The sequence below is a fragment of the Centruroides vittatus genome, unplaced genomic scaffold (assembly GCF_030686945.1).
Source record: "Centruroides vittatus isolate TY-2023 unplaced genomic scaffold, ASM3068694v2 contig_19, whole genome shotgun sequence".
Classification (NCBI taxonomy): Eukaryota; Metazoa; Arthropoda; class Arachnida; order Scorpiones; family Buthidae; genus Centruroides; species Centruroides vittatus.
This window is the reverse complement of record NW_027121169.1, coordinates 6,129,241-6,201,329: the sequence shown is the minus strand read 5'-3', so window position 1 is coordinate 6,201,329 and position 72,089 is coordinate 6,129,241. Positions and strand designations below refer to the sequence as shown.

Below are 72,089 nucleotides of genomic sequence, written 5' to 3'. Positions count from 1 at the left end.
ATTATTTTTCTATAGAAAATAAAGAAAAATCGATGAAATGCTCACCTAGTAATTAAACCAGACTTAAACCATGGACCCAAAAATCGATATTCAAATTTCTTTTCCAAAATTGTGTTACTGCTAAGCACTGCCTGGGTGTAGTTTTTATGATAATTTAATGAGTAATAATACATTTTAATATGAATTTTTATACAAATAAACTCACCTCTACTGATTCAGGAGTGTATAAAATAATCATAGGTTTAAAAAAGAACCAAATTCTTGCCATTTTTTCTTTAGAGAAGAGGTTATAAATTCCACAGATAGTTTGAAAAATTACTGAAGCATGGAATTGAAAAGAAAAAATAATAATAATAATTTTCAAAAATTTTTTAAAGTATGAAAATAATAAAATATTTTCAAGTTTATGGCTTTAAAAGAAAGGTAATTTAGTATATTTTCTAGGAAAAATATTCTTATAACTAAATCTTTTAGAAAAGAGTCAAAAAGATCAAAAAGTTTACAACTATCCCCCCTTTCTTATATACTTACACACATTGGGATTTATCACGTTCTGATTGAATATAGACTTGATGATAACGCAAGATACGAAGAAAGGATTGCCTTTACAACCTGGTAGATTCCATAAAATTTCATTTTTCTTCTTGAAATCAATATATATGTGTACGAGGAGCGTAAATATAGCTAAAATTATAGAAATTCCAAGAATATAAGCAGCATTTTCTACAATATTTCTGAAGTCATCGTCGTTGTTTCGTATGTAAAATTTGTCCATCATCATTGAAAAAATTAATAATTTTAAATAATTTTCATCAAGTTTATTAAATATATTTAACGCGTGACGTAAACTAGATAATCCAATAAACTTATTGAACACAATTAGGACACTTTGAAGAGTGTGTAAGCAGGAGAGCGCGTGGGTTATTGAAACCGATGAAGAATCGAAGTTATAATCATTTTAATTGGTTTTTTTGTATAAAAATACACGGGAAATTGCTCAAACTTTGTGTTAACTGATTCAGAAAAGTGTTTTCTATATTTAACAACGATTAAATGCGTAACTAGAAGGTTTAAAGGTCATAAAAACGGCGCTTGAAGCCTGGAAATGCGTCATTTCATTGACGTTAAATTTGAGAAAAATCGAAGAAAATGTTAGTTTTAACGTGTAAATTAAAAAACGAAAATATTAATTAATTTTTATTAAATTATATTAAAAAGTTGATTTTTAAATGATATTTTAGGTTTTAATTACTATTTTCTACCTACAAAAGTGAACTACTGTGAAGATGCTTACAAAACTTTTGTTTCTAGATCGATTGTAGTAAGAATTACTCGCATTAATCATCATAAATCATCATCATAATTACCTACTGGTTACCCTATCATAAAAAAGATGATAGGGTATTAGTAGGTATTAATAATAATTGTTCTAGTTAGTAAAGTCTTTGTTGAAAGTTATATTCAATAAGTAGTCTGTGTTAAACTGATCGAAAGTAGGCATTTTCTATGGTTAAGCATGCTAATATTGCTCTTCTTAGGCATTTATAAACAATGCTTGGTTTCTATACACTTCATACAAGTAAGATGAAGCACGCAGTGTGCCTTTTATGCACGGTTTTAAAACTTTGTACACATTTTTCATTCCTACAAACTCAATAAATGACTTCTCACGCTCTTCTGTGTTCAATAATTCATTTACGCAAAATTTTTGTATTGTGTACAATATAGCCTATATATATATACCATTTCATGTACTATAGGTCTATATAAAAATATTTAGGCTTATACTACATAAAATTCTTCTATTTCCGTACACAGATTTTATACATGATTTTCTAAAATTTCGCCAATTATTGAGGACAAATCAAGCTAACTTTATACACGATTTTACGCATTTTTTAAGAATTTTTCGCGCTAATTAAAGTTATTTTTTTGTTTTAAGATATAGAAAAAGCAATTTTTCTACATTTTTTTTTACTAAAATTATAAGTTACATAATATATATATCCTATAAGCCGTCAAAATTATAAAGTATAGAGCAATGTTATGAGTATAGCATTATATAAAGGCATAGTTAACGAAGCATAAATTATAGAAAAAGAAACAAAGCAATTTAAAACTTATTCTGAGAAAAAATCTATTTAAAAAAACGCAATTTTCTCTAATGTTTATTCCAATTTCCGTTGGCAATTCCATTATTTATGAGAAACACTGTTACGCTCTCATTAATCGAAGTATAAAGAGGAGACACAAACATGGGTGGGCTTATAATTTTTTTTCGTGTTTCTGTTATTAATTGTAAGTTAATAAATTAACAAAACATTAATTTATACTTCCATTTATTTATTTAAATATTTCATATGACGACAATCTATTATTTATTTATTTATCCTTGTATACGTGCGAAGGATAATTATACTTTCAATGTCAATTTTTCCAGGAGGAAAAAATCGTAAAAATAATAAATTTAAACTCTATGAAATACATACAAAATAACCTTTAAACAGCGGACATCTTCAAGTAGAACCACATTTAAACGGCAGCTATTTTTCAGAAACGTTCATGAAATGCATTCAAAGTAACCTTGAAACAACGACCATTTTTTTACGTTTCCGTCAGTGTCCGTTGTTAAGAGGTTTGATTGTATTTCCATGTAAATAAGGGGCATTGGTACTGCTAAATTTTGGTGGTTAAAAATCGAAGAGGTGAAGAGATAGAGGGTGATCACGTGCCATATCTCGAGTAGGGTCGGAATTAATGAAGATTTTACTTCTTATTAGTAGTTAGTTCTTATTTTACTTCTTATTAGCATTTATAATGATCTATAAAACTTGTCACAACCCTCAAAAATTAAGTTTATTACCATTTTATAATAATTAATAATATGAAAAGTTTTTATAAGAAAATTTCATAACAGATGGCTCCACACAAAATTTTATTTATTATGATTAATAATATAAAAGTTATTTTTTAAATAAAATCTCATAACAGCCGGGATAGTTATGTAACTCGTTGCTGGATTTTTAAAAAATATTTAACATTTTTCTTCTGAATTCTTGACAGAATTTTTGAAGTTAAACGTAACACAGAAGTGGCCTATTTAAAAAGTGCATATCACATCCTATCGAGATAATTATGAAGGAAGGATTTATGAATGTTTGCACTTTCAATTATTGCCTTATAGAGTTTTTTGAAGACATTTTGCATCTTACTATAGAAGTTCCAACAGTTTGTGCAGATCAATAGTAATTTTATAGTAATTTTTGCAGAAAAACTGTCTTTTTAGTAAAGATTCTGTTGAAGTTTTCTCTAATTTCAAGTTTTTAATTGTGTTTTTAGAACAGAATTTAAATAATATTCATTGCTTTCGTGCAGAATTGTAGATAAAGTTTTTAAAGATTTTTTAAGGATAATTTCTAAAATTATGAATTAAAAGTAAAAGCAATCAGTAAAAATAAAAATATATACTTTTATTTTTACATATTGCTAACAAAACACTAATATCAGTTTCAGTTATTACAATGTAAAACACTAGTTTAATTATTACTATAGTTTTCGTTTCTGAATTTTTCAATATTACTTTCAAATTAGCGTCATTTCTTAGTTCTATTACTGTTATATACATCACTAATTTTAATTTGCTACAATGTTATACTGACAGAATTAAGTACTGTATATCATATAGTGTAATGCAATATGTATTAACTATATTGCTTTGCACAGCACTAACTCTAGTTAAAAATCAGCAGCGGTGCATTGTAGCGGCTTCATGGGGTCCAGGCGAATTTTGAATTAGGGGTCCCGGGTACAGTGTTGATTCGGGTATTTTTCTTCGGGGGAATGTTTTTGGAGAAAATATCTTCTTGTAAAAGATTGGTTTGGGACTCCCTTATGGTGGAGCCTTTAGGCAATTTTCCTGTATTTACCTGTATCACTAAAATCAGTGTACAGTACTTAGTTCTGTACTAAATTACACAGCGCTAATTCCAGTTAACAGTCACTGTACTTAGTTCAGATAAAACTAAGTACAGTGATTTGAACTAAATGAAGTAAGTGATTAGAACTACAGTGAAGTAATTACAGCATCTAATTACAATTAGATGTTATAATTAGTTACTCAGAAGAGTACAGATTAATTTGCTATTCTTTAACTGCTTATCACTAATCAGAGGTAATTTTATTACTAATAAAAGTACAATTTGTATAGCATTAACTTCATTGGTGAGAGTTAACAAGTATTTGTTAAATCTCACTAATTTACTGTATCAAAAAGTAAACAAGCTTATTAAATTCACCCAAAATTAATTTAATAAAATTCTTAATTTTACAATATTTTAACATACAAAAGTAGAATTTATTTGCATTAAACTTTATTTGAAATGACGAGAAATGGCGCAGAAAATTTCTCGACGAATTAAACACAATGAAAACAGAGATTTCAATAAACGGACAGACACGCGCACACACGATTTAAATAAATATTTACACGAGAAAGTGGAACATGTTTGTTAGAAAGTTCAAAGTATTTCATTAAAAACGTTCGATATTAATGCTTTTATCTTCTCTTTTCTTCGTGTGTTGATGTGCAACCATGCTTACAACTGTAGCGAATCTAGTGTTTATCACTCATCAATAATTTTAATGCCAGAAAGTAGTGTCAACGACACTTTAACACATTAAAAAACATATTTTTAGTGTCATTACTTATTAAAATATTTTATAATTAAACTTTAATCGAAGAAGGGGGGTTGACATTTTCGCATGAAAGTTTCGCAGCAGCGAAAAAGAAGTTATGATGATGATGATGATGTGACACGGTTTAGAATAAATTATACTAAAGAATTTTATGCAAATTACTTAACTTATTATAATACTTAATTAGTGTTACGCTTAAAAGAATGTTACACCTTATTTTTTGTATGAAAAATTCGAGTTAACTTTCAAAGTTTCTGTCGTGAACAGGATCGAACTTTGCGTGTTAATTCATGAAAGTTTTGAAAATATTTATAACTATAAAGTTGTAAAACATCTTAAATTTTCATATTATTGATTTGTTTAGGGTGTTATCAAGTGGTAAATCTTTGCATTTGCGGTGTTGTACTTCAATTAAAGTGATTGCCACGTTTAGAAGTTAACAGTTTTATTCGATTCTTAAAGATTTAATCTTCTTTAATATCTTTCTAACCAATCTAGGAAATGCACTACAACTCTAGGGTATTAATTTGTTTACAAGGCCAAAATTTAATCTTATTTTTTCTTCTCCATCCCCTCCTTTAACAAGAACATTAACCTTTAACGTCTCCGTAACGTAATTTTTAATAAATTCTTACTCTCTGACTTTGTTTTTATGAGATAACAATGCTTTTGTGCCTGTTGTAGCATAGTAATGTTACTGTGTACTATAAATACTGTTTACTTTTCTTAATTTTTTCAATTTGGCAAAGCTTATTCACGTGTAAGTGAGTTATTATACCATTAACGTGACATAAGTAAACAGTAAATGTTGACTGTGTTGTTGGGATATAACATTAGATATTTTCATTGTTGCTATCACGATTCTCTCTCCTACTTTTAACTAATTTACCTAAATCTTATAGACTTCTGCTGATATCTTTTTTATCAAGTTAAGAACTTTCTTGTTCCTGTAGTAGTATAAGCATCATGAAATTCACTATCATCTTGTTAATTTGGCAATGCTTATTCGCGCGTGGAGGAAGGTCATTGCACCCTTATCATGACAAAACTAAATAGATTATTCTACTTTAGTGTATTGTTCGAAGCAAAATTACACCCTTTGATCAAATCTGTAAGTGATATATCAGTAGATATCTTCCTTGTTTCTGTCAAGAAAGGGATTTTACTTATCGATCTGATCGCTTGCCAACGTTTCAACTTGAGAAAAATCCCTAAATTTTCGTAGTAAATGTTGCCCTTTTGGCTATTTTTAGTAATCGAAAGTGCTGAGTTATAAGCGAGAGAATATTTGGGTCATTTAAGAAAGTCGTGTGTAGTTCTGATGCTAGAAGGTATGGAAAATTTAATAAGAGAAAGTGGAATTCACGTCATATATCTTAGTTGGGGGTAGTTTTAGTTAAGCTTTTAATATTTAAAACGTAAAAGTACGTGGAAGAAGTTAAGTTAAAAATAGAAAGTTCAATGTTTTTAAGATAGAAGTACTCATAATTTTCTCATAAAGATCATTATACATAAGTAGTAAGTCTCTTCAGGAGTTCTTGATGAGATAAATTATACTCCCAAGACACTTCTATCATTTTAATTTCACAATTTTAAGCATTTAACTTCTATAATTTCTATTTTTCATCGTATCAATAGGCTTTAAAGTGCTTCAGTTTTTAGTGAAGTTAAACACACTGAAACTTATATTCAATACCTGGAAAAATATTACTTTAATGAATAAAACAAACATCAAAATGTGATTTATATATGTTTCCAGCTCAATCTTTATCACGATTTAATTATTCTTAAGGTCTGTAGGTCTGTGTGTCTGTGTTGAAAACTTGTTTCTGGACATTGAACTGTACCTACAATAGATAAAAAATGCATATATATGGTACATTATTTTTGATGTTAAAAAACTTTACATTTGTTTCATAAGGTTTGTGAAGTTTACAGACAGTTCGATACCGGAAACGGAAGTTATAGCCATTTCTTTCTGAATGTAGTTCATGTATTGCTATAGGCCTATAGACCCGGTTTTTTGTTTGTAAATTTCTAACCTCTTAAGTATCAATGGACCCCTTAATGAACCCTCTTAATGGACTTTTCATAGTATTTTTTTACATATAATTTGATTTTTGAACGCTCTTTACCTGTAAAAACTTAATACAATACATAACAACCTTAAACTCATTCATATTATGCATTATATATCATCCACAAAAGTATGTAATTTTCGGTAGCGGCATTATACGTTATCCGGAAGATCGTGTAATTTTCAGCAACAGTACTATAGATCAGCCAGAAAAACGTGTAATTTTCAGCCTTACTATCATAAATTACCTGAAAAAATGTGTAAGTTTCAGGTAATTTATGATAGTAAGGCTGAAAATTACACGTTTTTCTGGCTGATCTATAGTAATGATGCTGAAAATTCACGTTTTTTTCAAGTAATATATAGTACTGTTGCTGAAAAATACACGATCTTCCGGATAACGTATAATGCCACTAAAAAAGCTAAAAAATTTCAAATTTTTTAGCTTCAACGGTATATAATACTTAAAAAACTGAAATTTTATTCAAAAAACCTATAATTTTCATTAAATTTAAAATAATTTACGATGTTTAACTACAATTTAATAAATTATTAACCATATTTACAGTAATATGATATAAAATTGGGCAAAAAAAAATAAGATAAAAATATCACTAATTGCTACAAAAAATGAATATTTAAAGTTAGAAAACTCAAAGAAAAATTCCATTTATATCGACCCACTTCTCTACAGAATTCCTAAATAACACTGAACATTAACTTAATCAAGACAAGTGCAAACTAACCACTTTCACTATCCAAAATTATTCAGTAAAAATATATCAAAATTTACTGTATATTTATACATATACATGTAGACAAAACTTATTTAATTTATCCTTATTAACCTTAATGTTTTAAAAATTTAATTAACATTTACGATAAGAGATGATGAAGAGAAGCTAACAATGTTAAGTGCATCACTTATTAGTCACTTTGAATAAGTAACAAATCTAGTTTATGAATGATTGACCCATAACTCGATCGCGTTATCAATTTAATTATATTGCTCTTTAATAATAATTTGTGATAATGATTTTAAAGTTTTAGGCATTTAAAATACCTCGTTTTCTTCTATTTTATTATTATTTTTTACTTAAAAGTACGGAATAATACCATACAAAATCTTGGGCAGTACTTCTTTATTAGATTTGTATATTACTCACATATTTATTTAATTTTCAACATTAGCATCATACATCAATAGCGAATTAGCCTACGTGAAGGCTTTCATTACTAGTTAATTACAGATTCCTTCAATGTTTTGTTTACGGTTTATAAATAAAATTTAGTATGTACAGTACTTCTACATAAGATTATTAATGACTATAAACAAGGGTTTAGTTTATTTATATGCATAAAATTATGAATTTTTTAAATGTAAGGATTGTGTATTAATGACGAGAAATGAAAAATTTATTTATTTATATAATATATTTATTGTTGTCGTCTATTAAAAAAACCTACTCTACACTTAATTTTTATTATTTTAACAGAGAATTTGTTATTGTGTTACTTTTTCCACTTGAAAGTTGTTTCTTACATGTAGAATTTTGACTTTTTTCATATGTCATTGATTTTATATTAAATTAATTTGCTAAAATAGATTTTCTAAATATAAATTTAATTTATCCAGAATATTTAAAAGCACTTTTCCACATAAGAAACTTTTCCAGCATCCGGCAGCATTTTGAAAGCATCCTTTCAGGAAAAAGGTCATCTTCAGCATCTAGCAGCAGCATTTTTTTTAGAGAAAAGAACATCTCTTTCATTTAGCATTTTTTAGATCAAAATAACATCTTCAACATCCTCAATTTATACAATATCTTTATACACGGTCGTTTAACAATTAGTTAAATTTATAACGAAAATTGAGTCAAATAACATAATTTAAACAACATTTAAATATTGAAATTTCTTTATTTTATAAATTCTCCGGTAAAAATTTTCTTAAATTAAATTAAAATCTAAACTTCTATGCCAATTTATTACTCTACTTTCTACATGAATAAATCGGAAAAAATTGTTTGTTTTTCTTCTTTATGCAATAAAAATACGTAAATAAAATATACAAAGCAAAATTTTTATGTTTTCTTTTTTCAAATGAATATTTTATACGATTTTAAACTTTGTTATAAATTTTATTTACTAGAAAAATTATGTAAAAAAAGAATAGATAATTGCTATTTACTGAATTGTTGACACAGATTCATACAAAAAATATATCTTTTAAGAAAAAAGCCTTTATATAATTTAAAAAGTTTTGATTTTACGTTAAAAATAAACTATTTTTCTCATTTTTTCAAATCTTGTTTAAACATCCCAGCGCAATTTTTTACAATAAAATTCTATTTCTTTTCTATCTTTACTACTTTACTACTTCTATTTACACCGAGAAAATTCTATAAAAGTTATTATTTTTTAGATAAAAACAATCTAAACTACAAAATTCCTATTAAAATAAGTAATAAACAAATACATATATCTGCTAGTTGGAATAAAAAGAAAAAGGAGAAAGAGGAGGAAGAGGAAGATTCTCCTCTTTGACAAGTTCTTTGTTTTCTGGAATTACTTTTTTGATTTTTCTGTAGATAAATAATGAAAATAATATTATAAAAAACAGATTCAACAAGTAGAAAAAATCGATTCCAGCATTACAATTGCAATAAAAAACGAAATTTTTTGTTTTCCTTTCCCTGTGATAAAACTACGAGATGTAATGAAAAGCAGCCATTGCTGCTCTGGAATTATTACTGTTTTATTATGTATACAGTGTAATATATATATATATATATATATATACAATGCAGATAAAATCTATTTTATTTATATTTACTTTCTTCTATTCTTAATTTTACAATATATGAGCAATAGATAAATGGTCAACAAAGAGGAAAAACAAATAAATAGAACATGTAGAAGAGAAAATAATAATTTGATTGACTAAATATATATGTATATATATGGAAAGCAGAGAGAATAAAGAAGAATAGGGAGATCAAGAAAAAGATTGTAGGAAAGTTTAAACGAAAATAAATCTCTGGTAGCAACAGATGAAGATATCTAACTCGTGAGGGGGAAGGAGAGAGGAAGTAAAAGAAAAAAATAGTGGAAGATGAATCAAAAGAAAAGAATATAAAAGAAGAAAATATAAGATAATGATGGTGATAAAACAGTAGAAGATAGAAGAAATAGAGGAAGATTTAAAAAAAGATTTTTAATTATTCCTTTTTTCTAGCCGTAATTTATCCTTTTTCAATTTTATTTTTTATTTTACATATTTTAAAAATTTTCTTTTACTAAAATCCTCTAATGTTTAATTTTTAATTTTCTTATTTTTCTATACTTTAATTTTTCTCTTATCTCGTTTTTTAAATGTTTTTTCTGTACTTTATTTCTAATAAGTTTTAATCTCCACTTAATTTATTCTTTTGCACTATTTTTTTTTTCAATTTTACTCCCGGTTTTAAATTTCTAATTTTTCTATTTAATTTACCAATAGTTTCTAACCTTAACATTTTTCAAATTTCTTCATTTTCTAATGTTTTCATAATATATTTTGTTTTCATTACAGAAATTTTTATGCTTTTCTCCCTATTTTTCCTTTTCTTAATGTTTCCTAGTCTGAACCATTTTGATTTTCTAACTGTTTTTGTTTTTCCTTCTATTTTTATAACATTTTCTCATCTGAATTTCCTTTTTCCTCCATTATCCTTATATTTTATAAACGAAATCCTTTATCACTATCATCCTGATATTTTTCGAGATTTGAAGTTTCCTTTTTTTCCTTATCATCCTGATATTTTCCAAACCGTATTTTTTCTTTTTTTCCCTATATTTTTCTAACTTTTTTATTTTGAATCATTATTCTTCCATACTTTACTATATCTTCTAGCCTGAATTTTCCCCTATTTCTTTATTTTTTTGTCATTTCTTCTTTTCCCGATTTCCTAATATTTCCTAATCTCAATATCTCTACTATCTAATTACAAAAATTTCTAATTTTTCATTTTTAATTACATTGATATTTCTATTATTTCTTATTTTCATAAAAAAGAAATAATTTTTTTTCCTTAATTTTAATCTCATTATTAATATATTCCTATATTTAATTTAAGTCCATTTCTAATTTTCTCTTGATAATAAATATTTCCTATTATCGTTATTTTTAACTAGTTTTTGTCGTTAGTAGGAGCAAGAAAGAAGCTAACAGCATTAATTTTCTGTGCAAAACGCCCACAGTGTTATCGAATTTTATTACGCAGGTAGCACATAACAAAACTATCCAATTGGTCTTCGTATGCAGGGCAACTAATGGCTTAATAACCAACGTTAATTAAAGCTGTTAGTATCAAGTAGTGTCGCTAATTGCAAATTCGATCTAGATACGTTCTTTACTTGCTCACACGATTGTTACAAATTGCAAAATGTCGCATTAACCAACACATATGACGTTCATACATAGCCTAGTTTGTTAATGTACAAACAATTCCGTTAAGGGGGGATTGTCGTATTTTAATTTAAAAGTTGTGTTTCCAGGGAGATGATAGAACCATTTTATTAATGTTTGCCATATTTTTAACTGCTATCGCGCCGTTTAGATGGTATATTTACCTTATTTACGTCCCTACTTAAGCGAGTGGTGATATGTGTTGCTCAGTGTTATCGTGTGTAAATCTATTTTAATAGGTTGATACGGAAAATAATTGCGGATTTCATGTGGATAGTAAGGGTTTCTAGTTTGTTTGAAAAGGTTAATACATCGATTGTTTGAAGTAGGGAGGTGTAATAAGGTGAAGTTGACTCAAGGAGGGTTGAGATTGATAGGAGGGTGTTTAATGTAATGACGCTTAAGGAAGGAAATGTATTAAGCTGCAGTTTGTTCTAGGAAATGAGTATACGACAAAGAAGTGATATAAAATCTTTATTAATGAGGTCAAGTTCGCTCAAGGAGCTTCTTACTTAGTCCTTACACGCTAGATTTACTCAGTAATTCGAGTTCTGCAGAAAATATATAACGAATTTACAATTAGTTTGATGGAAATGGATTAAGGAAGCACAGTTTGTATTCACAGAAGCAAGTTTATAATGGTATAAAGCTTGATGATTGATACAGTTAGTAGTAGAAGCGTGCATTCATTAAGGTTTATTAAAATTATCTAAAGATTTTGGCTAGAGAAAACGAATTTAAATCTGCAAAGTCTAGCTTGAAAATAAGATTAGAATATAAATAATTCACTCAAAGTCGTATTCAAATTTCTTAAATATTATAAATCCGTCCTCTAAATTGTCAATTTAAGTTAATAATTTTCCATTAAACATGCATTAAATTTCATGTATTAATAAAAACAGCAATGATATTAGGTGTTTTAAGATCTAAGAGGTGCTAAGTTTATTGAATACATTTGTGCTGCTTCTATTTTCCTGTGTACTTTCTTTATTTTCTCTTTTTTTTCAATGATATCATAACTGAAATAATGCTTATTCCTATGTTAACGGTGTTAACAGTACAGTGTCATATGTAATTATAAGGTATATTTGAATTTATAAGTTGGAAGCTACATAAATAAGTTCTAAATTAAATTCTCAATATCCAATCTACCTCTCTAAGTGACTTAATTCGATTTAATTAAAGAATTTAATATTCAAAACATACAGAGAAATTATGGCACATGTCGTTAATTGCTTGTAAATATACGAAACTAGAAGGCTCCATAGAAGTCTCCTGTGCTGCTGAAGAACTAATTCCATAAGAATAACTATGAAATCAGCCTTAATTAAACGGATAGAATTCGATTTCCCAACCATCTTTCACCAAGAATAGTTTTTCAATCTCTCTAGGGGATCGAGACCTACTAGTTAAGAAATTTGAATATTTTATAACATATTTGTTAAATTATAATAAAATTTTGCAGTTTCTGATGTAACGTAAGCTGTGGAAATTTACAATAAAACTATTATTTTATTGTAACAACAAGAATATGATTAATATAAAGTTTCATCCCTCACCTTTAATGATGTTTTAATACACTTTCTGCAATGGAAAATGAGAAAACTCAGTTATGATAGACATTCAATCATCAGTTAAGATTAGTGATGAAGATAATGATCGTTAGAGAAAGAGAATTTAATGCTGCAAAGAATTAAATAATGAAAAGTAATTCAGAAAGTAGAGTTTTATCGATGTTAACAACGTAAAAAAGGGAATAAATTTCGTAAAATTTTTATTATGGAGAAAAAATTGGAAAGAAAAAAATGGAAATTTTTCTCATTTCATCTCATTTTAATTCATTGTAATTAGAAATTTTTAAAGATAAAATTCCATTATTGTTGTACTTAAGTAATTTAATCTAGTATATTATGTAATTTTGGAAATTTCAAGAAAGTTTTTTTCAAAAATTTAAAGAGACTTTTAAAATTTCGTGAAATTAATCTTGAAATTTCCCTAAACTTTTATGAAAGAAAAAATGTTTTTCTTTTCTTCCTTTTTTGTACCCATTTCCTTATTTTCTTTTAGCTACTTCTGAAAATTTAATAGGACTTGCTCTCCGATTTTCAGGAAATTCTGGACAATTTAGGAAAATTTATTCTGAAAATTAGTTTTTTCATGAAAAATGCTTTTCTTATTCCTTGCTTAGTTTTACTCCATTTCTTTATTCTTCTGATTATTAAAAAAGTTTTGTTGTAAACGAAAATGATTCAGGGAAATTCTCGGAGGTTTAGGGAATTTCCCTTAAAGTTAAAAAGAATTTTTTTGTTTTTATCCACTCTCATATATTCCATTTTTAATCGTTTCATTTCGTACAAATTTTCGAAATTGTAATAATTTGTAATAATTAAAAAATAACATTCTATTTCCTTTGTAGGGAAAATTTCGCATAATCTTTCCCTACAATATCTCGAAATTAATACGAAATAAGGATTTCTTTTTTATCATGTATATCTAAAAATAACAATAAATTATATTTCAAAAAATCCTTTAGGGAAATTTTTCAAGAAAAGATTTTCCTGGAGGTCAAAAGTTCAAAACTTAGTAAAATTTGATTTGAGGATTGTTTTGATGTCTTAAAATAAAAATATGGATTTATTTAAATGAGATAAATAAAAATACGTAAATATGGCAAATGTTTTTTTTCTGAAAATTTTAAATTGAAAAACTTATTTAAAAATTTTTCACAAGAAATTTCGTTAAGCGTGAAGTTTTGGGAAATGATATACAATTTAAATGTGTAATAAACATTAAATAACAATGTAATTAAATTTATACGTCTATAATAAAATTTTCTTTCAGCTGTTTTATAGAAAATTTACAAAAAATTTCCATCTTTAGGGAATTGTTAACAGTTATAATTTATTTTAATTTCCTGAATAATTCTCTTAAGTCCATTTATTTTATTATAATATGAAATATTTTAATATATATAAATATAATTTTTCAGATATTGGATTATTCAATTCTTAAATTTCCCTAAAAAAATAATTTTGGTGAAAATCCAGAAACTTGGGGAATTTTCCGTTTTGCGCTTTAATGAAAGGATATTTTTTCTGTTTTTTAAGGAAAATTAAAAAAAAAATAATTTTTTACAATTAAATTTTCTCGATCATTTATATAATAAAATGTCTTTTATACAAAAATTTTGAAAAGTATCTGAAAATTAGAAAATTTTCCTTTTCATTTCTTGTGGAAAGACAATTTCTTTGAAATGTTTTGTTTTTCTTTTCTTTCCGGATAAATTTTCTCTAGAAAGGGATAAATTTCTCGTTTTGAACCTGAAATTTCCCTAGAATGGGAAAACTTATTCAACTTTCTGAAAATGGCTCAGTGAAATAAAGGGAATTTATAGATGAATGACAGAGAAACTAAGGAAAACGTATTAGTAGGTGTCAAAATTCATTTAAATTGTAAATAATAGGGAAATTTAGGGAGGAAAGTGGTCCAAATTTGAGGAAATGGTAGAGAATTTAACGAAATGTACAGGATTGACAGAATTTGTGGCAAGGAAGGATTTATTCAAATTTAGGAAATTGCGGATGTTTTGGGGAAAACATATAGGATCGAAGAAATTTAGTGGAAAAAGGGAAAAATCACGGAAATTTAGGGAAATAACACAGGAAAATTGATAAATGAATGATTAGAAAAAATAAAGTAATACCCTTGGTAATTTAACATCTCGAAATTTCTTTACAAAGAAGAAAACTTCAACGAAACTGAAAATGTTAGATTCATAAACGAATTTAAATACAGGATAAAGGTACAATAAAGAAAACTAAAGAAAATATATTAAAAAATCAATCAATAAATGCTAAACAGTGAAGAAAATATTCAATAATATCACAGAATTTTCACAAACCAATTAAATATACAAAGAAAATGATTGAAAATATATTAAAGAAAAAATTTAATTTTAAAACAAAAAAATTTGAAAAGACGTTTTTTTTTGTAAACAATGACATAAAACGAAGTAAAAAAATCATTATTTAATTATTTTAATATAGAAGAAAATTTAATTACTGAAAAAGAGATTAAAAACAAGTTTAGTAATTTATTTATTTATTTCTTCTCGTCCAGATTAAAATAAATTTTATTCATAACAAAAAAAAGTTAATAAATAAAATGTGGAGTAATAAATTGATAAAGGAAACGTCAAAGTTTATTTAAATTATAGAAATATCAAATGAAAAATAATGCAAAAAGATTATTTTCATCCGTATTATCGCGTTGTTTGATTATTCTTTTAAATGTCAGCGCTCGAAAGTATAGAAATTGTGTAAAATATTTTACTTAATTGAATTTTTTCCTTCACAAAATCTTTAAAATCTCGTTAAAAAATTCACATGCGATGCTGAAAATTTACCGTTTTCCCCTCCTGGAAATGAGGATTCCAGTAGATTTTTTCCCTCAAGGCAAAATTTACTGCATTCGAGGAAAATTTTGCTAATTTCCCCTTTCCTCAAAAGAAGAATGCCATTAAATTTTCTTTCTGAAAACAAAATTTACAGCTTACAAGGGGAAAAATTGCTTATTTCTTCTACAAAAGGGAATTTCTCCATTACGACCAAATTTACTGTTTTCTCTCCCCTAAAAAACGGAAATCAGTAAAAGTAGCCCCACAAGTAAAGTTGTAGAACACAAGTAAAGTTGTAGAACACAGTAAAAGTAGCCCCACAAGTTGTAGAACACAAGTAAATTTTCTCCCTCGATACAAAATTCGTTGATTTTTCTCTTAAAAATGGGAAAACCAAAAATTTCCTCTCTCAAAGAGGGTAAATTACTAAATTTTTCTTTCAATAACAGAATATTTTTAGATTTTTAATAGAACATTTTTCTATATTCAGTTAAATAAATTTTAAATGAAAGAAATCAAAATAGCAAGATTTATAAATATTAATTTCTTTGTATTAATAAATATTAATATGGGCAGTAAATAAAAAGAAAAATTAATGGACTCCACCCAACCAATGTGTTGCATACTTATTATTTTCCTTGTAATTCGTGTGTTTTAATCTGTTAATATGAATGCTTAAGAGGAGTTGCAGACAATACTCCGCCCAAATTTCTTTATACCGTCTTAGTTTATGAACGTTGAGGGATTTGAAGGTCCAAATCTAAAAACCAATTTAAGGGAGTCTCAAGCTGTCAAAACTGCATTGCTCCGCTCAAATTAATGTATAAAAGTACTTAGTAAGAAAGAACACAAAAGTTTATTCTTGAATTTATGTAATGAACGTCTGTCTGTCACGCATTAAGCTCAAAAAGCATTTTGACATGTAACTGAATACAAAATTTCTATCGAGTTTAAGGTAGGATTTAAGATCACAAGTCTGATTCAAACACTAAACCTATGGAAATTACTAAAAAGAAGCGAGATATTCACCATTCTGTTTTCGAATTTATCTACGGCGCTCCGCCCAATGGATTTTAACATTTAAATTTAACATTTATCAATTTTTCTGCACATTAAAACGCATTTCCTGACTTTTCCAAGGCATTTAGCAAGATGATCATTAAGCATTTAAACGTTATAATGATCATCATCATTAAGTTTTATTGCATAATTAGTGTTCCCTCATAATTTTCGAGCTAATATTCTTCATTTATATGAATTTTCGTTTAAAAAATTTGATGTTTTAATGATTTAAAATAATAAATTAAAGTGTTTTATCGTTAAATATTGCAGGAGAAAATCAATTAGAAAACGTTTTCTTCGGTCAAGTGAGCTAAGATGGAGAGTTTCTGCGCCCAATATTCTGCTTAATTCTTCGCTAAAGCTTCGCTTCGCTTCCGACGTTATATTGCGTACCTGGGCACTGTCACTACGTTAAGAAGTATCTACTTTTAAAGGCTCTGTTCCGATATAAGTAACACACAAATTGTTACTCCGCCCAAAATTAGATGCTGGCAAACAATTGATGCCATAGCATGATCGCTGATCTATAAATACTGAGAGCAACAGGTCATTTTTTCCGCTCTTTTAAATTATACGGAAACAAGAAACCTCATAGGATTCCATCCCATAATAAATTACATTTATAAATACTCCGCTCAATAATTTCTACACATAAAAATTATTTCTTAACGTAGTTATAGAGTTGTAGAGTCTATACAAAGAAATACTATGAAATAAACTCCTTTTTTACTCTAACTTACGTATTGTATATATAAATACTCCTCCCACTAATAAACATTATTATATGTTGAGCTGTGCCCTCGTTGAGTTTGCCCAATAAAGGGCACAACTCAACATATCTCTACCATTTGATATGCAAATGTTTTTAAAAAGGCTCCATCCCAAACGTAGATTTCATCTTAATCTATGTACTCCACCCAATTATGATAACAATCTCTTAATAAACTTATATGAACAAGAATGTAACTTTGAAAAAATTCCATCTTTGTTATATACAAGTAAACATTTATTTAAAAAGGTTTCCCCCAAAAATAATTTTCCAAAAACAGCATCAAGTCGACGACATTGAACATGACGTTGTTTCAGTCAATTGATTCACACACAGTTACACAGTATGTAAATTTGCAGGATGCAAATTGAAGAAAAATTGAAGTTAAATCCGTGTTGCACACCCTTACTTAATGGAAGAGAATTAAATTTGCACATGAATGGAACGAAACAATTGCATCATTGTTCAAGTTATAAATCCCTTCAGATGTAAAGATATATATAACAAAATTTACTAACTTCATTGTTAATTTAATTCATTTAGCGTCACGTTACCTGAATATCTTGATAATCCTACTTTCGTCAATTGAGTTTGATTATTCTCTAAGACAAAGTAATTTGGTTTGTATCGTGTTTTTTGTTTAAATTTTAATAAGGATCCCGGTTTACCTGTTTATGGTTTAACTTTTTTGTGGTTTACCTTCCTCTTTTTTTATCTGCCCTTTTTTGTGATTTACCTTTTTCTTTTGATGATTTATATTCCCATTTTAATGGTTTACTTTCTCCTTTTTACGGTTTACTTTTCCATTTTTACGGTTTACTTTCTCCTTTTTACGGTTTACTTTTCCATTTTTATGGTTTACTTTCCGATTTCATTGGATCTACCTTTTTCTTTTTTTGTGATTTACCTTTTTCTTTTTTTGTGATTTACCATTGCTTTTTTTACTTGCCCATTTTTGTGATTTACCTTTTCTTCTTTACAGTTTACTTTCCCATTTTTGTGGTTTTCTTGTTCTTTTTATGGTTTACTTTCTCCCTTTATGATTTACTTTTCTCGTCTTGTTATTTATCTCTTCTTTCTTCTGGTTTACCTCACCCTTTTTGTGATTTATATTTCTCATGTTGTGATTTACCTTTCCCTTTTGGTGCTTCTCTTCCTTCCCTCCTTTCTAGAGATATCGTTTGTAGATCCATTTTTTCTATGTAAAAAGATAATGTTTTTGTATATATTTTCTTGATTTTGGGAGGGAGAAAGTCGTTTAGATGTTAATATTTCTTATGTTTACTTTGCTTATGCATTGTTGAGAAGTTTATACAATACAGTTGATACGCGTTCTGTGTTTTAGTATCCAGTTTGGGCGAAGGCTCATTTTAAGCTTCTCAGTATTTAGAAGTTTACATAAGATTCAATATTGTTGTCATGACATATTGAGCCTTCAGTGAAACTTTCTAATTTTGAGCGGGGGCTACTCTTAATCATGTTTTAAAGTGATCGTTAGTGTTAGATATTAATTATGAGAATATGCCATATAACAGTTTAGCAATTTTTTTAGGGTGAAGCTGATTTTACATATTTGCCCCTCCTTAAATTTTATGGACCTATCTTGAATTTAGAGGGAGGAAAATGTAATTTTTTGGTTGTTGTTTCGTGACTACTTCAATTTTTATTTGAGTTTTCCATTATTTTCTGTTGAATGAATGAAAAAGAGATCTGAGAGCAAGTTGTCGCATTCCTTTATTTTGGGACGGAGCAAATTGCTTAGGGCCCAATTTACTTTGTTTTTGTCCTTGTTGAAAAATTTAAACGAGAACCAATATCTGTTGATATTAGTTTATATATTTTGGGTGGAGTAAAACTAAAATTACATTATTAAAAAATATCCATTTATATAAGATACTTAAATTTTAATTTTAAATATTGCCTCGGCAAGAGAAAAGTCGAGAAAGATTGTACAAAATTTCCAACATTTTGGGCGGAGCTTTAAAAATTCTACCATTCCTTCTTGAAGAAAATTGAACTAAAACTAATTTACTGGAATTTATAAGAAATACATACAAAATTAAGCGATTATTATAAATTTTGGGCGGAGTCCGTAAGTTTAGGCGGTGAATTTATTCTTCTATTATATCATTGAAACACTTGTAAAATAATTCTATGCAATTCTTCAAGAGTTTAGATATTTCTTATGAGTAATATGTCGTTTTTGGGCGGAGATATATATTATTTTTGGGAGTTACACAAATTATAATTCACTGAAAGATTCTTTCATTTCTAGAAATCTATCTAAAATCTAATTTTAATTACAAAGGAATAAAGTACGTGAAAGTACATACAGAATTTTCACGAAATTCGGCGGAGATTTTTTGGCGGAGAAATATACAGTAAAACCTCTAAACAACGGCCACCTCTAAACGACAGCCATTACGGAATTCATACAAAATAACCTCCGAACAACAACCATTTTTATGTTTCCGTCAGTGGCTGTGTACATAGGTTTGACTGCATAATTACAAACATAAGTTACTAAATATTTGTAAGAAGAATACAAGTTTAGTGCTAAATAATAGTTGAATATAAGTGAAATTACGCGAAATTTCATTTTAAAAAATGCATATATTAAATATATGACTGTGTTTATCAATTAAGAAGCGTATCATTAAAAAGAAATACATTAATTGAAGGGTAAGTAACACTAAGTAGAAAGTTCTTACGTATCCATCTTATTATCTCTTTACCTATTCAGGATTATTGCTCTTCCTCATCTTTGGATGCTGCAAGGTGAAGTAGAATTAACAAGATGTTTAATATTTAACGAAAAAGTGGAAGAGGAAAAAAAAGTTAAGTTAATTATTTACAGGTGAATCTAAAAAATATATATATACCGGTAGTTTAATAAAAAATTTTTAGAATTATTTTTAAATTTCTTAGATTGTTTTAGATACGTTACTGCAAATAAAAAAGATTGAAATCCGTGAGAAAATGCAGATGTGTTTTCTTTTCTACGTTTACATCTTCATCTTTTCTTGATTCTTTTCTGCGTTATAGACGTGTCTGACCTTAGTTTTTTTAAATGGGATCACATCAAACAAAACTTTTTACTTCGGTTCTACAGCATCCCAACAATTATATATATATATATATATATATATATATATATATATATATATAACTTATCGTTGGGTTACGTGTAGAAGAAAGATAAAACGTCGTCTTCCTTTTTTAAATGTAAAATATAGCGATAAAATCTTTTTAAAATATCACTGTAGATGGCTTAGATGATAATGTTTCTTTCCTTTAATAATACGAAGCGATTTTGAGCGGAGTTATTTAATTTTCTAGCAAAACAGCAGAAAGAATCATGTTCACACATGTTTTCCCATTACTAAAAGCAACATTTCGATTGAATTATTTAATCTTGTTTTCTTTTTTTTGCAGAATTTTTGTTAAAAATCATAAACAGAGGATTCGATTTTGGGCGGAGAAGTTATTAGAATTTCTCAATAAACTTATTGCAGATACTATGTCCAATATCCCCTCTTAGAAACTGAAGAGTAAACGTTAGAAGCCGTTATGATCAAGAAACTATCTTTGATATGGAATTTCTAAAAATCATAATCAATTTTGTTTCGGGCGGAGCATTTTGGATATAGGAATCATTAAGAATTAAAATTTTACACGCAATCGTGCGGAGTAATTAGAATTTACAAAAAAAAATATTTTAAATAATCATTTTAGAAAATAGATAACTTAATTTTAATGTAGGAAAAAAGAATAAATTTGGGCGGAGCATTAACTTTACGTATTCGGGTTTGATAAACAGGCCGATAGACAATCCAACACATAATACAACATTACATTGTTCAATTCAATTACGAAATCGTAATTGAATCCTCCGCCCTCCGCTCTCCGCCCAATTTAACAGTATTGGCAAAAGACAAGCAATAATAAATATTAAATATTTCTTCTGTAGATAAGTGCAAACTTATTGCCTTATTGGTAAAATAATGAGGTCCGAGTAAAGAATAAGTATGTGAAGTGTACCAATAAATACAGCCACTCCGCCCAATCTCATCTTTATTGATCAGATTAGTTACATTCTTTCTAACGTAATTTTTCACAAGTAATATAAATTAATGTAACATATCAACTATACGACTATGGCATTACAAAATAAAATTGGGCGGAGCAATAGAAAAATAATTAAAATTGCTTCTTTAAACTAGTTACTGATAAAGGCAGAAATTCTCCGTCCATTTTACAGCGACGATTAAAAAGTTAATTTTAAAGATATTGGATAAAAAGACAAAATTTATTAAAAGCAAATTGGGCAGAGTAACAAATAAAATTACATCATAACAAATTATTTGTCTCCCTTCGCCCATAATCACCTATGATAATGCTCTAATTCTCTGTGAGTTATCTAATTTTTTTTATTATACTGTTAAAACAATAAAATTGGGCCTCAAATTTTTGATTTAGCGTGGCGAAAGCGGGTAACCAGTCCGAAATTGGACGGAGAAACGAGGAAAAAATCGCATCTACCATCCCGTTCCACCCAACAGACGTTTGGAACAGTTACGCTATCGTCACAACTCGGAAGCATACGTGAAGTTCGCCGAATTGGGTGGAGGAGCACGAAAACCTCCATAAAAAGAATTAAAAAAGAGGCGGATATCTTCTTGGGGTTAGACATTTAAAGAAAATTGAATGTAAACATAAAAGATAATCAAATTTGCATGTGTTTATTTAAGTTTTTAGAGAGGAGTGGGTAATAAGCTTTCAGTTTGGAGTAAGTGAAAAAGTCAATTACTTATCTACAAATTATGAAAACGAAAAGAAAATTCTCTCGTCCCAGTTTCTTACCTTCTTAATAATTCATCTAAATAACTAATGGATAATGTGGATAATTAAAAAATTATAACCCGACTTTCTCCCTCCCAAACGCAAATAGCTCGAAATCAGGCGGTCTGTCCGTCACGCACTACACTCGACTGTCGCTTCCTTATTTTTGATTTGATATGAAACACCTATAATAACAATCGAAGTATTAGAATAAAAATAAAAAGTGATGATGATGTATCATCATCATCACTTTTTATTCCCATTATCTATTATTCTACACTCTTTACGTATTCCTGAAAATGGCGATGATAAAGTCTTAGTCATTCTATAAGATGATAATGATGATGTTTAATATCTGTAAGAAACGGACGATGATAAGCTCTTGAAAACGATAATGACAAATTCTTAAAATTAATATATACGTTGATGATGATGACTATGATGATCACTTTTTTTTTGTGAAAGTGAAGATGTTATGTTGAGATCATCATCATTCTTTTCTTTCAGATATTTCTTGCAGATATAATTTTAAAAATATACAAAAAATGATGATAAAGTCTTAAAGTCAATCTGCAGGATGATAGTGATTATGATGATAAACTGTTAATATCCTCCTGAAAATGATAATGACAAATTCTTAAAATTAATCTATACGATGATGATTTAATATCTTTAAGAAAATAATGATGATAAGCTCAACATTTTTGAGAAAATGAAGATGAAAAATTCTTAAAATATACAAGAAAATAATGATGATAAAGCTTAATATCTACTAAAACGTGATAATGACAAAGTAAAGATGTTAACATCTTATAGGGAAGAAAGATGATAATTTTCAAAAATAATAAAGGAATTTTTCGTGTAAAAAGTTAATCTTGAAGATTCAAACACCCTAAAATTGAGTTAATTTTATTTAAAAATTTGAAATGTCTGTCTGTCAAGCACTACGTGGAGTAACTAACTGTTATGTTTACGATCTGTAGCAAGGGGAAAGATTACATTAAATGTAAAAATATGACAATTTTTATTAATTTATATATTAAAAATCATGTTTTTTAAGTAAACCATGGCCATTATTTCTATAAATCATCATAATAATGATTTTTAATAGTTGCAGTAACAAGGAAAGATTCATTATGTTTAACTTTTACAAAGTAGAGATGCTACATTTTTAATATTTACTAGAAAATAGATAGATGATAAATGGTTAACATCTGCAAGTAAACAAAGACGATAAGCTCTTAATTCTTAAAAGAAAGGATCATGATAAAAACTTAATGTCTTCAAGAGAGAAAAGGTGATAGATGTGTAGTATCTACTAGAACATGAGGATGATAAATTCTTAATATCCGTAAAATAAACGAAGAAGATAAATTTCAAATATGCACGAAAATGAAGTTGGTAAGCACTTAATATTTTCCAGAAAGTAATGATGATGATAAGGAATTAAAATTTACAGAATTTAATGATGATAAATGCCTAAAATTCACAATAAAATAATGATGATAAATTTTGAAATTTTAGAGAAATGATGATAAATGCTTAAAAGTTGCAAGAAAATAAAATGATAAATGTTTATGATCTATAAAAAAAATGATGATAAATGCTTAAAGTGTGAGAAAATAAATACGATAAAACGTTTAAAATCTACAAAAATAATGATGATAAATGCTTAAAATCAACGGGAACATGATGATAATTAAATCTGAATATCATCCAGGAAACTAAAAATAATCTCTTAATAACACTCTTGCAGATTTTAAGAGCTTATTCTTCATTTCCTGGAAGATATTAAGATTTAGTTATCATCATTTTGTAGATATTTAAATTACATCATCTTGTCAGTAATGAAGATGAATTGAAGATTTAATAATAACAATTATTAATTTAATTCTGACGGATGTAACAGAATTGAATCACGTATCCCAAAACTTATTATTGGAAGTGATAAGGAAGACGAAAACAAAAATGATCATCCCACCACGTGAGAAAGAACAGATGTCATTTAGTGATTTTTCTTAAAAGGATCCTACTATCAGCAAATGTAGCATTAGAAACAATAGGAGCTATCCACGAAAAATGGCGAAAGATATCCACGCTTGACATTTACCAATTTACCATTTTTATATTTGATAAGGATGATAAAGAAGACGAAGATATCTTCGAGCAGATACTGTGCACCATCATTAAGTAAATAAGTTAATTTGTGTACTGAGAAATGTCTTATTTTGAATTTTACGTAAACACTGGCTCCGCCCAATATTCAAGTGTCAAATTATAAATTTCACAGTAGAATATTGGGCGGAGTCGGTGTTTTACTCTGTTCTATTGTTTTTCTCTTCGTAAATTTGTCTTAGCATATCCGCTGTGGTGAGCGTAAATATTAAAGTTTTATATTAATTTAAGACAGAAAATTGAGCGGAGGGGCTTGTTTATTGTTGTTTATATATTTAAATTTTTGGAGTATGACTGTTTTGTCCTTATTTTATCGTCGTGATATACAGTAATATCCATACAGATGATGTGGTGAGCGGAAAATCTCAATGTTTAGCATGTTCTGGAGATGAAAATTGGGCAGAGACAATCTTTTTCGTGTATTTTATTATACAAATTTTAAGATAAAAGATTTCCTACGCCCTATCTTCATAAATCTAGGATATATTTACATCATATCCTTACTATGTTATACGGGATGATGGCATATAAGATTTTATACGCTCCAGCAACAGAAATTGGGCGGAGTGAATAAACATTGCACTTTCATAAGTTATTGCTACTACAGTAATGCAAGACGAATATAAAAATGAACATACTAACGTAGTTTTAACGTTACAGACTTAAAATTCGGGCAGAGTAGTCGTTGTTAAAATCCCAACACCTACAGCGATATCTCATGATACAATTACGGTAACAAAGGCATTGGGAGGGAGGCGCAACTCAGCTAAATTTAATAAAACAACAACAACAAGCGTCTGGCTTGTTATTGGGCGGAGTGAGTTTCCGTCTCTTAAATTTAAAAGGGAATAAGTGTAAAGTAAATTATTTTTAATGAACATTTCATACACTAGAAAGAAGGGTTAGTGTAGTAGCAAGAAACAAATCATTGTAATTACGAAAAGCAAGCGGTAGCATTGAGCGCAGGTCCTTCTACATCGATCGAATACTAGAGCTGTACCAACACACTTGCAGCGGACCCACCGTTGTTATCGGACTCTGCAGCATAACGTTGTCCAGGATAACGTCTGTCTGTTAATCATACTACTATAGTATCAGGTAAGATTATCTGTTAAATCGTTTTTACCCGTTTCCAACGTCGAAATTCAAATCCGCTCTCGAGATCGCGCTAAAACCGACCACCTCTTCTATATTAAACCATTAAGATAATTACTACTATAACAGCATAATCATCATCGATATCATCAGGAAAATAATTAAACCCTCCAACCCCTTTGATGCTATTATAGTAACACGCTTTTTACGGCATATTTATACCATTATCTTAAGCTTCGTGCGATTCCTGTGCACACTTGCAGAGCACCCACCGTTGTTATCAGACCCTGCAGTATAATATATTGTCCAGAATAACGTCTGTGTGTTGATCATACTACTATAGCATCAAGTGAGATTATCTGTTAAATCGTTTCTACCCGTTTCCAGTGTCCAAATTCGAATCCCCTCAAAGAGATCCCGCTAACATCAACCACCGCTTCTACGCTAAACCATTAAGATAATTACTACTACAATAGCATAATTATTATCGATATCAGAGGGGGATAATTATACGCTTCAACCCCTGAAGCTACTGTAGTAACACGCTTTTTACCTCATATTTATGCCATTATCTTGAGCTTTCGTGCAAATTTATCGTTGGAGAGGCTACTTGAAGGAGTGTAAAAATCCTACAATAGCATAGTTGCGTTTTTTAATTTTCTTACCCCCTTGTCTGTGTTTCTTTGTATGTTTTGACCCCTCTATTTTATTCTATAAGATCGTAGAGAGCTTTACCTTTACTCTTACTCTCATTAAGCTTCTCTTCATCATCCTCTAACTACATTTATTAATATAATAGCATTAAGGTAGCATTAACGGAATATTTTGTAATGAAAGTATTGTCCGTAGCTTCTATTTCTGTGTTATTTACACGGCAAAATAAATATTTAAATTAATTTTTTTAAATTACTTAAAAGTATGAAAAAGTTTCTCAGTTACTATTACAATAACAGTACGGACATTTCACGTTAAAAAGTGTAATTTCGTACAGAACATAAGCATTTTCCTATTGTAAAATGAGCATAAAATTAGCATAAAATGGGAGATTTCATACTACTACAGTAACAAATTCTTTAGAATTTATAAAATTAATGGATAAAGTAAAATTTTCCACCCTAAATTAGATATTTCCCCGTAGTAAATTGTTCTTATAGTAACAACATCCTGCTACTATAGTAATAAATCTATACAAATGCAGTTACTTACGTTACGTTGCTATAATAAGTTGTGAATTAGTTTATAACAAGTAACATTTTTTACGTAACGGCAACGAAATTGTGATAAGTCACGATATTCTGTTACGGTAACACATTATTGCTGTAGTAACATAAGTTTTGTAGTAAATAATATTAAATACAATCCCTGAGTATGTTACGTTTACTATAAATGCCGAATTTATAAAATTATTAAGGTAATAACTTGCAAAATTATTGCCGTAACAGCATGGATATTGATACTATTGCAGTATATTTTACGAATGTAGTGACGTTTGTGGATTAATTAAATTAATTAAAAATAAGCAAAATAAAGATCATAAATCAGAAATGACTGCATGAGTATCGATTTGTTGCGGGAAAATGCTGTTTTTAAAACGCATTTTCGGTGCTAATATCGTAACAATATGCTTACATTTTCATAGTTTAAAGCATAGAGGTGATACGTCTGTAGTAACAAATCTTCGTTACGAAGAAACGTAGATCGTAACGCTTACTTAAACATAAACTAACTGTTGCTACTATATAGTAATAAGGTGAAAAGTTGCTGTTTTTTTAGGTTACTATTAGAGGTATAAAAGGTGTTAGAAAGCAAGAGAATATTACAGTAAGGTATATTATTCGTTACGATCTAAACTCGATAACCTGACTGCTTCTATAGTAATAAAACAAGTTACGTTATATAATGTCTGGATGAAAATGTCTAAACTACTTTAATAATAAATGCTATGTGACGTTTAACGCCAGTAGATGTTATATATAAGAACAAAATAACACCAAATGTATGTTTATGTATAAATAAATTCAACTTTAATAAGAAAAATGAAGGTAAAATGTTACTATCGTAACAGCATCCCCTGCTACTATAGTAATAAATAACTGTTAAATGACCGGTTTATAAATCAAATCATTCTTCGACGATGGTGTTTGTTACGTCTCTTCTTTCTTCATTCAATCAGGATTGATGGAAGAAGTTAACTTATTAATATACTATAGTAACACAAAGAGATGCTGCTAATGCAACAATCGTGTATGGCAACAAGTCAATTATCATTCGTGACGTTATAAAACATCATGTTGATTGTGGGAAAATGTTCTTAAGGGAGTTGCTACTACCTGAATAATGTATAAATGAATCATAAATTTTAATTGTGTTACACTTTTTCATATTATAGTAACATCACGCATACCTCATAAATGTTTAACATTAGTCGAAGATAGGTTTGATTACAATGGCCTGAAACGTAACGAATAGTGAACCTCATGCTACTGTGCTACTATGGTAACAAAATTGTTAATTAAATAGTGTTACTACGTCATCAAAATTAAGATTTTAAAGTGTTTATAAGGCTTATTTGTATCAGTTATGAGGATTTTTTGTTTCTAGTGTAGCACTGTTGCAGCAGACTGTTGCAGCAATAAACACGTCGTTTAGATTTTACTATGGCAGATAATTCGTTCAGAATCAAATAACATTGAATTTTGTTAAGTGAGTCAGTTTCTGGTGATGTTACTTTATGAATAAAACATTCCAGATGCAGGAAAGGTTTACTATTATGGTAATAAAGTGAACTGAAAATGTATAAAGAGATTTTGATAATAAAAATATATCAGGATTTCCTCTATAAAGTTACTAAAAATATGAAGAAATATGCAATATTACTACCGTAATAAAATATTAAATGAGTAAATTGATCATATTTAATATAATTTAAATACTATAGAAGTATCCTTTAATACAGTAAAAGTAAAGGGAGATGCTCCTTTCGTGTTACTATTATAATAACATTAATTAAATAAGATAAAACGTATTGTAAACTCATTAAAACTGTAATAAAATGCTACCCTAACAATAAAATAAATAGTCTTTGTTACTAATATAACAAAAGAGATGAGAGTCAATTAATAAAATGTTTACTTGTTCTTACAAGAAATGTGAGGCTTTTTCTCTCTTCTTATTCTCCATTATTATAATAAGTATCGTTTCTTTCATAAGCTACTAGCAATAAAGTGCTGCTATAGTAACAACAGAGAATTATATAAGGTTCTGTATGAGTAAATTCATGTAATGTCTTGTGATTCTTCTGGAAAATATAAGTAAATGTTACATAAAACTGGGAATTTATTTTTATCTGTAATACATTTTATTAATGTAGTAGCATCTGGTACTATTTTTAATATTCTTAATGTAGAAGAAAGAATATGTATGAAACTGCTAGTCAGTACTTTTGTAAATAGTGGTTTCTTGAAGTGTATTTACCTTTCTTTCGATGTAAAGTCGTTGTGTAGTATGGGAATAAAACTTCTGTTTATTACTTTTATTACTGTAAAAGTAATAAAACATTATATGCTGCTACAGGAGTATCAAATTAAGATGTTACTGTAGATAAAAACTTAAATGTTACGACAGTAGTGAAGTAGTTACTATAACAATAATAAAATATCACTGTAAACATTCTGTGCTATTATAGTAATAAACTGTAACTCTACATTTTTGTTGTTTCGTATTAAAGGAATTTAAAATGTTACTGTGTTTTTTTTTTTTTTAAAGTTATTATTATAGCAGCATAATGTTAATATACCATGCTGTAGTAATCTTAATTTTATACTTATATAGCGCCATATTATAGAAATGGCTTAAGCTGCTACAGGAATATCAAATTATGGCTGTGTTACGGTAGTAATAAATGATCTACAGTTACAAATGTCGAATTAATAATGATTCCAATTTACTGTAATAAACTATACCTCTACACTCCTATATAAAAATTTTATTAAAGTATTTTTTAGAGTGCAGTTATTAGAGTATCATATGAAATCGTAACATAATGTTTTCTTCTGTAGCAGCATATATCCAGCAAACTTACTGTTATCGTAACATTTAGGAGCTGTAAACAAGATTTATTATTATAGTAGCATGCAACCTATAAAAATCGAAAGGATTTTGTAGTGTATATTAGTATATTTTCTTCTATTAATCTACTATTACAACGTTACATAAACTGCTAAATTATTAATGCTACTATAGTAATAAATTAATAGTATCATATAATATTGAAATTTGAGAAATTTTTTACTACAGTAACGCGTAACAAGCTTAAAAATTGACCAGAAAACTGTAGAAAATAGCAAAGGAGTGAATTTGTTACTATTGTAGCATTTGTAAAGTCACTTTTATTGTTAAATCTAAATATATATAACCTATGAACTTTATAAATTATTCCTGAAATAGTAGCAATAAACATTTTTCAAGCTTTAAAGTACATATTCTGCTACAATAACAGGGTGCAGAAAGGAAGATTGCAACCAGTATTACTTTAGTAATAAAAAAACAGGTTAAATACGTGGGTGACGATTTTTCCTGTGTTTTCTTTAGTAATTTCTTTAAGCACACTCGCACTTAATTATCGTAGGTACTGTACTGTACATGAAAAATGTTAAATTTATTACTAAGATAGCATTAATTTAATCAAGAATAAGGCATTATGGATCCAATAATCTGATTAAAACAGAATAGAAATGTAATTTTGGAAATGACTAGTTGACAGGAGATATTTATCAAAAATTAATGAAAATATTCCTCTAGTAGTAAAATATGTATTCGTTCTGGAAAATAGTAATTGGCAGAGTCGAATGTTATTAAATATTTATGTTATATTTGAATTTAATTTTATTTCCTCTACCTTTATTACTATGTAAGTACTACTTTACTACTACTTTAATAACATAGATGTGAATTAAAATAAAATTGTAATTAATTTTTCACTTAATTAAACGTCACCCTGAGCTACTATACTAACGATTGTTACAATCGTTGTAATAAATAAAACTTTATTACTATAATAGTAATCGATAGATTATATAAATCATATTGTTACGCGGAGTGTTACGCTGTACGACCTTAGGATAAATTTTGGAGTAGTCCTACCTTCGTGAAAAATATGTTTTATCAATGTAATAGTAATTGAAAGGCTATAGACAATACCGTATATTGTTACGTTTAGTGCTACTTTAGGAATAAACTCTTTGAAAAAAAATGTTTTAAAAGAGAATAAAATTCACATAAAATAAATTACATCAGCTGCTAGTAGTGAATTATCACTCCATACGACGAGATAAAACGATCGACACTGCCACAGCAATAAAAATAAATGTAGCAAAGTATCAGTATAAGCACACAAATAAATCTCTAGATGCTGCTAAAGTGGTAACTCATACTGTTTTACTTCAGGTAAGCTTCCTTAAAATGCCAACCAGCATACAGTTTTATCATACTAAGTCATCAATAAAGCGATTTAATTTCGCAGAAATGCCAGATAAAAGCTCAATACTACTATAGTAACAAAGCGTGACCTTCTAGGGATTAATGGTGTAGAGTTTTTGATACGTATACGACGACAAAATGCAGTAAAACTGTTTAAAATTCGATTCGACACGAAGCAACCAACTAGAATTATATCTGTCAATACTACGTACTACTGCTGTTGCTGCTGCTTCTGCTACTACTACAGCATTAAAGTAGCAGCTAGGAGAGGTATGTTTCGAAAGTAAACGTTGTTACGCGAGTGGAATTTATAAAAAGTTAAGTTGCTGTTATTGATTTATATGTCTTAAATGCTACTAAGGTATTAAAGATTATTCAAATTAAAGTAAATAAACTAGTGCTGATACTACTGAGAAGTTAGCGGAGAAATTTTAATATTGATTTATAATGATATTCTTATATTTGTTATTAATAAAAACGCTGATACTCTACTGTTTAATCTGATAAACAAGTTGATATTCCTTACGTTTAGTGTTACTATTCCTACATTTGATACTGATAAAAATGCTGATACGTCGTATTCCTACGTTTAGGAAGCTTCAGAAGATTTGCTACTATTAAAATGCTGACAATGAGGGATTTTGAAGTGTTTTAATATAAAAATTCCACCCGTTGAAATGCCCGTTTATTATTGTTTCATTACAGAAAATCTTCTGTTACTGATGAGTTTTGATATTGATATCTTTAATTCACTATTGACAGGGCAGTATATCAATATCAAAGCTCCTTAAAATAGTTCATTAATATTAAAACAAATGCTTTCCTTAAAGCAATACGGCTCCTAAGAGGCTTGTATAAATATATTAAACTCGCTCTTGACAAATCATTATATCAATATCAAAGCTCCTTTAAAGAAATAAATCTCCTAAGGAGCTTATAAACTATTATATAAGAAGATCGTAAAACTCTACGCTAACTAAAAATCTCACGTATCTTTGTTTCCATACTTACTAGATAAGGTGTCTACGAAAATAATACTGCTGTTAATGTTGTTGCTGCTACTACTACAACTACTGTGCCTCTAGTATTGTTGCTGCTCTTACTACAGCTATGCTACTACTAATACTACTGCTACTACAATAACAAAAACTACTACTACTATCACTGCTACTATACTGCTACTACACTGCTACTACAATTATTATTATTATTATTATTATTATTACAGTAACAACGGTAAGAACACAATCAATAAAAAAATAAAACTAAAGGACAGAAAAATCACAGCAACACGGCCATCACTACGGAAACAAAAATGATTCAAAGAGGAAATTAATTATTATTTTGACAAAGAAAATTTGTTGGAAATAAGATCCAAGACATTTAAGTTGATTAATGGTTTTAATTACTACCGGAGATTTGACAAAATAATTTTCTAAGGGGACTATTTATCTATAGAAAAAAATTAGGAAAGTTATCATCACGAACTGTCTCTTTTCCATAATTTACGCATCTTCAACGAGAGAAAGTATCAAACAAAGCGTAACTTTTCAATTGTGTTTATTGTGATTTTCCCCCCTCTCACCGAAGATAATGGAGATTTAGCATCTGCTCTTCTTCATCCTAAGAAGAATCAATTTCTTATTAAGCGATGACAACTTCTCTTATTAATTTCTTCCGTTCCACTTATTATACATATTTTATGCACGTCTGACGTGTTTTTTGCTTGGTTTTTCTTAAAATTTTTAATTAATTTATTCTATTAATTTGAAAATTTACAAATGTTTATTCACTTCTTGCATATTCATAAAATTTCTGTACCTTTTTATTTGTTTTGTGCACAAAAATTTTATATTTTTAACTATTGATATATTCTGCATATTTGAACTTCTTACGTCTTAAAGTTTTTATTTATTTTGTAGTTTTCCAATCATATAAATTTTAAATATATTTTTCTTGCACATTGAAGAATTTATTTATTCATTAGTTTATATCTTTTTAAGATATTTTCTTACTTTCCTCTTTATATTTTTAAATATTTTTACGTTTAAAACTAATTTTGACATATTTATTCAATTTATCTTCTACACCGATGTGCAAAATATACAAAAATTGAGATTTTTTAAATATTTAAATTATCATTTTTACTTTTATCCATAAGAAAACGTTTATAATGTGATCTTAAATTGTGCCATTTTGCACATTAAAATGTTTGTACTCGTTAAACTGGAACATATCCTAAACTCTTCATTCCAACAGAACTAAAAAGAAAAATAAACACATTTTTTTATATAGGCAGTATTAATGAACATATTTCCCAGCATCTCCAATATCTTCAGCATCTCTAATATCCACACCACCCCCATCATCTCCAACATTTTCATTACCTTCATCATCCTTATTACTCTTAGTAGCACTTCCAGTATCCCAAGCGATCCTTTCCAACCACTGGTTGAATGGTTAAAACCGCTAAACATCAGTAGTTAGTCGCAGATTCGGATTACCCGCCTAAAATTCAGATTTTTTCTCGTGTAAAACACCTAAATAAGGGTAATTTTTTCACAGAAAGCCCTCTCGGAAGATTGCTCTTGCTTTCATCTTTCGATCAATTCAATGCAAAATCCGGCATCTCTTCTTCACTCATCCGAATTCATCTGTAGTACATTTAATTTTTGGAATATTCTAGAAAATGTTTGTAATATCATAAAGAATTTTTGATTCTATAAGAAATTTAATTTTCATATAAACATAATTTTCTTTGCTTTCAAATCCTCTGAAAACAGACGTTTCTTTTCCTTCCTCCACTTCTTCGAACGTATCGAAATTTTAGAACTAGAATTTTTTCCTTTTGTGCTTGAAGTTTTTTGCTTTCATATTCCAGCTGAAACCTCAGAACTGTAATCTTTCATGTCTGGACTCATAATTCACAATCTTCGATATAATCTTCGGCTTTTATCTTTATTTTCATCCCTCATTTTTCTTTCTTCTTGAGTATCAGAGCTTTAGTTTCCTCCAAATCTCATAATCTGGATAGATCCCGATAACGTCTCTAACGAGAAGAGTTATGTCTATGCTTATGCTTTTATTTATGATTATCTATACGCTTGTATGAGTGTAAATGAGCATACAAATGAGTCATACGTACGAGCACAGACTCATTTGTATGCATTGTAAAGCCACATGCTTACGCTTATTTTCTGTTGTATAGGCTATACATTCATAAATTTATGCAAACACAACATTGCAATGTATACAAATAAGCATAATCTATGATTTTGTATTGCACGTATGATTATGTAAATGTTACGTACAATACCTATAGTCATGCTTATGTATGTCTTTATAGCCAATATCTATACTTTGTATACCTCTTCGGTAGCATTTTGTTTATATTTTTATGTAGGCCTATATGTTTGTGTGCATACTGTAGACATGTTGGTGTATTTGTAAAGCCTGTATATGCACTTTATACGTCCTATTATGCTGTATATTTGCATGCCCATTTGTACCTGTTTACTTCTTTATGCTTATACTTATATGCATTAATGTATGTACGCGTTGCAGACTTATACAACATTACGTTTACATATTGTATGTATAGACTTAGGTAGAATACAGCCTACATTACATACATATATAACTATACATTTATAAGTGATATAGTGATATTAGGCATGTATATGGTATACGAGTAAAATGCGTACAAGCGAGCCTAAGATGCGTAATTTATTTATATGTATATAGTTTGTATGCAAATTTATAAACACGTAGTACTTAGAAGCAAATATTAAACAGCCATTACGTCTATTTATTTTGTAACAATGTATGTAAGCTTTTGTATGTTCACTTGAATAAATTCCCTTTAAAAATCACAAGAGTAACAATAAAATCCATCATCCCTAGAGGGATTTTTTTCTATTCTCTACAGGGATTTTTCAGGGAAAAATATCAGAGAGAATAGGATAAAGGTAAACAATATCGATATAACGACTTAAGCAGCTTCTGTATGACGAAAAATCGATTTTATAATAAAATTTCGATTTACTCGTTCGAAAAAAGAATCGATTTTTACTCCTCTTCGATCCAAATTTGCATACAGAAAGTGAATAATTATAGAAAATCGAAAGTAATGCTAAAATGTCGATCTATTGATGAATAAGATTTGAATTTTAGAATAGAAATCCTTTCAGAAAAACAGTTAGAATGAACAATTAATCAATTATTCTAACTTAATTTTACATTAAAATTCAAAATTTAACAATTAATCAAATATTTTAACTTGGAAAATAATATTTTGATACATTTTAACTGAAAATATTGGACCTAAATCATAGAACATGGTTTCTATAGAAGAGATCCTTAAGGAAAAAATGGATCAAATTAATAATTAATCTATTATTTTAAGTTTAATTTTATAAAGAAGTTAACAATTTAACAATTATTTAATTATTGTAATTAAAAAAGTTCAAAATTTAAACATAATATTTAAAGAATTTAATGAGATTTTTGTGTGTCTTCTTGATCTTTCTTATTCACAAAGACAGGAGTTGAAAGATAATGCGAGTTACTCGAGACCATTAATGCAACTCTATTAGATGCAATTAAATAGATTCTTCAAGCATTGAAAACAAAATTCGTGATGTGGATTCAAAATCCTTAATTCTCAAAGCTAATTCGGTTATCCAACTGATTAATTCGTGGTTTAACTTACGTATTGAAGGCAAGTTAATTAAAAAACTTATCAGTCGATCGCCATTAAATTCTTTAAGTGAATTGCTAACTTAACGTGCCGTAGATTTACTGAGCATGTTAATTCAAGCTTTTATAATTACGTATTTATGGGTAAATTTGCATAACTTATAATCCGTAAGGCAAATCTGTATAAAATTTGGAAATTAAGTTATCAATGCTATTTTATTTAAGCCAATTAAATTTAGTTGATGTAAACACGAAAGATTTTGAATTATTATCAAGAGTTCATAGGTTAAGAATGAGCAGGCCAAACTTCAGGAAATTTAGTTTATATGTAGATAATCCGATTACAGAATTGTGCACTGAATTTTGTTTAGATGCGCTTAACTGATGACGAGATATTGACGAACAAAACTCATCAGCATCCTCATCTCCATCCTCATCCCTATTCTATTATTTTAATTTGAATGGAAGCTTAGAAAAGAAAGATTTATAAGTTCAATGTGATATCAACTTCAACAAAGAAAATTGATCCCTCACACCATTAACAATGAACCATCACTATCGAAAAAGATTTTATTGATGATGTTATAGATTCTTAGAAATGTCATTGTTATCGGATTACTACCAGAATTTTCTGCCAAATAAACGTAAAAAAGAGGGGGAAATATATATATTTTTTGATGAATTATTTCTTCTACATCTAAGAAAAAAATTTATTTTTCTCAATCTTTCGCTTTTACCTTCTGGAATTCCCTATTTTTTTACATGGAATTTAAGATGAGAACCGAAATTGCTTTTATTTACTCATTTCTCAAAATAAATAGGGTAGATGTACCAGTTTTGGCCAGTGTAGTACCAGTTCTGGCCAGAAAACAAATTTAACTTAAAAATATAATCACAAATGAAACAAACTTGTATTGTTAACTGTGTGAACAGTTAACAATAAAAGTTTGTTTCATTGGACAGATTTGAATATGTGGTGATTATATTTTTAAGTTAAATTTGTTTTCTGGCCAGAACTGGTACACTGGCCAAAACTGGTACATCTACCCTACAAATATTAAAAAGTAAATAATCCAAAAATCAATTAAAGAATGTAACTATAGTGTTGTAAATAATTACAAATAGCTTAACTCCATTAAATTAACTTCATGAAAAATTCCGAATAAAAATATTTGGTCGGATAACGGATCAACACATAGACAGACAAATAATTTATGTAGAAATTTGGATATAGGAAAAAACGCACCAAAGAATTACTGAGAATAAACTTCATAGCTATTACAGTTCATGAAAAAAAACGAAATTTTTGTTTAAAAACCCTACAGTTGATCGCATGAAAAAAGTTAAGAGAATTTTTAAAATTAAGTAAATAGTGTGTTCTAACAACATTCCAAATACATAAAATGTGCTTTAAATGTTTTAAATTTTCTAGTTTGTCAGAAATTAAGCGAACAAACAACCGACATACGAAATGTATAAATTATTCGAAAAACCATTTCTTGGTTTGTAAAGCACTTAGAAATGGCTGAAGAACTAATTTTAAAACCTTAAAATTTTAATGAATAGACAATTATAAAATTAAACTTTCGTTATGTTTAATCAAAATTAAACCTTTAAATGTTTACTTTCTTCAACGATTTGTCTTTTCTCGTCAAATTTGAATCCTTTAGGCAATGAATTTCAGTTCAATAAAGGATTATAAAACTGTAAATGACGTCTATTTTAACATTCATATAATTGTCCACGCCTTAAAGTATAATTGTGATGACCTTTGACACGTTTCGACGTCGAAGAGTCGCTGGAGTTTCTTTATATAACTATGATTTATAGGGCTTGTAAGGAACTTTTGACGTTTTCTGATATCGAAGAAAAGTTTGTGGATCTCTTAAAAAATTTTTTCTTTTTTTTAATATTTATTTTACTTCAAAAAATCATTTAATAACTCAGACAATCACTACTTAAATAAAAATCTTTTTCAATTTATTATTTAAACATTTCTAAAAATATTTTTTTACGTCTTAAAGTCGTTAAAAAATTACAAATACTTAAAATTAAAGTTTAAAAATTTTGAAATTTTTAAAATTAAAGCTCTGAAAAGACAAGAGAGCCTTAAAATTAAAGTATTAAAATGACAAGAAAACCTTAAAATTAAAGCACTAAAAGAAAAAAATCCTTAAAATTAAGCTCTGGAATCACTTTAGAACTTTACATAATGGATATAAGATCCGTAATTTTATAATTCAAAAACAATTAATTGATCCTAACACAAATTTTTGGAAATTTAATTTTTAAAATTTTGTTTTAAGAAAAACATTTAAATACTCAAAAATTCACTAGAATACAAAACTAAAATAAAAGACATTACATTTTTTGAAAAATAAGGCAGATTTTTACTGTTTTTTAATATACGAAATTTATATTTTATATCTAAAATTTATAAGTTTCTGTCATAAATTTAATAAATTTATTTAATTATTCAATACTCAAACAATTCCAATTTAATGTAAATCCTTATGAAAAATTTAAATTTATTTTTTAATATTTTTTATAAAATTTTTAAGGATTTCATTTACAATTTCCCTCAAAAGCACTTTAAAACAAAAACAATTGATAAAATTTAATTTTATAATAAATTTTAAGAATATTTATCCTATTTACTATAATAAAAGATTTCAACTTCTATTAAAGTATTGTAATAAGTTCTAAGAATTAAAATCCTTAAAATTAATTAAAAATAATTAAAAGGACTCATTTAATCTCATTACATTTACGATGATTTTATAGAATAACGATCATTAAAATCATTAATAATTAAAGATAATCCTTAGGATAAGGGATTAGGACGAGTATAAGGATTAATGATCCTTAAAATAAATTATAATGATTTTTACGGATTTAAGTGAATTTTTTCCAGTATAAACAGTTTGACAGGATTTTAATAATTGATTAAAAAAATTTAAAATATGTTATTAAATTTTAAGGATAAGGATTATGTGCAGATTAAGGTACGTAATCCTTAATCTACACATAATCCTTAATAAGGATCCTAAATTTAAGGATTAAACATTACAGAATTAATTTACATCAAGATTTTCCGTCGATTTCTAAGGACTGAGGAATTAATTCTTAATAAAGGATCATTTTAAAATTTATAAGCTATGAACAAAAAATTTTTATATGCAGGATTCTGTTATAAGTAAGAATTAGAATCAAGTAAGGATATTTGAAAATATTAATCCTTAATCGGACTTTAAAAACGACGATTAAAGATGAAGGATTTAGACACAAATTTAACGAAACGAATAAGGGTTAAATGTTATAAATTTAAGTCGAATTAAGGATTTTGATTTAAAAAATTGAAAAGTTAAGGATTAGTCCTTAGAAACATTTCATATCATAAAATCTTTACCAGGAAAATAATTTGGGGTGGAGAGAAAACATCTACAAGATCGAAAAAACGAATTTAAATTTCTTCAAAAAATACAAAAATGCCCTCGAAATTGAATTTTCATTAATAGTATCTCATGTTTGCATCATCTCCCTAGTAGTTGTGTATACAAAGAATTTTTAAACCTACTCCTGCATTTCTCTTTTGATAAATCTCTTAAGTACATAGATTTTAGAATAACATAAACTAAAATCCTTACTAGTATCCAATATAAACGATAAGGATTATATATTTTATTTCATTTTACTTTTCCGGCTGTTATATAACAGAAAGAAAATATGGCGAGAGGTCAAAAATTGATCCCCCCACAAGATTTTTACATTTTTTTTTTGACTCAGAGGACCTTGAAAATTCGAGAAATGCAAATAAATAGGAGGGTTTACTCTGTATGTTGGATGTTCGTGTGACGGAAGTACGATTTCGTTTTCCCTCTTTGAAGCTTAATAGCGCCTGTGCCTTTTGTCAAAAACTTATGAAATTTTGCACGGAGGTCTGTGCATTAGAGGGATTGATGCAGTTAAATTTTGGTGGTTAAAGGTCGAGAGGGTGAGGAGAGAGAGAGAGATGATCACGTGTCATATCTTGAAGATTTTACTCGTTTCTACCTTCAGAATTAAGCTTCTAGCCATTTTATAATAACTAATAATATAGAAAGATTTCAAAATAAAATCTCGTAACAGATGGCGACACACGCAATTTTAACTTTTTTGACGGGAAAGTTACGCAACTCGTTGCTAGAATTTCTTAAATATTCAATGGAATTTTTGGAATCTAAAAGAAAAACTTTTTATTTTATCAGACGAAGAGCGAATATTTTCAGTAAATGGTTGCAGCACTTGAAAGAATTTTTTCTGTTTTTTATGACGTAATTTTATTTTTCAAGGGCAATAAATCGCGAATAAAAATCGATTTTTGTTTATGTGGTTTTTTATTTTTTATTTTTTTACGGTATTGAACTCTATTTTTTAAGATAAAGGTTAAACTATGGGTAATGCCTCCATGCGTTTAACTAGCAATAAAAACTATACGAGGACTTCGTGTTTTTAGTTAAATAATTTTATTTTTTAAACGTTTTTTAAATTTCTAAATGTATTTTCCATAGTTGAAAAATCATAATTGGACTCTTGAGTTTTGTGTGAGATGACCGTATCAGGAATCCTAAGTGAGCCAATTAAAAAAGAATTGCATATAAACAAAGATTTATTTTATAATTTTTCTAAAATTATATATGAAAAATAGCTAATAGACTAAAGTAAAAAGTGTCCTGAATAATATAATTTACTTCCTAACTACTTATCTTGTGTAAGCAATTGGAGGAAAATAAATTCGAATAAAGGATTTTTAAAAACTTAGCTAATATTTTTATGTATTTTCTACAATTTTATAACTTTTCTGAACTTTTAATTGAAAAATAATACACTTTACTCAAAGCAGAAAGTGTCCTTAATGCTATAAAATTGTCTAAAAATGATTTAACAAGCGATTGATCATTGATCAATGACACCAGTAAGCTAAATAATGCATTTTGTGAATTTTATTTACAGTTTTATGATCTCCGATATTCTAATTATATATATATAAACAAGCTTTAAATCTATCCTAAAATGAAAAATAACACGCATTCTGAGCAAGGAACGAAAAGAACTTCCATTCAAAAAGTACGTCGCTCTACTTTCAAGGATGTATTTTGTGGATGATTCTACAAATATTTAATTCTAATTAAAATTATGATATTTATTAAATAAGCTTCGAAAACTCCTCGTGAATCTATAATTTTATCATCTAACACAAACCCTGAGTAAATAATCAATGCACGAAATTAATGAAGTGCTATTTAAAACTATATTATAATTAAGTAATCATTTATTAAGATTTAAATTATTTTACATACTAATTTAATGTAAGAAATCCTTATTAAACATATCCTTAATTAAGGAACTTGGGACATTACAGGAACATTTGGGATTATAGATGAAATTTTACAGCAATAAGTGATTGAAAGTCATAATTAATTAATTTGTATTCAGAATTACATTATAGTTAATTATTCTGTTATGGGAATTTGTGAAATTTATAAAGTTTTAAGGTAAAAAATCGTTTTAAAAAATCTTTAACGAAGATTTATAATAAATTAATGGCTTTTGAGTAATCCTGAACATGAAAAATTCAGAAATAATTCGTTTAAAATTGGTCTTTTTTGAAGAAAATTGGCAAAAATGTCATAAAAAGTTCAGAAATATTAAAATATAGATGAAATTGATAAGGTTCCTTAGTAATTTTTAGTGAAAATAAATCAATCTCATAGTAATTGGTGGTAAATTCTTTTGATGATTAATCAGTTATTACATAATAAGCGTTGAAAAATTCTGCTGTTAATTAATTAATTTCATAATAATTGATGATAAATTCTTTTATAATTAATCAGTTTCGTGATTTGACAAACTTTTTTTAGGTAATTAATCAGGTTTTATGGTACCTGTACCTTATAGCGAGTTCTTCAATAAATAATCCTTTTCATGGAAATTGTCACGTGTTTTGCTGAGTAATCAATTTTATCATGATTTTTGTCACATGGTTTGTTAAATAATCAATTTCATTACAATTATTTTTTTTTTACATTTTTAGCTAAATAATCAGTTTTATGGTGACTTTTGTCACCTAAATTGATGCATTATCAATTTCATAATAATTATTATCATGTGTGTGCCTTAAATGATCAATTTTATGATAATTATTATCAATTGTTTTGTTAAATAATCAATTTCATGGTAGTTTTTGTCACATGGTTTGTTAAATGACCAATTTCGCGATAATTATTTTCACGTGTTATGTTAAATAATCAATTTCATAATAATTATTGTCACGTGTTTCTAAATAATAAATTTCATGATAATTTTTGTCACGTGTATCTAATCAGTTTCATAGTAAATGGCAAATTTTTCAAAATATTTGAAATTGAAATTTTTTTTGTAATTAATAAATTTCACGAGAAATATCTTTAATAATAAATTTACTAATGTAACAATGATTTTTAATAATTTAATGATTAAAAACACAGAAATAAAATTGAAACAAATTTACTAACGTAAAGAATTTTAAGTTAATGAATTTGTAAACATCAAATTAAAGAAAAAAATGAGTTAATTTGATAACATTATAGCAGTTTTAAATGATAAACATTTGTAACTAATGAAATTAAAATTTAAGAAAAGTAAATAAACATAAAAAGAACCAATTTAATTTGATGAAATTGAGAAAGATTTAACGCAAAAATTTATCCATTTTCGTATACAAACCTCTGAATAGCGGCCAATGACGAGAACAAAAGAAAAGTGGCCGTTATTAGGAGGTTGTTTCGTATTCAATAATATAATTTCGTAACCGTTCAATCTACATTAAGGGTGACAAAAATTAGTTAACTGATATATATTATATATTTTAAGTTACTGATTTTTAATCGTTATTACAGTAAATTAATGTTATAAATTGATTTTTGGGCCGACTAACATTTATTGTAACTTAGATTTTAAAAAATCCAGTCGTGGAGTACCTTAAAAATTGTTAAAACATAATTTTTTAAGGTATTCAGCAATCGAATTCTTAGAAAAAATATCAAATTTAAGCGTGTTTCAGTAATGAAATTATCAAGTTTTATGTCCAATTATTTGGGTTGTTTCTTTATTAAGTGCGTGACAACACGAAAAAATGATAAATTATAATGCAATCTAGAACGTCGCGATAACATTTTTTATGTCATTTTCCTTTAGTGTTTTATAAAATATTTTTAACCTTTTAGAACCTTTCTATTATCACGGGAACAACAATAATGTTGTTGACATCAAAGAGAAAATTACGAACAAGCTAGATGAAAATCCAATTATGAACACGAGAAAGCGGGGATTAGATACAAAACAAGAATTTCTGATGACTGATTAGATAAATATAAATATTACAGCTTTATAAATACGTATATAAATACATAAATTTTAAATATTTTTCCTTTCCCCTTCTAAAAAAAAAGAAAGGAAAGAGAAGAAATTTCTCTTTACATAGAAAGTGCATCGTGTACTTGATCAAACTTTGATGTTCAAGCTTCAACATATAAAAATAGTTTTTATTTGTTAACGTTGAAAATAAAAATAGATAATAAAATATTCATTTCAAAACATAAAACTTTCCGTAAAATTCGCATAAATATATTCATAACTCGATAAAATGGTTGTATAAGGCGCAGAAGCGAAGCAAAATGTGCGACTATCACGCTTTGTAAGGGTATATATTTTAGTATAAAAATCGCTTTTTATGTAATTAATTCGCTGATTTACTGTACATAAATTACACAACAAGATAAACAATATGTTTGTGAAATGGTTAACGTAATTGCTGAATCCGTTCGTATGTCTGTTCTTTGTTTTTCCCGTTATCCACACCTTGCAATTTTTATTAATTTTCCACTAAAATCTTGTTGCTGTTTTTTCATTTAAACCAAATTAAATGCGTTTTCTATTTATATCGGTTTAAATTTTATTACATTAAACCCTACTTTTCTCATATATTTATTTCAATTTAGTTTATTTTGGGCGATTTTTTATCTAAAAACATCGCTTAAATTTTATTAAATTTAAAAGAGGTTTTTACACGAAAAATGTGGCTTAAATTAAACAATTTTCTTTTTAAAATATTATTAATCTTAATTTTATTTATCTAAATTGTATTTTTGGGGAAAATTTAATTGCAATTTTATTAATTGATCAATTATTTTTTCGAATCAAGTTCTAACTACCTTAAAATATTCATTTTAAATCTATAAAAAAAAATGAAATTTAATTCCTTTTTAATTTGCTACAATCTTGAATTATTATTATTTTTTTACTTTTTAGTATAAAAATCTATCTTGTCTATATAAGCTTTTATAATTTTAAAATTAAAATTTCTTTTTAAAAAAATAGTTTTAAAGCTAGGAACAATTTCTAAAGCTTAAATTATAGTACAAGTCATATGGAATAAAATATTTTAAAAAAACAATAATAATAATGCCAGAGATAAAATCAATTCTGAAATCCCCACTTCTCTTTGACATCAGATATAGAAAATTCCTTAAATTTTACCTCTTCCATACTTTAAATATTTATAACTCTACTTAATTATACATCTTGTAATGTTGTAGAGATGACTTTCTACCTCATACAATTTATAAAGCATTACTTTGTTAACGTATTGTATTCAATTTAAAAGTATATTTAAAATTTATAATCAAATTTCAATAAATAAAATACATTTTAACCATTTTATTTATTAAAATTTTGTATATTTTTAATTATAGGATTGTCGTTGAAACATGTGATTGTTTTGTGTATTTTATTCTAGAATTTCACGAGCTACAACAATGAAAAATTGTTTCGTACATTTCATTCTAGAGAGCTTCACGTTTTACTGCTGTGCGAGATTGTTTTCTAAGAAGAAATTTAAATAGTTTATTTATTTATAATTGCATAAATTAATAATAATAAATAAAATAATCTTTAATTTATTATTTAATTCATAAAATATTAAATCAAATAATAATAAATAGAATAATTTTTTATTATTTTTTAATTACTTTACTTCCTGTTAGCAAAAAATAAAAATATAAACAGATTAATCTATATTTAATTATCTCAAATTGTTTGTTTTGATGTAAACGTTTCTATGATTAAATCTATTGAGTTTAGTTTCGTGACACGTACCGTACATACGTTTATATTTAGCTCATACGTACAGATATATTCTAGTTTTAAATAAATATTTAATTTATACAATCGTAACTTTCTAGAAAATTAGTTAATGTCTTAATTCTGCTTAATATGACGAACTGTACTGAATTTAATCATTGTATAAAAGGTCATCTGCTGAAAGCTTTAAGAGAAAACGCTTAAGTAGCTTTAGTCAAAAACGTGCTGCAACAACCTTTTGTCTTCGAGAATGAAGAAAACACGAGTCAAATAGCTTCTTTCCATTATATACATTAAAATATTACTTTAGAAATTTTTGCACGTGTTTGTTTTGAAAGTTGAAGTTGAATTTTATAAAATCATTTTATCGAAATTATCTTTCGTCTGTTTCATGTCAACGTGATAACCGTTTCAGTCTAGAATTGCACGTGTTTTTTATGAGCCAGATTATTTTGTACACTCCATTCTAATGTTTCACGTGCTATCAGAACGAGAAATTACTTCATATATTTCACTCTAGACTCCCACGTGTTACTGTAACGTGACATTATTTTATTCTAGAAGCACGAGTTACTGCAGCACGAGAGTTTTTGTCCATTGCATTCCCGATTTGCACGTGTTACTTTAATGCTAAATTATCTTGTATATTTCATTCTAGAGCTGAACGCATTACCTACAATACTACTTTTGCTGAACATCTGATTGTAACAATACAAGTCAAACTTATTTTAAATATTTCAATCTAGAGCTAAGGAGCAGAAAACAAACGAATTATTTTTTAATTATAAACTACAACCGTCAGCTGCTGGTGCCACATTAAATCAATTCCACTTCGAGTGTTTCAGATTATATTGCACATTTCGATATAGAAATCGCTACTGGAGATCATTTACGTCTCGAGAGTTTCGGATAAACATGTGATGACAGTAGTGTAGCCTTTCTCATTGTGCATGTCAGTCTCGAGCTTCTCTCTCTCTCTCTGCAGGAGCTCATTTATGTCTGGAGAGCTCCAAACATCCACACAAACTAAACCTTTAGAGCATGACTCTACTTAGCTCTTTTTTATTTTATTGTACCTGTAGATCCTTCGCTTTGTTTTAGGTCAGTACTTGTGAATAAATGACCAATAAAACAGCACTCTATACCAAATATTATCAGGCAGTTCCTTATACAGAAAATATTTATATAAATGAAACTTAAATCTATCTATACCACTTCTAAACTTTGCTTTTATGAGCTGAAATATAAATGTAATTCCTTTCAAAGTTTTATTATTACTGAACAGAATAATTCGATTTATGTATATTTGAGCTGAAAAAGTATATTTGGTATAGTAAATTTATGTATAAAAGCCGAAAATCCCTGTAGATTTATGATGATAATGATTGATGAAACGAGAATAAATGTTTGTTTGCTGGATTGATGTATCGTTATTGTTAGTTTTCTGGATAGGAAAGGTAACGAATGACATTAATAATAAATGACAACAATAATAGAATGCAAATCCTTATTGAGAATGAGCACGAATGCAATCCTGCGTCATTTATGAGCAAATGCACGAATGCATATTTATGTATCAACTAGATTTGATACGATAAATATTTAACGAACTAAATAATTAGCATAATGTCTGTTAAATATACGTATATGGAATTTTTCATCAATTTTAAAAAATTAGGAAGGAAACTTGACGTAAATATTGATCTGTTTTGACACTAAAAAACTATTACCCTATAAAAGAAGAGCGAAAAATTGATGCATTACTTGTGTATATTACATCTTTCAACCTGATAAGACTTAGAAACCAGCGACCATTGATTTAGAGAGAGTAATTACTACCTGCCAGGTTCAAAACAGTTTACGCTAACTACCTAATATATAATGTCATTATATAAGATAATAAATTGTGGTTGGTACATTCAGAAGTTCTTTTCGATGATAGTTATAACGTCATATTAACCACAATATGGTTACAAGAAATAATTCAACTCGATCAATTATTACGTCTCGATAAGTTAAAATGTATTACACAATAAACTGTTTAAAAATATATGATATTGATTCTTATCAGTCATTAAAAATAAATAAAATTCAAAATATTATTACGTGAAAAGCAATAAAATGTTCGGTTTCAATTTTATGTTATTGCGTCACATATTAAAAAATGCATATTGGATAATAAATAAGAAAAAACTATGTTCAATAACGTGTATTATTACGTAAGAATGTAAAATTTTGACATATTACGTAATACTAGAATGTTTTAAAAATTACTGTAATTGCGTAATAAAGAGAAAAATGTTTATTGTTACGTCACCATTAAAAATTATGTGACGTAACAATATCGTAAATAGTAAAAAAGTGTAAAATTACGCATTTTTACGTCACAATAACCATTATAAGCCGGAAAAATTTACATTCTTGCGTAGAAAAAAAATACAATTTAAATACGCATTATTACGTCACAAGAACAATTAAAATTCAGAAAATATTTATTGTTACACAACAAAAGAAAGCTAAACGATAAAATATAACTATAATTAGGTATTAAATTTTAAAAAATGATAAAACTGTGCCAAATTAAAAAGAAAAAAGTCATTGAACAGTATGATTTAGTAATATTATCACACTAACAGCATTCCAGAAAATACTTTCCGTGACGTAATAGCACAGTATTTTTAGAACACAATCAAGAGATAATGCCGAACTTTCTTTAGTTCTTTACGACGTAATTTTTTCTATCAATCACCGTATATAACACTTCGTTATTTTTGAAAGGTAGACATAATGGCTGTCTACCTTACTACAAACGTCAAATAATTTCGATTTAAATACCATTTTCTTATCATTTCCATTTTTAAGACGTCTTACCAGGCTACATAATTGATTGATATATTAAAATTAATAATGAAAAGATAAATAAATGATAAGGAATTTTTCGATTATCCTTAACGTAATTCTTACGTCTACGACGACACGCCAGTTGACAATTCTATAAATAATGTACAGTACATTCATCTGTATATATATATAATATAATATAATTATATAATCTACTGTATTAAAAATAATAGAAATTATTCTACACTTTATTATGATAAATTGAAAAAAGTTTTAACTATTGACATGATAATAAATAACATTACATTCTCTTACAACAATTATCTCAGTTGCTTCCTAGATAATTTTACATAATTATTTTCGATGCATTAGGTATAGGTAATTGAAACTAAGCATTAATTAGTTATATTATATTATTATCTTGTTAATAAATTATTAGCAATTAAGGATAATTTAATCATTATTGCTGTATAGAGCTATTGATAATCGCCTTTAAGTTGTTTCCTATAGAAGATAACCTGTAGAAAAAATATTTGTAGATGAATTATTACATAATATTTGCTTGTTATAGATTATATATTTAAAAGTTAATTGTTATAGGATAATTTCAGCTACGTAGATGGACACAAAGATTATCAGAAGGCATCTGCAATATCGTATACCTTATGACAATATATTTTTCGTATACCCTAAAGTTTCGTATATCTCCTAAGAGAGATGATTAGAGGTTGATAGGCCAATCTATGAGATACTATGAGCCATGAGCCAGGAAATTATATTTGCCTATTATCGTTAAAATTTTCTACATAAATTATTTTCAGAAATATCATTTAATTATCTTGAAAACCGAATTTCATTTGTATCCTTGCCAAATATATAATTTATTTGGCAAGACAAGAAATTTTTTGACTTAAATATAGCAACTTTATGACCTTATCTGTCGATTATCTGGACAATTATATAGATAATTTAAGTACTTTTTTATTTAAACTTTTATCTATTTTTCTAGATAATTATTAAAAATTGTTTTTTTAATCAGATAAACTGCTATAGGACACTGTTTCATGACATGATCTATAATTATAGATTAAATGTAATAATTTTATCTACTTATCTATACATATGTATAGGTGATGTAATTTTACAAGCTTGTTACATGGACAATTATAGTTCTAGGTAATTATATAAGTTATAAGCAGGTATTCTATAGTTTTAACATTATGTGCTTTATTTGTTTTTAAAGAATTTGAAAGGTTATCTCTCTTATCTGTATTATCTAAACAGCTAGATAATATTACACATTAACTAATTTTATCAATTTTACAGCATCTGATTCTGTAAGAAAAATTAAATACAACGTGCTAGTGTAACATAATTTGAAAAATTTTTAAGCACTTTTATGACACATTTTCTTAAAAGATTACAGAAATACTGGTTAAATAAATGGTTTAAGAACCTATTAAAATATTTATACATTTTATCTAATTCTTAGAAATTAATTTGTATAAAAAAGACATAGAATTTTCATCACTTTCGACCTCCAGATATATTTTACTTACATTCATCCTCATAATTAATGCTGAGGGAGTAATAAATATTCCAACTAATTATATATCATCCTCAACTCCAATCAACTAAATCATTTAGAAGGAAATTATCTTCTACCAACTAATAAATTTAGTGATTATCTTGGAATTCTACTAATAAATTTTAAATTAGATTCTCATTCAATTTTCTTCTAAAATATTCAGAATAATCCTCATTAATCACTTAAACAAACGTCGAAAGATATCAAAGAAAGTAGACAATACCTAAGATAAAGCTTTAAAAATACTTTAAACGACTAAAAAATAGATTAAGTAAGGTTACTTTCAGTTAAATTACTTATTTTAAAGGGATTTAACATGGTTTTATGTCATTAAAAATACGTTTATCTATCTTTAAAATTCTCATATACGTTATTGATTTAGAAGCGTGCTTTGCAGGGAAGCGCGCATTCCTGGTATTTTCCCAACACTAGTGAAACACTTAAGAATGGAAACGTCACCGTAAACAAATATTTTACCCAGCTACTGGAATATTGGCAAACTTTCGATCGCACCTTTTTCACCTTTAGGTTGCTCAGGTATAAACCAACAGCGCTTGCCTGGTAGTTGCCCGGGTAACTGTACTTGGTGGGTGTTTCCAGTCATTTCCTACCTTCTACAATCGTTTTACATGTTATTTCTTAGATACAACAGCTTACTCGACGTTTCAGGTACGTCATTTTTTACTTCTTTTATAAATAATCAAATAATTAAAAATGCATAAACTGGTAAAATGAATATAAAATTTTTTTAAAAATATACACGCCTTTCTATATATATATATATTTTTTTCCTTTTCGGAAATAAATTGTATTTTTTAGAGATGTTATGGATTTTTTCCTGTTTTTTATATATGGAAATTAGAATTTTCGAGTTATGTTTTGCATTATCTGAGGCAACAGTGCATAAGAAATAAAATAAATTCGTATGAATGATTTTACATAGCTTTGAGGTAGAAATCAGCAATCTCCTCGAAGGACAGCTTCTTTTTATTTATATATAAATATATATTTATTAAATGTCAAACAAACAATATATATATATATATATATTTATAATTTTACATCTTTTAAATTTGTTTTTTCCTAAACCTTTACAATTATTTATATACATTTTTATAGTAAAATTTAAAATTTTACTACTTTTTACGCTAAGAAGATTCTTGTAATTTTAAACAATTTTTAAAAATTTTAAAATATAATTTTTTGAAATTCTAAGAAAACAATGGTAATCTATAAAGCTTAAAATTTCTTTCCATTTTTTCGTTATAAGCTTTTTAAATTCTTGTTTCTTGTAAATCTCTTAGAAAACTCAACTTATGAGCTTTTCAAGATTTGGTTTCAGTCTGTTGCGATTTTTTTACAGAAATCTAAAAAACTTTCAATTTATAAAAATAAGCATATACAGTATATATACGGTATAATAAAGATTTTATTACATTTTAAGTCAATTGAACATTAAATTTAAGCTCTAAATTTAATTTTATTTACTACCAGAAATAAAAAGATTTAGATAAAAATGTCTATAATACGATTTTTTCTTTACTTAATAATGTAACTGAAAATGTAATTCGCAGAGTGAATTTTTTGATAAATCCCACAAAAAGCTTTAATATTTTTACTACTATTTGAATGAAGAATTTTTGGATTTTTTTGGAGTAAAAAAGAATCCATTCTTATAACACTGTCAAAAAAATTATAAAGAAAAGTTTTATAAAGATCAGTTTCTTAGCTTTGTTAAAGGAAAAAATTAAGCAAATTTTTTAAATATCAGCTTCATAATATTGTTGAAAAAGATCGTTTATAAAACATTTTAAAAAATCAATTTCATATCATTTAAAAATATTTAAATATGTTTCATTATATTGTTGAAGGAAATGATTTAATTCATTGTCAATATCAAGCTATTGTTTAAACAAGATCACTTTCACGACGTTGTTGAAAACAATCATTAAAATAAATTTCATTCCATTTCTTAAGTGAGGATGATTTTCACGATTGTTTGAAAGAAGGCATTTAGCAAAATTTTCAACAGAAAAATAAATCAATTTTTAAACTTTGTTAAAAATTGACGATTAAGAAATATTTTAATTGTTTGTTTTTGACATTTGTGAATAATGCCACGACATTGTTACTTCATGGCATTGCTAAGTCATTTATCAAAAATTTCAAAATCATTCAGTATCAGTTTATTGTTAAAAAGTGATCAATTTTATGTCATTGTTAAAAAAGATCATTTAGTAAAAATTTTTTAAATTTTATTATGAAATTGATCATAAAAGAAATATTTTAAATGCGTTTCATGACATTGTTGAAAGAGAAAATTTTATAAAAAGTTTCAATAAAAATCAGTTACATGACATTGCTGAAAAAGATAATTCTCGTGGCATTGTAGAAGAGATCATTAAATAAATTTTAAAAAAATCAAATGTAATGATAATAATAAACCGACCAAAGTATAACAAACTTAAATTCATTTTTCTTTTAGAAAACTTGAAAATGATTTTATATATATATATATATATATATATTGAAAAGAAAGCAAACATACGAAAGAAAATTTTCTTATACTTTCATTTACGAAAGAGAGAGAAATAATAATTGGTTTAGATATACAAAACTCTATGTTTATCTTTTACCATTGAAGTTTTCTATTTATATAAGTTTAATTTCAAACGTGTTTTATTTGCTTGAATTTTGAAAATGCAGAACAAATGACTTTTTATATGTAATTTTATATATACTTATATAAAAGCTGGCTTATGTATCTCCAAAACAATCTTTCTTTAATCGCTGAATTTATTTACTTATTTTTTTGCGTTTGAAATAATAAAGAATCACATTATTATGTTATTTTTTCAAATATTTATAATGTTAATAAGAAAATAATAAGCGATTTTTAGTTTATTTATTTATTTATTTTCGTAGGATTTTCATCGCTGAACAATCTCTCTAATTGCTCTTTTCTTGTTTATTTAATAACTTTTTTATATTCACTCCACCGTTAATCTAATTTTGTTGCAATTTTGAAATTGCAAATCTACAAATTCTCATTCTGTCCGTCTGTCTGTCTGCCGTTCTTTAATCTCGAGAACGGTACTAGATAAGTGAAAATCAAGACCAGATATGGAAAGCTTAGAGGCAAGAAACCCAGATTATTAACCATATACCAACTTACGGTCTAGATTGGAAGTTATATGAATTCAATTCAAAAATTTTCCGGCAGGACTTTATTGTTATAAGAAAAGGCATGATGTAGCGGGGCAAGACACTACTAATTTAAAATAGAGAACATATATTTTAAATTAAACAAGTTAAAAATATGATTATTACGTACTTTTCCTGCTAGGAATAGAGTCGTGCCGGTCATCTTCCTTTCATGGAAAATGTTTAAATTGAAAATAACATGCCTTCCGGTACAAGCCAAAAATTCGTATATAGTTAATAATCTGGGCCTCCTGCCTCTAATCTTCCATATCTGGTCTCGACTTTCATCTATCTGACTACGAGATTAAGGAAGGACAGACAGAAACGGACGACAGTGGAAATTTACAGTTTTTTTTTTTTTTTCAAATTGCAGCGCAACAATTTTAAATAAAGGTTTACAGGAATATTCAAGATGAACCTTAAAATGCATTCGTTTTGTGGAATTTCAAAAATTCTTTATAGAAATAAAACTAAAAGAAATTCAGTTTCACAATTTTATTGTAACAAACCATTAAGTTTTCATTGCATTGTCAGTTTCATTGCATTAACAATACAACGAAATTGAAGAAGATTATTAAGCACATTTAAAAACGCCAGCAACGAGTTGCATAACTTTCCCGACAAAAACATTTAAAATTCCGTGTGGCGACATCTATTATGATATTTCATTTAAAAACTTTTCATTTAAAAGCTTAATTTTGAGGTTAGATATTAGTGTTATAAATGTTAAATGATAATAACTAGTAAAATCCTCATTAAGTCCGATGCTACTCGAGATATGACACACGACCCCCTTCTATCTCTCTAACCCTCGACCTTTAACCCCCAAAATTTAATAGCATCGATGACTTAATGCACAAATCTCCCTGCAAAATAGATCAATAAAAACTAATGCATTTTAACAGTACTATAAAACTGATTTTTAAACAATTCTTATAAATTTATTATTATTATTTACGCCATTTACACGTTCAAAATACTTTAAAAGTAATCTAAAAATACCACATTTTAAACCCTCAAATACTGAAATAATTTTTACTATTTTAATTATACTTCTAAACAATTTATTATAAAGCTCAGTTTAAAACAAGTAAAACGGCAAAGCCGTATTTGGGAAAAGACTATGTCTCGGAGACGCACTACTAAGCGGGATCACCTTGACGCTCAAGACGGGTCTCGTTCTCTTTCTCCAATCTTCTTTGATATCGCTGGTTTTGAGCGCGATATTTCAAACTTTGCCGGCCTCGGTAACGACCACGAGGTCGTCCACGATACATTTTCGGTGAAATTAACCTATCCAATTTCTAAATTTCTCTCCGTTGCGTGTCGCCCGGGGTTGAATTTTTGTCAATGTGTAACGAAGATTTCCCGTGTTTGAAAAAAATAATCCTGGCTATCTTATCGTCCGAAATTATTTTTTATTTTGCACATTCAATATATATATGGCGCTAATCGTTATAATTTTATATTAAAACTAACTTCTGAAATATAATTTGTTTTCTCTTCACATTTATTAATTGTATATATATATATATACATACAATTAATTTAATATAAAATTATAAGGACTAGCGCCATCTACTTTCAAAAACGTTCCGATGCTGAAACGAGATATCTCGGGTCAACCGGTTAAGGTCAGCGTGTGACGACGAAAGATATATCGGGAATAACACGGGAGTCCCAAATGGGTCTTTTAAAAATTCGTTTGTCAAAATTCAATTTCACAACGTTCGCATTTCCAACTTCCCAGCGAGCAACGCATGCACAAATCTCGTACCATTGCCTGTTTGTAGAGAGTGTCGACATTTCGTATTTTATTTTGAATCGGTTCTCGGTCCTCTGAGTACCTACAAGTCTGGTTTTTTTATGTGCGCATGATTTAGGCACCTAATACTCTGTGCCGAATTGCAACTCCTGATATGTACAGTACTCCATCAGACCTCTATGCTGGTAACACAGCAAGCCGTACGATTTTATAAACAAGACATAGTCTTGTCAAAAGTAATAATCATAATAATAATAATTGTCTTTTAAAGCGTTATTAAATATTTAAATTTGAATATTTTTAAATAATTAAATAAACAAACAATGAGGAAAAATGACAAGAGCACTTCCGTTAAGTCCTTTTGATAAAAGAAAATATGAATAAATATGAAAGGAGTTTGTTTATAAAAAGAAAGAAGAAACGAGTAAATGAATAAAAATTAGAAAGAGAATGCCGCCATTTATATATCTTATAAAAAACTGAATATAAAGTAAATACGATATTATCATTCTCGACAAATAAATTTAGAAAAAAAAAGTATGTTTTATTATGAATGGCATCTTGCAAATGAAAGAAACCTTATGCTATTAGCCAATACGAATTGCTCTTCAGAAATTATTTTATTCGAAAATTAATTTTTTGAGGTTATTTTTAGGAAATATTTAAGCTTAATTATTAAGTAAACAATAGAAATTATCTTTATCTGTTGCTCAAAATATTGTTACAAATTGTTTCGAAGAATCAGTTTGCAGCCTTATTGAAAGAAAATTTCAAAAAAAAAAAAAAATATATATATATATATATAGATATATATATATGTATATATAATGAAGAACAATATTTTTAGAAACATATATTTAATAATTTTGTTTAAAAACCGCACAAATGATATATATATATATATCATTTGTGCGGTTTTTAAACAAAATTATTAAATATATGTTCCTAAAAATTTGTTTTTTTTTGTAATTTTTTTCTTTTAAAAGAGCTCATTAAGCAAGTTTCTTGAAATAACTTAGTTTAGTTTTTTGAATATAGCATTCGGAAATTCCTTAAAAAATTATTTTTTTTAGCTTTTTAGATACAGAATTATTAACAATATTTTTTTAAAAAGATAATCAGTTTTGTGGTATCGTTGAAACGAAATTATTAAATTGTTCTTTTAAAAAGTCTGTTTTATATATTTAGTTAAAAAAGTTAATCGAGTATCCTCGAAATAAATAAATAAATAAATTTTGTGGTCCAGTTGAAAAATATTTCTGGGAAAAAAATATATTTGATACTGTTGAAAAAAAGCATTGTAAACATTTCACAAAAAAGACGTAATAACCAAATTTCCAAAAAAACTTTTGTGAGTTTATTTAAATAATATCATTAAATGAACTTGAAAAATTAGTTTTGAAGCTTTATTATAAGGATAATTAATCAATTTTTCAAAAAAATCAATTTTGTGGCTTTTTGGAAACGAATTATTAAGCGTATTTATCAAAAATTGTTAACTTTTTTTGAAGGAAATAATTAGCTAAACTTTTTTTAAAAAATTAGTTTTATAGGGTGGTTGAAAGTGATCATAAAAATACACTTATTGTTAAAATAGAAATATTTTCTTTTAAAAAAAGGTTTCATGATATTAGTAAGTAAATGAAAGAAACAACAATTAAAAGCAATGGTGTAGAATTATTAAAGGAAATTGTTAATTTAAAAATAAGAATTGCTTTCACGTTATTATTAAAACGGACGATTAAGCTAGTTTTTATAAATTTGTTGTATTTATTCTGTTTCAGAACATTATTGAAACAGATTATTTATTTATTTATTTATTCGGTTTCATTGCATTATTCGAAACAGATTACAGATCACGTTTTATAAAAGACATTATAGAGTTATTTTCCAGAATAAATAATTTTTCCTTTCTTATTTTCTAGAAACTGAAAGATTATGTTTCATAAAAAGATTTATGGATAAAGTAATTTGATTATTTTACATTAAAAGAAGTGTTTAAAGCTTCTAAAAACATCAAATTTTCTTTCATTTAAGCAATGTTTTATAAAAAAATAAACATTTTTTTTTAAATCAAACAAAAAATAATATTTATTTCGACTTATTCATTTAATAGCATTTTTATATATAAACGTGTTTTTAGATGTTTAAATATAAAATGTTAAAAAGAAAAACTTTTTTAATTTTTAAAGCTACTTATATAAAATTAATAAAGTAAAATTATTACAGAAAAATTAATAAATTAATTCTAAAATAATAATTAAGGATAAAATCTTATCTAGAGATCAATTACGAGTGGATTTTTTTTATAAAATATCTTATTAAAAATTTACTTTACTTTTTGAGTAAACTTAATTTAGTTTATATGATTAAATAGCTTCAAAAGAAAGTTTAGAAAGGAAGCTTCAAAGAAACATCAAATAAAAGCTTCAAAAACAACTAGAAATAATTTTTTATCTTATTTTATTCACTTTTATTTCGAGCAATACAGCATTATCACCTTCTTAATTAATTAAGCAGCTTATATTCTAATTAAGTGAAAGATAATACCTAGATAATAATTAATTCCCAAATATATAAGCTATTAAATAAAATTGTTAAATTTTAATTCTAAGAAAATCACAATTCACATAACACTTAACTTTCATTATCTTCAAATATAATTACTTTTATGTGACAGAATTAGCATTAAGATATACATTTTTAAAACCTATTTTAGTGTTTAATAAATAAATAAAATATAAATGTAATTTCTTAGAAAATATTTACATATTTTTACTTTTTTAGCTGTTTACCCAATTTGAAGCTTAATAACTCCTATGCCTTTTGTTAAAATTTTCTGAAATTTTGCAAGTAGATTTGTATATCAAGGGCATTAATACTATTAAATTTTCATTGTTAAATGTTTAGGTAGTGGGGAGAAAAGGGATCACGTATCATATATAGAGTGGGGTCAAACTTCATAAATATTTTACTTGTTATTAAAGTATTAATATTAAAATAGCATCATCCTAACTTTAAATTTTAATCTGTTACAGGATAAAAAATGTGATTTTCATTATCATCTTCAGAAAATGGCCTATTCTCCTCTATATCAGGACGATTTGTTACAACCGATATTGCATGGAAACGTCACTAGCGTGCCAGATCCCCCCTCGAAACTTCTAAAAATATATTTAGCTTCAATAAAATCAGGTCAGTAACAATAAAATACAATTAAATTCTTTAATTATTCATAAAAAAAACTCAATAACTCTAAAGTAAAATACTACTACAGTAGTATTGTTTAATTCTTGTTACAATCGTTTTTAGCTATTATATGAACAGTATTTTATTCAATTTAAACGTCGAAATTAATAATTTTTTATTCTTATTTATTTTTTAAATTAAAAATAAGAGAAAATTACAATTTTCCAAGCTTGAGAAACTAAAATCTCACGTATTTTAAGACGATTCTCAAAGGTTTTTTTTTTTTGATGATTTAAGCTTAAAATTATTCTAAAAAGATTAAAAATGGCTCTATTTTTAAAATCTATTTTTAAATTTGGTATATTTAACTTTTTAAAATTATTTTTAGAATTCGAACAGGAACGAAGACATCTTCACGATGTAGTGCTGCCAGAGTTACAGCGTCACTGCACAGCAAATGGAATAGACGTGGAATTATTAGATTGTCAGCAAGGTAACGACGTCGATTCAACTTTAGATCCAAATCTTTTCCATCAAGAATTACAAGAAATTGAAGAATGCCATCGTCTTTCCTTCGGATGCTTCTTCTTGGTAAACGTCTCTTCCTCATACCGGATGCTGGAAGAGATGGAGATTCTCTTAATTTCCTTTATATTAATTAGTGCCTCGTTGGTTCCAAGTACAAGCCTTATCCATTGCCTAAATCCGTAGAAGCTACTGAATATAGTGCCATATACGAAGCAGCTGCTGAAGCTGGTTTAGATACTTCAACCCTCGATCAATGGTATGCAGTTAATAACAACATAGTTCCTGCTGCCTACGTGTTACAATCCATTCACAGCAAGTACAAGAAGTGGAGTGTAAGGTAAAGTGGAGGAGGGATATAACTCACTTTCATTACTTTCTGAACGTATCTATTGTTGTGTGGAAGAAATGAGAATGCTGTTGGCCACTTACGATTAATTTTAACTCCGTAGGAGGTCCTATAATTGTAACAGAATTCAACAGGATTCTGATGTACGTGGTTGGATAGATGAACAAAAACAACTTTCTACAATATTTCGTTACGGAGCGAGGATTGCTAAAGACGAGGAACGAATTAGTGAGGAAGTATACAGAAAATATTCTCTATCAGGTTTGTTTTTAGTTAATTCTAAGCACATCTTTTGCTCAATTGACTGCGGATTTTCTTACGTAAGTTTTAAACATTTATAAGGAATTTTTAACCCATTTCGTTACATTTTAAGAGCAATGAACATCATTTTAAACTCTTAAATTTAGTGGCAAGTTTAGCATTATTATAAATGGTTTTCCACGATAAAAATATAAATTAATACAAAATAAATTGAATAAAATTAGCATCTCTGATAGGATTTTGATCAATTTTATGTTCTTTAGGAGTCCATGCACAATTACTTCATGCTCTAAAACTATCAAACACAGCTCAACACCGTATCTTATGCATCGTACGACAATTTGAAGGTAAGAAAGTGCTTAAAAATTAATTTAAAAAATCGAGTTTATAAATTAAGCTTAAAATTTATCGTCTTATTTATAAGATTTACAAGATGATAATTCAGAAGAAGAAAGCTTCAATGGTCTTCAATCACTAATTGATGATATTGTGATCTCAGTTAACAGAAGAAATACTCATTACTTCAGGTAAAAACTTTTTAAATTAGAAAATCTCGTAAAATTAAATAAAATAATTTGATTGCTGCCGGTTAGTGTGAATGCCCAAGATAGATTCATCAATCCGGAAAAGGAAGAGCATGCAAGGTATCTGGAAAAATTCGGAGAAGTTATTGTTAACTGTTTAAAAACTATGATCGATGAAACCACGGCCATTACTCCCAACTGGGATACTTTTCCACCTCATGTAAGAAAAGCTGTTCAGGTATGTGCTTTGAAAAGTCGATTTCCTTAATTAAAATTTAATTTTGAAAACTTAAAAATTCGTTTTTCATAGATAAAAATATATAATTATAATCAACTTCATTGATAAAATGTTAATCTTCAACCTCAGCATTCTCTAAGATGCATTAGCCTAAGCAACATTTTCAGCGTGAATTTTTTAAATTAAAATTAGATTTCGGAGACATGACATTTTGATTTTTTAAGTAGAAAATGCATGATTTTAATCTTATTTATTGATAAAATTTTAAGGTTTGTCTCCAGAATTTTCTAAGATGCTGCATCCTAAGCATCATATCTTATGGTAACATAAGAGAATATACGATAATATATTATTAGAAACAATACATTTTTTGAAGAAAATTAAAATTAACTTTTTAATGTATCATTTATATTTTTAAACGAACATTTCCTGCGATTTCCTAAGAGCTGTAGAAAATTATGGAGCTATTCATGATGAGTCAATAGATCTTTTAGATAGGAATTAATTTTATCCTTCTATATGCAATATAGTTCATAATTATCTATAATAATCCTATTTTATTCCATAATTCTATATAAAAACTGCTTTAAACTGCAATATTTCTGTAAACCTTTCTATGGTTGTTAGGCAAGCAAGGATAAAGGAGAGAATATCATTACCTACTTTATCCTTGCTTTATTATAAATATAGATAAGTGAGCGCCACTTAAGACTGCTTAAAGCACAATAATATTGTTTTTCTCTATAATTAACGCGTATATAAAGAAAAATAGTAAAACATTAATAAAAGAGTGTTTAAATTGTTGCGTTGTAAACAGGAGGTGGTGAGAGAATCTCAGACACATTTATGCAACAGTAGGAGATACTTAAAAGTATTAGGTGTATCTCAATCCCTGGATAGTGACTATGGACCTCTATTACAAATTCAACAGCTAGTACTAGGAGAAGAAGAAAGATTGCGTCACACTCCTATTATAATTTATGGTAAAGAAGGATGCGGAAAATCCACCCTCCTCTCTCGAGTGAGTATTAAATTCTTTATATAATTTCTTATCCCCTAACAAAGTTTATAAATGTTACCGTTTCAGGTATTCATGTACACTACAGAGTGGATAGGGAGCGATGTAGTTAGAATAATACGCCATGTGGGTCATAGCCCGTGCTCTACATTCACCCCTGAGCTTTTAAGGAACTTGTGTCTTCATATAAGTCTAGTTTTTGGCTTCGAAATCACACCCCACCACTACAGTTACGAGTTGGGAAAGCTGAGCATCTGGTTTCAAGACTTGTTAAAGATGGTCGAGACAACTACCAGCGATCTTATCATCGTTCTTGATGATCTACACGAACTTAGATCAGCAACTAATAACCAAGCCGCCATTTTGGGGTGGTTACCATGGAACCTCCCTAGCAACGTCCACATAGTGTGTTCAGTAGCCGAAGAATCTTCAAACGTATTGTCACTATTAAAATCTCGATTATCATCAGCTGACGCTTACGTCTACTTATCATCTCTTAGTACTACTTCAGCATCAAGCATGCTTCAATCTAATTTAAAGGATGATAGATACGCTTTGACACCCGAACAATGGAAAGAAGTGAAGAGAAGATTGCCAGAACATTTCATATGCCCTCTTTATGTCAAATTACTTTCGCATCAAGCTAAAAAATGGACATCTTGGAAGGACATACAAGACAGTGATGTCCCTCAGACACTCGAACAATTGACATTCTCGATATTAAAGGATATTGAAGATAAACACGGGACCGTACCCGTGCGTAAAATAGCCTGCTACTTAACATGCACCAATTTTGGCTTGAGAGAGTTAGAAATTTTGGAACTTTTGTCTTCTTTAGAGTATCAGGGTCCTCCGTGTAGCAATTACGAAGATAACAGGAAAGCAGACTTTTCTTCAACTGTTTGGCTCGGTATTAAGAATGATATGAGTAAGTAAATTTCTGTATTGTGAAGAATTTTCAATCTTTTTCACGTAAGAATGCTGAAACGATTAATAAAGTGCAGGAATTTTTCATAAATTCCTTCATTATACGTGTGTCAGATGATGCTATCCTTTCTATCGATCGGTTTAAATGGATTTCTCCAAGATAATTTTTCAGTTAAATTAACGTAAAATATTTAAAAAAATACTTTACATTATCATAAATTTTTGTTATTTTAAAACGTTTAGTTTATTATTTAAATAAAATTAATTGATTAAATTCCGTTATTTATTGAATCGCATTTAAGTTTTAACTCGTTTAATGGCAGTCGATGGAATTTAATGTATATTAAGCTGTTTAACCTATCAAAATTCGATGGTTCCATAAGCTTATTACTATTTAATCCGGTTTAAATAGTTTTAAATGCTTTCCATGTTGATTTAATTCTGTTTAATCCATGATAAATGTTTACTAACTTTTAGAAAATTTTAACCAATTTTTCTGATTGTTTAAGCAGAATTAAATCAAAAATATGTTTAAATTATCTTTAAGATCTTAAATTATTCAGACTTAATAGACATAAATAAGTTTTTAGGCATTTTCGACATACTAAAGATGTAACTCTTCTTCTCTTAGTTAACGCTCCTCCTCTTCTAAATAGAAATTCTGTTCTTATGTATCACCTATAAGAATTATGGGCCCCCTAACAAATTTTGTTTGGACCATATTTGCTTGGATGATGGAGGACCTGTGATAGACCCTACTATAAACCTCCAGAGATGATTGTTACCAACACGTGTCCTCCTATCTTTTCACGGAGAATTATGTATAAAAGATTACTAAATTACATCAAAATATCTTAATATTTTCTAAAATTAATTGAATTTAATCACTATTTAATTAGTTTAAATATATTTAATTACTCAAAACTGGCGTCATTTTAAGTTTAAATTAAGCTAGTTTAGCAGTAATTTAACTCATGTTACCTCTCTTAGATCTCTTCTCAACTTGTAACTCATTTATATTCATATAGATTAATATTTTGAGCATATTCTTTGTATAAAGTACTTATTAATAACCCTCAGAAGTTAGAGAAAAAGATTGAAAATTAAAGTTATTAAATTTTTACTAGTTACGAAGCAAGAAGATGACAACTTCATCAACTTTTCCATTACATTTTTCAGTAATTTATTAAATTTTCCCTACTTTCAACTATTATAGAATGAAGCAAAGTTATTATTTTTATATAATTTTATATAGGAAACGGCTCTTTATAGATCTAACTTTCTTTAATGCTTTCCCTCTACTGTAAATAGGGGAGGAGTAAATTTCACTATCTTTTATCACCTCACACTTCTTCTTGATAGATCAAACCAACATAAAACTGTCAGAAACACCCTGAAAATTATTAATCATCAGCATCAAAATCTATTCTTCCATATCAACTTTTTCCTATTACGTAAAGTGCAGAATAATATCGAAAAAAAGAGTTATAAGATCAAACCGTAACAACGCCTATCTCTACTATATTTTTCTACTTTTCCAACGATTTTTTATATATATTTTCGTGTTCACAATTGCTGGAAAGTGGCCAACGTTCCATTAGGAAAAAAAACTGTAGGCAATCCTTTATACCAAAATATCGACCTATTGCATTATCACTGGACGAAAAAATTCTTCTTCTTCTAAGGTCATGAAAAATGCCATCAACTTTCCACTTCTGTTAGATATCGAATGTCAATATGGTTTCAAACATAGCTGCCTTCCTGAACCTCAAACATTTGTATTGTGATATTGAAAGAAAAGCAATAGAAAAACTTTTTAAAAGTCTCGACCATTAACATCAAACATCACTTACTTCGAGTTACAGCTCTTTAAATCGATAAAAAAATAATCATTTAAAAATATAAAAAATGTTATATCATTGCTAACCTCTTTATGAAACAATTTCCATAATATAAACAAGTTTTTATTGAAAAATCCTTTCTCTCTTGACTTGATCAAAGATAAAGTGGTGGATGATGCTCTGGTTCCGCATATAGATTTACAGATTATAAGATTATACGTTGTTTACTGATCTTTTATGTAACTTTCTTTATTTGTTAAGTGAATTTTCCATTTATTATTTTTTCAAATTTCTGATCCTGCTACATGATTTGTTGCTAAACCTGTACTTTGCTGCGTCAAATTGTTATCAATCTCTACTCTAGTTCTTTGTTTCCGATCGACAACGTGTGTCATCGCTGATTTATTCTGTATCATAGCTTCGATTTTGTATCTTGTCGTAATTTATCATCGTTCACAACTTCATATCGTCTCCTCTAATCAGAAACTATTAACATCAAGACATATTTTCTCACAGGAGAAACAGTGATAAAAGAACAAACTTCACTTGACTGACGTCAAATTTTCTTTTTCAAAAAAAATCTTTACTTCTAAAGAAAGATAAGTAAGTTTGGCCAGTTCTATCTTAGTAACAATATAATATAATATGTCTAGTTGATATTTATGACATTAATATTTCCCTCCCTACAGCTAAATACCCTACATTCGTTCCCTCCGGATAAATCACTAATGTATTTGTATATATTTAAATTTATTCTAATTTTTAAGTATTACCAACAATATTGAAATATTTAATTTCTTACAAGAAAATAGTGATAAAAACATGAGTAATTTCAGATTTTTTCCCCTTCAAACAGCCCATTTCTAGCAAAAAAATAAGCGATTTTAGCCAAATCTACCTTAGTAACAATATAACATACTTCAACTTAACACTTTTTACATTAAAATTTGCCTTCCTACAGCTAATTTTAGAATATAATTTTCTTAGAGGAAGACGATTCTAGAGTATAAATACGGCAAAATACTCCGAATAATTACATTTGTCCACTTACATTGCAGAAAATCACTAATCCATCCAAGTTTTTTTAGCTTTGACACTATTGAAATTTCTAAAAAAATATCTATTTTTTTAAGTAAATGAGAAACTTTTTGTCCAAAATGTATGAAAAAAGAACTTTTTGGAAGATTTATAGTCGTGTAAGAATGAAAATAATAGAATTTTGTATCCCTTAGGTAGCAAGCTTTTGAGAATTTATCTCTTGGCACGCATCCATCAATGCTGCATATTGGTGAAACATCAACGATTATCGATCGTGTATTTCTCTTCAAACTTTTAATAATGCGAAAAAATCTGTTTTCGTCTACGTTTAGGGGTGCTTCTGAAGGAGTATTATGTGGATAACAGGCCTTACTTTCATTGGAGCCATCGTTCAATCACAAATGGTGTTAAACAACGCTACCTCTCCGATCCTGAAAACGCTCGAATGTGCCACGTGGATTTATCTAGTGCCTTTCACTTAGGATACCTTATGCAGAAAGAAGAGAAAGTCAAGACTTCTGTAAGGATTACAATTAATTTTTTAATTAATTGTCCTTAATTACGCTTAATGTATAGTAATATAAATTCATCAACAGGTTAGATTGTAAATACCGCCGTATTTACAGTTCCTGAGAAAATTTGAAACTTAATTATACACTGTACTTTTATTCCCTGTCAATTCTAGAATAGGATTTAATTTTCTACAAATAAAAATAAATAATTCAAAGTAATTCTGCATGATTCTAGAATAGTGTAATTTTCTTACAGGAATTCTAGAATATCAATTTCTTAAAGAAATTTTAAACAATTTTTACAATTTTCTAAAATTGTCTTATAATAATTTTTCTAGAACTGTTCTAGTTGAAAAATTTCTGTCAAACAATTCTCTCCAGTCCTAGAAAAAAAATTTATTATGACATTTCCATTCAATTCAAATGAGATCTTTTAAGACCAAACTCTAACTAGTTCTATAAAAGTAAATATTCAGAGAATACTCGATTCTTGAGAAAAATATTTTTAGTCGGTTCTACTTGTTCTAGAATAAATTTTTTTTAAAGAAAAATTATAAATAATTGTAGAATATTAATTTCATTTCTGAAACACGGTTGAAAATACCCTCAAGGAAGTTTTTCTCGTAACTAAAATGTCCTAATTATATTTTATATTTTAAAATACACACGAAAAACAACTTAAATTTGCTACATTTTTCTAGAATTATAGAAAAAATTGATAAAAATTACTTTTTCTATAATTTTTTGAAAGAATTACATTGATAATATAGAAAGTTTAATAATAATATAATTAATAATCTATTCATTGGGCTGCAATTTGAAAAAATTGTATACTTATAAACACCCACCTTCGCCCGTCTATCTGTCTGTCCATTCTGAATCTCGTAAACGGTATTAGATAGATGAAAATCAAGACCATATATGGAAAGCTTAGAGGCAGGAAGTCCAGACTATTAACCATATGAGAACTTTCGATCTAGACCGCAACTGACGTGAATTCAATTCCAAAATTTTCCCATGAATGAGGTTACATAGATGACCTGCACGATTGTTGTTATAAGGAAAAGTATGATGTACAAGGGCAAGACACTATTAAAATCAAGAGCATATCTTTTAAATTAAATCAAGGACACATATTGGAACATTTCTAGAATTATAGAATTAAAGTCTAGAAAATTTCTAAACGATCCTTAAAAGCTGAGTACTATAATTTTCCACATATTAAAAATCTATATATCATGAAATAAGTTTAATGATGTATGGACATTTGTATATAATCTAGTTATTCTAAAATTAAGTTTCGAATTTAATACATTTATGAAACAATTTTAATAATCTAAATTATCATACAGCATTTTTTGAAAGATTAGTAGATTTAGTAATTTTTAAAGCAATTAGTTCTTATAGATATCTCAAAAGGATTCTAAAATTATATTTCTAGAATTCTAGAAAGAATTCTAGAATATTATTTCTAGATAAATTTATAGAATTTTTAAAAATTCTATAATTTTTAAACATTTTTCGCGAATTCGGAAATTAATAAAAAAGTCTAGAAAATACTAGAAAATTTAAATCTAGAATGCTGTTATAGTACAATAATTCTAGAAATTTTTAAAGGATATTTTATTAAATGTACGCATTTATTTTTTCTAGGGTAATGTTTTAGTTCTGGAAGATTCCATGAAATTAAAGAAGAAAGATGACTGGTCGGATATGTTGAGAGAAGTGGATGAATTGTGGATCCACCTGCTCCTAAGTGGTCAGTTATATTTACAACGAGGCAAAGAGAAGTTATAAGAAATTAATTCTGAAAATTGTTTATCCTTACGAGAATTTTTAATTACAATCTCCTCATCAGGGGATTATCAGAAGTTGAAGACGGATGCAATATGCAATTTCGACTTCCTCCTTTCTGCTGTTAAAGGAGCATCCATAAGTTACGTTCGCAGCTTACTGGAGATTGTTAGATGCAAGGTATGTCAGAATATATTTAGGTGTATTAATATCTTAAACGAAAATAGGAAGATCCTTTACTTGAAGTATTTTGTTTAGTTTTTAGACTGGGAAGTCGAAGTGTTGTACCAAATGACTAAACTATCAGTTGATGTATTAAGTCAAGATCCTCAACAATTAGCCACAGAAATTCTGAACTGGATAAAGCCTTTTTCAGGTAGCGATTTTATAATAGAACTAGCAGAAAAAACTTTTCATCGATACGTAAAGTTAAATTTTTTCAAGTATAGACGGCACTTCCGAAATTTTAAACAAGTTAGTGGAGAACGCTCTGAACTGGTGCAACAACTACACCTCCCAACTTCTTATACCACTTACAAACTGGTTGAACTTGGTTCTTCCACCTCAAGCCACAATACTAAACTGTCCTAAACAGATAACTCATATGGTAACCACCCCAGATAGCCAGTATATTATATGTAGCACCCAGGAAAATTCGCTACAAATGTATCATCTTGCATCAAAGAATGATGTCAGGAGTTTCGATGGTAAATAGCACAATTTGACTGTTTATTTAAATTTTAAAGAAGTTATTTTAGAATTAAAATTTTCAAATAGGTCATAAAGATACCATCAATTGCATGTACATGTCTGTTTCTGGTCGCCTGTTTGCTTCAGGTTCTAAAGATTTCGATGTTATCATATGGGAAACGAGTAGTGGAAAGATTAAGCATCGTCTTAAGTAAAAATTTTGCAATATTTTAACTCATAAAATGTGTTATTGATGTAAATTACGGTTTTATAATATTTTGTAGTCATCATGCAAGTGAAGTACTGAGCGTTACCATTAACCACGCCGAAACAATTGTGATTAGTGGATCCGAAACTGGTGTTGTTATAGTAGCGAAGCTAACGACAGGAGAAGTCATTCGACGCATGGAGTGTCATAAAGGAGCTGTTACCTGCATCTCCTTTAACAGTGAAGATGATATTTTTGCCACAGGTAATTTAAAAAATTAAATTTATTATTATTAGTTCTCTAAGATGATCCAAATTCCTCTGTAGGTTCTTATGATAGAACGATTTGCGTATGGAGCCTCGATGATTTTTTGTTACTGAATACCATCAATATATCTTCTTCGGTGTCAAAAATGAATATATCAAGCGATAGTACATTCTTACTAGTGGCATGTACAGATAATACCGTACACGTGAAATCACTTACAACTGGATCGGACATTCACTGTTTGGTAGGGTACAGTGATTCTGTAACCAGCCTCTGCTTTGCAAGAGATAATTGTAGATGTGTCATAGGGTGCTCTAATGGGAAATGTTACGTGTTTGATATTCATTCTGCTCAATTGCTACAGACATTATCGGCCCACGTGGATCCTGTTACGGATATTTTGGTAAGATTCTTTCATATAAACCAATTCTGACGAATCTAAAAGTTAAAGGGGTGTCAATTATAGTCACAGGACCAAGATAGATTCTTGATAACCGCAGGAGGTTGTAAGGTTGTGGTATGGAATTTTTATAGAAAAACGGACATGGGACCAAAGCCAAAAAGCCGAAAATTAAAGAATCATCGTGAAGCCATTACCTGTTTAGCAGTTTCACGTGATGGTTGCATGGCAGTAACAGGTAAATACTGTACTTTGTTCTTGTTCTCAATCTACTTATTGCTTGAAGATAAGTTTTAATTTTATTTTTTAGGCTCTAGAGATGGTTTGGTTAATATCTGGCAGCTATGCACTTCTGAGTTACATAACAGCCTTCAAGGACATGCGGGTGCCATCACATGCGTTGCGTTCGCACCTAACGGCTTATTTGCGGTATCTAGTGCTGAAGATTTAACACTTCGCGTATGGGGCTTAACTCTAGGACTTGTAGTCTCTACTTTTAAGGTAAGAAGAGACTTTAAATTTTAAATTACTCATGCACAATCTTCTTTAATACCTTAAGCCGATTTGTTAAAGCGGATAAAGAGCAGAATTGCTGATCATACGGATTGTCGACTCCTATCACACTTTGAATATTTTAGACTGCTGCTAACGTTACTTTATGAGAATCGATTATAACCTGAAGAATATAATCAGTTAATAATTTAATCAAAGAATATCTTCAGGCTAAAAATTCTTATTAATTTTTCAAGTACATTTTGCCTGTAGCGATGGAAAGACTGCAAAAAAGGAACTTAATTTTTCTCATCCCTGTCCAATTTATTATAATGCTAATAAGTTTTAAGCGTGCCTTAAATTGAATTTTACCATTTGAAAGAGTGTTTTTGCTTCAATATTTCTTTCTTCCTACCAGGAACATCAGTATAAAATAATAGCAGTCGCAGTTACATCAGACAGTCGTAGGGTATTATCTGTCGATATCCAAGGAAATCATAGAGTGTGGCAAGCTGATTCGGGTGTGCAACTCATGATGGCTAACAAGGCACATAATCAAGTTACTCTACATGCCAATATGGTGTTTGCTATAGGTGGAAAGAACGACAATAGGTAAGTTTCATTACTAGTTACCACCACATTGCCTTACACTACCTTACAATCCCTATACAACCTTACTAGCTTGAGATTCTGGCCGGTGACAGATATGGATTCTGAAAAGGCTGTCAGTCACAGTGATGTCATTTTATGTTACACGGTTACTTACGATTGCCAAACTACGGTAACGGGCTCTCAAGATATGTCGTTGAAAGTCTGGGAAGTGGCAACTGCAAAACTAACTCAGGTAGGATCACTGTGTTTCTGACGTTTCTGTAGCATCTATGAGCATTTTTATTCATAATTTTAACAGGTTTTAGTCGGACACGAACAACCTGTCACGTGTGTTGCTGTGGCGCCATACAGTCCATCTCTTGTCGTATCTGGTTCTATGGATTGCAACCTTATCGTATGGGATATGAACACAGGAAATGATACGTTTACATTACGTGGGCATAGAGAGGGAGTTAAATCAGTAAAACTTACACTTGATGGAAATGTTGCCATATCAGGTGTGAATATATCCTTTCCGTTATGGTTGCTTGTAATAGTCTTAAGTTATGCAGGCGATTTCCAGCAGATGGCATTAAAATTTAATACTTTTTCTTTGGAAAAATCTTTTTCGGAAATTCTCTATAACGGAAGTAGCTAGGACTAGACATTTCTGCATTAGAATCCTATTTAATTCTTCTTTTAACTTAATTAAAATTCAAACGAAAAGACTGGTTCTATTTCCGTTTTCGAGAATTTCATTTTTTTTTTTTTTTTTTTTTTCAAGATTTTCCCATAGAAAACCCGTTCAATTTTTATCGCCAACTACTAGAGATCGCGTGCATGATTAAAGAGGCTACAATGACCAAGTAATTAAATTTCTTATGATTTTAATGCTTCCAGGTTCTGATGATAACACGATACAGTTATGGAATGTTCAAACGGGATTAAGAATCGCCATGTTGGATATGCATATGTCGTTTGTTAACATGGTAACTCCTTTAAATATCAGCCATTTAGTTATGCAATTAACTAACAATCAGCTATTGTCGATACTTCGCCTTCACAATAACCCAAGCAAAGGGTTGATTCTAGATCTTCCTCCAGGTACACCTGTTACTGAAGAAGCGAAAACTCCGAGTAAGTTTTTTTATTTTCTAAATTTGATGTTTATAAATTGATATTTAAATTTTTCTAATAAGGTCATTCATGGAGAGGAGTAGTACCGAAGAGGGTCCTCCTTCGTGGTAACCTGAAGAGGGAGCAGTCTTTCGATTCTTTCTATTGGGACATGCGATCTGCATCACCAAAACACGACATAGCAGCGAGTCTAGAAGATTTTCGTAGAGTACCTTCACCATTTGGCTCTAGAGAACATCTACACTTGGCAGGAACAGTTTGGGATGGTTCAATAGGACGGCGCAACGTTCCTCTAGGTGAAGGTCTGGCGTTGCAACCCAAGCCAAAATTACCCAAGCATAAAATATTAAAGAAACAACAGAGCATGTTTGCGTGCTTCCCGGAATACACCCAACATCAATTGCCTCCACAGTTACTTTCTCCTCAAGCCCTATCGAAGGAAGTCGATAGGAAACTAGACTTTTTACCAAGATCCCAGAGGCTCACCCATGCAGAATCATTGAGCAGGACAGGGAGTATTGAAGAACCACCAGAATTTAATTCAGGAGAGGGAGATGGTTATGCAGTTAGGCAGTCTGCAGTGTGTTCTATAGTATGATATCCTTCTATACCGCAATGCCGATAGTATTGCACAGTATTAATCGAGCTCACTGTACGTGAAGTTGTTCAATGTTACAGAAAGGATGAATAAATGTTCAAGAACACGCAATGTAAAGCAATCTTACTGGAAAAATGTCTAAATTTTATGTTATTAAGATGCTGTAATGCATTTATATGGTTTGATGACGTCATGCACTGTCACATATGTTGCCTTAACTTATCCAAAAGGTTTCAAAATTTAAATTTTATTCAGTTTATCTTATTTATTCAAAAATTTAAAGCTAAAATTGATGTTTCAGTTTAAAATTTAATTGAATTTAATAGAGAAATAATTGTTAAAACCGGTCTTCCTAAAATGAATTCACATGGGGTGAAGCTACTTTCTAAGAAGTTTGTGAGAAAGATAATTAAAAAATATTCCGAAATAATGCAATTTAATTGAAAATTTAAGTATTTAGTATAAAAATTTATTATCATTTCAGATATTTTAAACCTTATTTACGTTTCTAAAATGTTTTTGTATCGTTCAACCAAGCTGTCAGCCATTTTTGTTTGACCAAATATGGTTGACAATTTGATATTTTTGAGACAAAAAACTTCAACTTTTTAATAGATAAATCCAGTATAAAGGAAATTTATCCATATTTTAAAGTTTTTCTTATACAATTTCTCAGATTGAAGCTCTCGAATTCTACCAAAAATCCTCTGCAAACAGGATCGTAATGCACACATGTACAGAAATTATTAAAAAATTATATACTTATATTTAAAAATTTTTAAAAATTATAAAGATGTTTTAAAATTTTAGAAAAAATAAATTTTAATTTATATACTTTAATTATAATTTTAAAACTATAAAAGGTATGCAAAAAAATATTGTTTGCACCAACACCTTGGCAGACAATCTGTGGGGTCAACCCATTCAATCAATATGTTACGTGTTAGTTAAAATTCCTTAACGTCGTTATAATTACTGTTAATTGTATTCAAAGGATCGAAACAAAATATTTTAATGTGTGTTCTTTTGAATAAAAATAAATATAATAATAATAATTTAATTAACAAAACAGAAAAAAAAATTGTATGATTGATTATCACGTGCCATTATGATTTTCTAAGTGAGTATTGTGATTATAATGATGATAAATTTATGTAATTATTGTTGTTATTGTTAACATCATCAAACGATATATG

At 28.0% G+C, this 72,089-nt stretch overlaps 2 protein-coding genes across 2 annotated transcripts in view; one reads left to right on the top strand and one right to left on the bottom strand.

Moving 5' to 3' along the window:
• The window catches only part of LOC136970249 (cytochrome P450 4V2-like), a 5,005-nt gene extending 4,230 nt beyond the window's left edge, over nucleotides 1–775 (bottom strand). The window contains exons 1-3 of the mRNA XM_067264674.1: nucleotides 532–775; nucleotides 206–318; nucleotides 46–131 (exon numbers count right to left, since the gene is read on the bottom strand). Of these exons, the coding sequence (XP_067120775.1) occupies nucleotides 46–131; nucleotides 206–318; nucleotides 532–775 (443 nt within the window). The remainder of the gene's footprint in view (nucleotides 1–45; nucleotides 132–205; nucleotides 319–531) is intronic.
• Nucleotides 776–25,481: 24,706 nt separating this feature from the next.
• On the top strand, nucleotides 25,482–71,726 carry LOC136970207 (protein qui-1-like). Its single transcript, XM_067264630.1, has 25 exons — nucleotides 25,482–25,564; nucleotides 57,333–57,489; nucleotides 57,872–58,074; nucleotides 58,146–58,348; nucleotides 58,461–58,618; nucleotides 58,882–58,965; nucleotides 59,043–59,145; nucleotides 59,212–59,380; nucleotides 60,198–60,401; nucleotides 60,468–61,326; nucleotides 64,537–64,724; nucleotides 66,370–66,475; nucleotides 66,575–66,690; nucleotides 66,769–66,886; nucleotides 66,960–67,217; nucleotides 67,288–67,411; nucleotides 67,485–67,672; nucleotides 67,735–68,078; nucleotides 68,142–68,313; nucleotides 68,386–68,576; nucleotides 68,986–69,179; nucleotides 69,249–69,411; nucleotides 69,478–69,676; nucleotides 70,059–70,295; nucleotides 70,358–71,726. The coding sequence occupies exons 2-25, from the start codon at nucleotides 57,369–57,371 to the stop codon at nucleotides 70,891–70,893; spliced, it is 5,238 nt and encodes a 1,745-aa protein (XP_067120731.1). The 5' UTR covers nucleotides 25,482–25,564; nucleotides 57,333–57,368; the 3' UTR covers nucleotides 70,894–71,726.
• The last annotated feature ends 363 nt before the right edge of the window (nucleotides 71,727–72,089 follow it).

What these genes read in the sequence shown, in the direction of transcription:
- LOC136970207 (XM_067264630.1), top strand. Translation starts at nt 57,369, where the DNA reads ATGGCCTATTCTCCTCTATATCAGGACGATTTGTTACAACCGATATTG. An exon ending in CTGGATAAAGCCTTTTTCAG is followed by an intron (nt 66,887 to 66,959) that starts GTAGCGATTTTA and finishes TTTCAAGTATAG; the next exon opens with ACGGCACTTCCGAAATTTTA. An exon ending in CAACTGCAAAACTAACTCAG is followed by an intron (nt 69,412 to 69,477) that starts GTAGGATCACTG and finishes TAATTTTAACAG; the next exon opens with GTTTTAGTCGGACACGAACA.